Genomic DNA, 72089 nt, shown 5'->3' with positions numbered 1-72089 from the left:
CAAACCTCCTTCCATCAGCAAGGGCATTGAAGATGAAACGTGGCTGGGTCTTTCAACATGACAATGATCCAAAGCACACCGCCAGGGCAACGAAGGAGTGGCTTCGTAAGAAGCATTTCAAGGTCATGGAGTGGCCTAGCCAGTCTCCAGATCTCAACCCTATAGAAAACATTTGGAGGGAGTTGAAAGTCCGTGTTGCCAAGCGAAAAGCCAAAAACATCACTGCTCTAGAGGAGATCTGCATGGAGGAATGGGCCAACATACCAACAACAGTGTGTGGCAACCTTGTGAAGACTTACAGAAAACGTTTGACCTCTGTCATTGCCAACAAAGGATATATCACAAAGTATTGAGATGAAATTTTGTTTCTGACCAAATACTTATTTTCCACCATAATATGCAAATAAAATGAAAAAAAACCAGACTGTGATTTTCTGGATTTTTTTTTCTCAGTTTGTCTCCCATAGTTGAGGTCTACCTATGATGTAAATTACAGACGCCTCTCATCTTTTTAAGTGGTGGAACTTGCACTATGGCTGACTGACTAAATACTTTTTTGCCCCACTGTATATAACCTTGATTTAAAACAATAGGTAATTGTCTGGTGATCACTTCTGTTTAATGATGAAGAAAAAACTTTGGATGATCGATCATGAGGTATTCAGCAGCATGAATCCACTGATGTTTTGTGTTTATACCTCCCAGGACTTTGGAAATTTATAACAAGGAACTATGGTTATATATCATCTGACTGTGCATTTGGACGAGGATTCTACGCATGGCAAGACCTGGATGGAGATTCATCATCATTTATTTATATTTTTATATCATTTATTTTTTGTTTATTTGTTGTAATTTTGTTTTCTATTAAATTTTTATCAAGGATTTTATTAGTCGCTGGGAGGAGGTGTGTGGTAGTTGCTCCTCTTCTTTGATGCAATTATTAATTGAACACAACTCCAAAGCTATCACAGATCTTGATAAAAGTATAGATGATTTGGAATGCAAGTTCATCTGATAAAATGGCGTGCTATGAATCTCGGATTGAGAAAAATTTGGATGCCTGTGTCAGTAAGATCCATAAGACACAGTCTGCTAAATTACAAAGGGACAGTAAGGACTTTGCAAGTGGGAACGTTTATTTTTGGAGAAAATATAATACCTATACTCCTAGGATGCAGGAGGCACCTTCAGTGAGTTCTCTTTCATCTGTAAGTGACTCGTCTGACTGGTCTACCACATCCATGACAACAAGGTCTGGATCTCGTCCTAAAAGAGTGAGAGACGTGAATTTCCACCCTTATAAGAGGATGCAATTTAAATCACCTGAACGTAAGAGAAACAGCCATAAGGTAATTAATTTAAGTTCTTATCAGTTAACTGATGCTGATTTGTCTTTATTGAGGCTTAACATTTTCTCCAAAATCCAACTTTAACACATTTGTGGCAATCAAGGACCTGCATTTATTTGGTAGGTCCCTGATATTTAAGAAATATTTTTTTGATTCTCACCTGCAAAACTTATTCCCTACAGAAGAGGAGCAACTAGCACTTCAAGACCTCGAGGATCTATCTACAGAACATGCCCTTGGTGAGGGAGGTAAGATCCCCCCATCTATCCGTATTAAATCTAAGAAATTCCCCCCTCTCACAGCCTGCGCAGCTGTTGATTTGTTTGTGCAGGTGGTAACTAGGGATTTCTTGGACATCCCGAAGGGGGTGGGTAGAGATAACCTCAGTCGTGAGGAACGTGGTAGATTGGATGTTCTGAAGGGGCTTCCTGATATTGTTTTGAAACCAGCTGACAAAGGGGGAAATATTGTCATATGGCCGAGGTCCCTCTATGAGCAGGAGGCGCTGAGGCAACTTAATGACAAGGCTTGCTACAAGCGTCTGACATTTAATCCCCTTTTGTCTTTTACATCAAGATTAACAAAAATTTTGAATTTGGCTGTTCAAAATTGTGTTATTACAAAAGATCTAGCTTTGGCCCTCCAGGTACATGAACCAACTATCTCTACTCTATACTTGCTACCGAAGGTTCATAAGAGCCTCGAAGCCCCTCCAGGACGTCCAATTATTTCCGGCACAGGTAACTTTTTGGAAAAAGTGAATCGCTGGATAGATTCGAAACTACAACCCCTTGTTGAGAGTTTACCATCATTTATCCTGGATACAGGGGAGTTCCTTAGACGGATAGATGGCCTCCACGTTAGTCAAGACATGATGCTGGTGACAGGTGATGTTGAATCCCTGTACACCAGCATCAAACATACAGATGGGTTGGCAGCCACCCGTTATTTTCTTAATATGTCAAATTTGCCAGGTGAGATAATTTCTTTAATTCTTGAGTTGCTTGACTTTTCCTTGACACATAATTTTTTCACGTTTATAGGGTCCTTCTACCTGCAGCTCCAGGGTACTGCTATGGGGGCTTCTTTTGCCCCCGCGTATGCCAATCTATTCCTGGGGCTGTGGGAGAGGGACCTCCCACTGTCAGATCAATGTCTGTCGATGGACCGCATCCCCTTTTGGGTGCGGTACATCGACGACATATTCATGATCTGGCAGGGAAACTCTACACAACTTTGTGAATTTATGACGGGGATAAACTCAAATGACAGAAATATTCACATCACATACAACTATGATGCAAATAAGATTAGTTTTCTTGATGTCACAATATGGAGGGATGTGGATAATAAATTACAAACCAGCATTTTTAGGAAGGAGACAGCTTCCAATATGCTGTTGCATGCCACTTCTGCACATCCTAAACATATGAACAATTCTGCTCCGGTGGGGCAGTTCCTGCGGTTACGCAGGATCTGCTCTACCGAGCAAGATTTTGATCTGCAGGCAAGGGATCTTGCTGATAGGTCTCGGGAAAGAGGATATAGTGGACGAGCAATTAAAAGAGCATTTAATTGTGCTAAATGGTCTACACGCCATTCTCTTCTTTATAAGAAGAGGGAGACGAAATTAGACAATAAAGTAAGGTTTATAACTGATTATAATGCACAATTTGCCCGCATGAAAGACTGTCTTAAACGGGCCTGGCCTATTCTCCAGACCGATCCCGTTTTAAATCAGTTTCTCCCACCTATGCCGAGTGTTACCATCAGACGATCAAGAAACCTTCGGGATCATCTTGTTCGTTGTTGTTATCAAAAAGAATTGAAAACTACATTTCTTGATGCCGGCCATCCTGGGAGTGGCTGTACTCCTTGTGGCCGATGTGTCGCCTGCCCCAACATTGACCGTACTAACCGTTTTTTTAATTCTTCAGGAAGTAGAATATATGACATCAGAAGCCATATCACGTGTACGACACGTTATGTGGTATATTTTGCTGTGTGCCCATGCAATTTGATATATATTGGGATGACCACTCGGCAATTGAAAACACGTGTTCGCGAGCATGTGTTGGGGATACAGGCGGCAGTTGACCATGAGGACTTGGCCACTCTCAGGACGTTGCCTAGGCATTTTAAGCTCAAACACGATTGTGATAGTTCATTACTTCGTGTGAGGGGCATTGATATTATCAAACCTGGCATACGGGGTGGAAATTTGACTAAAAGGTTATTACAAGTTGAAACCCGCTGGATTTGGTCCTTGGATACAGTACACCCGAAAGGACTTAATGAGGCTATTAGCTTTGCCCCATTATTGTGACCACTGTATGCGGCTTGACATTTGACCATTCTTGGTTCATGTGCTTTGTTTTTAAAATTGTGTTTTAATTTTTTTATTTAGTGTGGTGTCCACTGATGTTTTGTGTTTATACCTCCCATGACTTTGGAAATTTATAACAAGGAACTATGGTTATATATCATCTGACTGTGCATTTGGGCGAGGATTCTACACATGGCAAGACCTGGATGTAGATTCATCATCATTTATTTATATTTTTATATCATTTATTTTTTGTTTATTTGTTGTAATTTTGTTTTCTATTAAATTTTTATTGTTTTTATTTTCCTTATTATTTCTGTATAGGAGAGCTATGTGGATTGTGTCTCTTGAGTTAGTATTTGATTATGATTATTACATGACTGTGATATGTATGCTGCTACCATGAAAAACATATATTCCATAGTTTGATGTTTTTGTAATCTTGTTTTATTATTTTTAGTATATAATTATTTTTTTCTCCCCCCCCTTTCATTTTTTTTCCCCCCTTTTTTTCTTTCTTGGTTATGATTTATGTGATGATATTCTCCATTTTTGTTTTATTGTGTGTATCCTCTTCACACTTGCGGTTTAATTATTCTGTTGGTGTGTTCACCATTAAAGGATTGCTGCATGTCTTTTATTTCCCCTAGCGGCTCATGTTGCTCTGGCACGCATGTGTGCCGCTGCTCCCCACACGCTCGGCGGCTCTCGGCATCTTTGTTGCCTGGTGACAGGTAACGTGACTGTGACGTCACCGGTCATGTGATGCCGACGCCGCCCCGTGTCCGGGTTGCCGCGGCGACGCCTGCGTCACAGTGGGAGGACGTGACGCGCTACAGGAATAAGCAGTGTGAGGCACTTTTTTGTCCATGTTTGCCCTGGTAACGTGGCGTTATTTTGGGCAGATCTTTCTAACTTCTGTGATATGTAGCTTTGATGATTCAATAGTAGCGGGGATGTTATCGCTACATTAGTGCCCTTGCAGATAGGTCTTGAACCCTCTGGTTAAGCATGCAGTCCTGACACTTGACATTAAACGTGTGATCATGCAGCGCTCCTTTGATATGATATATTATATATATGGTGGGCAATTGTTGTTTTTTGTCTATATTAGTAAATTTTGGTGTCATGATTATGATTATTTGACGTTTCTCTTGTTATAAGTCCATGAGGAGTTAGTTAGTTATCCATCTCCATGGCGACATATGTCACTTCCTGGGAAGGTCTTATAGATGTATCACATGATTGGCTCATTAGATTCCACAATTTCATTGGTGGTTTCCCATTTTAAATACTTCCCACTTCCTTTACCCCTTGAGAAAGGCCATCTGGCCGAAACGTACGTTGGGGAGGGTACACCTGGGCAGACCCACATCACTGGCCAGTCAGAGAGGTAATATTATGCAGCAATTTACTTTGTGTTTTTTGTAATATATTTTGCATATATTGTGTGTGTAGTAGGTGGGGGTCCATTATTGGGAGTAGTGATACCTATACACCATATGCATATACCTTGGCTGGTTGTTCCATGGGATATATGTAGGATTTTGAAAATTCATTATGTACTGTTATAACTATATGTCCCGGCGTCTTTAGTCCTTTGGTGTGTGTTGGAAGATGACATGGACAACGATATATATCATAGGAATCACTGAACTTTATATTGAATTTATGAGAGCTGAATAATTCCAGGAACTCTATTCATGAGATAAACCAGATGCAAGACTATGTACATGAGAAGGCCTACGTTCCTGTGTGATGTCTTTTGTTTTAGACATAAGATAAAAGTGCATCTGCATACGAAATGAATACTGGCCTTCCAACATAATAGAAGATACAGGTGTAAATTGTGGAGGTCGTGAATGAATAGCCTCTATCCTGTTTGTGACCTATGGTTATCTACATACGTACACAGCTCCTGTGGGTTTCCATTATGAACCAGTGTTCCTGAGATAGACATCCTGTCTCCGGCCTATGGATATGTATATTTATACACAATGTCTGTGGTGCTTGGATGATTAACTATTATTCATCAGATGGACATCTAGTCTTGGCCTAAACTGAATACCCTCAGGCCTTTTGACACCAGGACTTTATGCTAAATACAAGGACGCCATCTACAGGAAAATGTTGAATACTGCAGCCAATGACAGTGTTCCTATTACAGGAAGATGATTGGATATTTGCTACAGAAGATACCGGAAGAAGGGTGGAGTCATGGGTTGTATGTGGGTGTGAATGTGAAATCTGGGTATAAATGAAGGAAGAATCAAGGCAATCTCACTCTCTCTCTCTCATTATTGCCATGAAGAACCATTGCTAAGTATACTTGTATTACATAGATATTTGTATTGGTATTTATCTAATTCTAGGACATTGAAGAAAGGTTTTATTGTTATATTATTGTTTGAATTGTCTTATTACTATTTTATTTTACTTGTCATTAAATATCTTTGTCATTCTCCCAAACTTGAGTTATTGATTATATAGGAAATATTCAGGAAGGAAAATCACCTCCAACATTTGGGCTCTAGTCTGTACACAAGGACAAATGGAATTATCAACTAACATCAAGCTAGCAGTACAAGCTATTTATGATGGACAATGGCCATTTGAATGGTTGTCTCAAGCTACTACAGTGTTACCTGAACTCATGAGCTGTACACATTCAAAATGGTGGGTGAACGCATGGGTTGGGTGCAACAACTATGACTTTGAGAAATGCTATGCCTCTTCATTTATTCCATATACTAATTCACCTTTAGAGCTCATACATAAAGTTAGTTCAATAGGTATTTTAACTGGAGATTCTACATTACTACACCCTAGATTAGAGCATCCTCAAGTAATTCGGAGAAATGGAAAGTGGAAACAGGTTGACATTTCTCTTTGCATAGAAAGGAATCATCATGTTCTATGTACGCCAGGACAGTTTAGGTTAGTTGAAGACTAATGCTGGAATAATTCATCCACTTGTATTCTAGATGGGGAATCAATCTCAAAAGACATAGCACCAATCTTCTATCTAGGGCATCAAAGAGCTTGTTTCTTTCTCCTAAATACCGCCAATGTATCTATAACAACACAACATTGTTATGTAATGACATCTGTAGCTAGGGGAGCATGGTGCACTCTTAGTGGAGTTACAAAAATTAAGACAACTAACTGGGATTATGTAATTCCTACTATTGCTAATCTGTCAATTGATCTGAAATACCACACTCCAGTTAATTTGCAAGCCTTAGAATGGGAAAAGAACTTGGAGAATGGTTGGTAAAATTTAATAGGGATGAATATTTGTTGATGAAGCTTAATCAAGAAAAGGCCAATGCCACAATTCTATTACATCATGACCAAAATGAACTAAAGGAAGTTACCCATCTGTTAGAAAATAATGCTAAGGGTTATTGGTGGGAGGTAATATTTGGTCATTCAAATGCGGCAAATGGCATACTGAATTATTTAATCCACCCGATTGTTATATTGCGTATTGTTTCTGTAATTTTAATCCTTTTACAAGTCTATATGTGCTGTGTTACCCGGTACCTATATAGGAAGATTCAGAGCTTAACTGTGAAAGGACAAGCCAATGTCAAAATTGCATCATGTGTCACGGATGTACAAATTCCCATCGAATTAAAGGAAATTGTAATATGTGAGAACTGTGGCAGAAGAGGGCACAGTAAAAAAGGTTGTTTGATTCCAAAACGAAACCTATAGGTAATTCCTAGTAAGGAATTGGTATCCTATCACAAATTATAAAATTGCTTGTTTTCTATATGATTTTTGTGTGATGTAATGATTATATGTATAATATGATGTATTTTTTTTCCATGCCTCCTTCAATGTCCTAATAGAAATCAAGCTATAGCAAAGTTATTTTTTTTTCTTCTTTGGAGTGAATGTTGGCAGCTAATGAGTGAGTGTATCAAGACTCCTTGCCCTAAGAAGAATCAACCACAGTGGTGAAGAGGATTCTGGATTTGTGGCCTCCTAACAGTTGTGTGTCATTCAGACACAAAGGGGGGTATGTTGGAAGATGACATGGACAACGATATATATCATAGGAATCACTGAACTTTATATTGAATTTATGAGAGCTGAATAATTCCAGGACTCTATTCATGAGATAAACCAGATGCAAGACTATGTACATGAGAAGGCCTACGTTCCTGTGTGATGTCTTTTGTTTTAGACATAAGATAAAAGTGCATCTGCATACGAAATGAATACTGGCCTTCCAACATAATAGAAGATACAGGTGTAAATTGTGGAGGTCGTGAATGAATAGCCTCTATCCTGTTTGTGACCTATGGTTATCTACATACGTACACAGCTCCGGTGGGTTTCCATTACGAACAAGTGTTCCTGAGATAGACATCCTGTCTCCGGCCTATGGATATGTATATTGATACACAATGTCTGTGGTGCTTGGATGATTAACTATTATTCATCAGATGGACATCTAGTCTTGGCCTAAACTAAATACCCTCAGGCCTTTTGACACCAGGACTTTATGCTAAATACAAGGACGCCATCTACAGGAAAATGTTGAATACTGCAGCCAATGACAGTGTTCCTATTACAGGAAGATGATTGGATATTTGCCACAGAAGATACCGGAAGAAGGGTGGAGTCATGGGTTGTATGTGGGTGTGAATGTGAAATCTGGGTATAAATGAAGGAAGAATCAAGGCAATCTTTCTCACTCTCTCTCTCATTATTGCCATGAAGAACCATTGCTAAGTATACTTGTATTACATAGATATTTGTATTGGTATTTATCTAATTCTAGGACATTAAAGAAAGGTTTTATTGTTATATTATTGTTTGAATTGTCTTATTACTATTTTATTTTACTTGTCATTAAATATCTTTGTCATTCTCCCAAACTTGAGTTATTGATTATATAGGAAATATTCAGGAAGGAAAATCACCTCCAACAGTGTGCTCTATTCTTTGCCCATGTACCTTTTTTTGGTCATTATGACTCTTATCTCACTGTGTCCTGTACCTTTGATTGTTTTCAATAAAACTATTTTTGTATTTTTGTAAATTTTTGCACTGGACTTTTCTTCGCTATTTTTTCCTATATATTCTATATTTAAGTATTGCGATAGTCCTATTATGTCCACTTACACACCCATTTTTTTAGTACTATATAGTTATATATTTATTATATTGGTATAAATGGGTTTTTCTTCTATGAAACTATTATGTTAAGCAGCATGGCAGTGTAGTTTTTCCTGCACAAGCATGCTTGGGATTGTCTGGGAGCATTACACCTCAATTATTTTAAATGAGGATTAATGGAGTCATTATCAGGCAATAGCGTCATTATGGTGTCATTGCCATAATAATGCAATGTACTACAATTACATATTTACCTGTTATTCCCAAGGCTTCACTAAGTGGCAGATCCTTTTCCCTGATTTTTTGGAGTAGTATCTTACAGCTCTGGTCTCCTTTCTTTATCACGATATCAATCAGTGTTCGACATTTGTCTCTGCGCTCCGGGAAAGCTTCCTGGATATGTTCCACCTCTGCATCCCTTAGTACCTTTATACAAAGCAAATCATCTAGCAACTCTTGTAGAAGTGCTAAACTGCATCGTTCTACTAACTGAGGACGGATGATTCTGAGTTTATCTGGAGAATAGAATTCAAAATGAAAGAACGTTAGAGGAACAGATCATTGTTATCCACACATGTAATAATATGCCAAAACTTTCAAGCAAATATCTTATGGCATAATGGCTAAAACATTGTCTACACAAGCCATCAGAAGACGTTTGCATGATATTGGGCTACAAGTGTTCCACTGACCTCACGCCCTGACTCTCAAAGGATATCATAATGCAGAGCAAGAGGGCAATGGAGGCTGGATTGGAGGTCTATCCTCTTCAGCAATGAGATTGGTATACAGATCACATGGGCATCACAGAAGAGTCATTACCAATGGAATATCATTCTGATCCTACGCTGGAGATTATGGTGTGGAGTGACATAATGTACGGTTAGCCAGATCCCTCCAGTCTTTATTCCAGGTACATTAACAGCTTGCGATTACACCAATTTAGTCATGGAACCAGTTGACTGCCAATTGTCCAAAGTGTCAAAAGAGATGTTTTTCAACACAATGCCACTGTGCATGTTGCTTTTACTACTGTGAGAAGCCAGTGTGTCCAAAGAGTTGTGCCATGGTCTGCAGCATCTCTCGACTTGTCTCCCATCGAGAGCACATCTGGGACTTCATTGGTCATCAGTTGCAAAGGGAGCTGCCAGAAGAGAATCTTGATGATTTGCCAACGTACACTCAGGGAGACAGAACATCTCCCAGACAGCCATTAATAACCTCATTGATAATATATATATATTGTGAGGCAGTGACCGGTGTCACATACGAGAGTTGCTGTGTGTCCCCCAGGATGCGCACAAAAGCATATTGAGGCAGTGGGAGTGCATTGCAGCAACAGGCATAGCTGTGATTGCAGTGCAAAATAAAAGTAAGAATTGGTCTTTGGCAAGCTATTTGCTCAAGGCAGACTTAAGGAAAACCTGCCATGGGTTTTTATTTCTGAACTGGACTACAGGATAGTAGTGGGGCTTTTTTCCCCGGCCGAGCTTTCTGTGTGGCCTACAGCCACAGGTTCCCTGTAAAAACCCCTGCAGCAGTGGGTTGGGTGTGTCAGTTTTGGTTTGCAAGCGTGCAGAGCGGAAGGCTCTGCAGAACTTAACCTGTGTGAGGTAACACAGAGCCAAGCGGAGCCAAAAAACCTGGCACCCCTCAGCATACACGGCAGTGCAGTAACCTATGGCAACCGGTCCCTGTTATGGACTATCTTGTTGTCCTGGCTGCGATCCGGTTCTAGTGTAAGTTTTCTTTGGACATTAAAAGAATTGGCTTGATCTTTCCTGGGTCACTGCCTGTCTGTCACACTGCACCAACCCCGCTGCACCACAATATATATATATCTACACACAGCAGGTGAAAGAATTATTGAACACAACACCAAGTCTCTAAGTACATATATTTCTAAAGGTGCTATTGACATTAAATTCTCACAAAATGTTGGTAACTACTCATCCAATCCACACAGGCAAAGAAATGAAACCACACACACGTCCATAAATTAAGTTATGTGTAATAATGAGAAATGACATAGGAAAAAGATATTGAACACACTTACTGAAATTTGTTTAATACTTCATACAAAAGCCTTTGCTGGTGATGACAGCTTCATGACGCTTCCGGATGCAGAAACTAGTTGCATGCATTCTTCCACACAAACATTCTTCAAATCCTGACACTTTCGTGGGCTACTTTTATGAACTCTGAGGTTTAGTTCCTTCCATAAATTTTCTATTGGATTCACATGCATTGATTGTCTGGGCTATTCTAGCAGCTTAATTTTCTTTTTCTGAAACCAATTGAGAGTTTAAATGGCTGTGTGTTTGTGATTATTGTCTTCCTGAAATTTATACCCTAATTTCATCTTCATCATCTTGGTGGATGGCAGCAGTGTTCTTAGCAAAAATGTCTTGGTACATTTGTCCATTCGTCCTTCCTTCAATTACAAGAAGCATGCTATGCTGTATGCTGATAGGCTCACACCATGAGGATCCCACCTCCAAACTTCACCGTTGGTAGGATGTTTTAACATGGTGTGTATTATGGCATCCAAAGAGATCAATTTATGTCTCATCTGATGACTATATTCTCCCAGTATTTCACAGGCTGGTCTAAATGTTGTTGACCAAACTTTAAACACACTTGAACATGCTTTTTGTTCAGTAATGGAGTTTTGTGTGGTGAGCGTGTGTCATGTGTCTGAGTTCAAACCATTGATCATGTGCTTTGTGGTCGGCTTCTTTATCTGCTGAGTCAAAGCAGTTACACCTTTTCTCCTGGTGTTTATTGTCCGTTAACCTTGCTTTAGCCTTTTTAGGTTTAATAGGTGTTTTTATTTATCTACTCTATCACCTTTTGGGTGCGGCTATATATACTTTCCCACTGCTATTTCCTGCTGGTGATATTCTCATTTAGATGTCCAGCCATACTGCCGTGGTGTATGCCAGTCAGTGAAACACCAACTAGGATTTATATGTTTGCTGATTATGCTTTTCACCCTGCACCTATCTTCGGTTCCTTGTTTAGGAAGTATGTGGCATACTCTCTAGCAGTACATACCTTATTTTTTCATTTTGTATCTGTTTGTTTTAACTCACTCTGGCATCTCTATCTCAGCACACCTCCACTTATGTAGGTAAATTGAACTCTGCACTGCCCTCTATTTCCTTAGGAGGAACGTGAAGCACCGGACAGCCTTTAACAAAGAATAGGTCTGAGCTGCCATCGTTTTGTCTGTTTTTGGGGCTATACTAGCCCACATAGGAACCACTAGGGACTGCGGGTTCAGAATCTGTAGTCTGTACAGGAATCAGCTGGGTCAGTTGCACTTTCTAGTGTGTTACCTATTTTTCCGTGTGAGTTGTTATACAATCTTAATGGCGTGCATTACTTATTGTTTTCTGTGAAGCAATTGCACTTACGGATTCCAGGTATTTCTGTAGCTCTCCACAGGTGGACTTTGGCACTTGGACTACTCTTCTGATAATTCTTTTCACTCCACTGTCTGAAATCTTGCGGGGAGCACCTGGTGGTGGCCGGTTTATGGTAAAATTATATTCTTTCCACTTCTGGATTATTGCCCAAACAGTGCTGACTCTTCTGTAAATGCCATCAGTATGTTGTGCAACAATAAGGTTGTGAATGTATTGAGACAGCTTGCTGATTTTACTCATCATAATATGTTTCTAGTGTGTTATTCTGGTAATGAGACCCTTTTTTATAGGCCACAAGTTGAACTAGCTATTATTCTTCACTAAGTGGCAAGATTGCTTTCTATTAACTGATAGATTTCAGCTAATGTCACGACTTTCCATGGCTTTTGCACCATTCTTTCTTCATGTGTTCAATAGTTTTTCCTCTTTGTCATTTCTCATTATTTCACACAACTTAATTTATGAACATCTATGGTTTGATTTTATTTGCCTGTGTGGATTGGATGGGTTGTTTCCGACATCTGATGAGAATTTCATGTCCATAGCACCTTTAGAAATATATTTGCTTAGAAAATTGATAGCGTGTTCAATATTTATTTTACGTGCTGTATATATATATATATATATATATATACACCTGCAAAGAAAATAACTTTACTATTTTTTTGCATGTTTTAAGTGTATAAAAGACCAGCAACAAACAAGTGTATTTCTACGTGTAGTGTTTATATTTAATGCTGAATAAATCAACTTAGTTACCAGGTATAATCTAGAGCAGTCCTCAGGACTGCAGCAGCAGAGACAAGGGTGTGCAGGACAGGAAGGGCACAGACAAAATCGTGGTCAGATGGTCTTAGGTCAGGACAGGCAGCATGAGAGCAGAAGACATAGTGGTCAGGTTAGAAGCGGGGAGGTCAGACAGGATGGGAAAACTAGCTAGGTCGGTAACGGGAACCAGATTACAAAAATGAGCATGAACATTGATTACTAGGTAGAGATCTAATGTTTGAGCAAGGAGTGGTGGGAGGAGCTGTCTCATTTGAAGCCTGCTGGCATCGGATAAGCTGCGTAACCTAATCTCTGTAGGACACAGCACAGTTAAAATGCTGTAGAGACCAACAATGCCCTCCTAGGGATATGTGCACACGTAGTTTTGAGAGCTGCGGATTTTAGCCCACGGATTTGTAAAAATCCGCAGGTCAAAAGTTCTGCGGTTTACCTGCGGATTAGCCTGCGGTTTCACACCTCACAATGGATAAGGTGTGAAACCGCAGCGGAATCTGCACAAAGAATTGACATGTTGCGGATTGTAAAGCGCGGAAAAATCCGCAGCATGTGCACAGCGTTTTTGGTTTGACCATTGAAAACAATGGTACTGTACAACGCAGCAGAAACTGCTGCGGACCTGCAGGGCCAGAAATGCTGTGGATCCGCAGCAGAATCCGCAGCGTGTGCACATAGCCTTAGGAAAACTGGAAGCAGCATGCATTACTAGTACTGCAGCGGAGGAAGCAAAGTCAGCAGAAAGGCCTACCACTAGGAGAAATCACATGGTGTGTGGGCCGACATTGAGGGGGCATGCATGTTTCCACCGTGACACTATCCCCCCTATGCCCTCTCCTTTTTTGGCCAAATTGTCGGAGGAACCTCTCGATAATAACAGGGGTGTGGATGCTCCCAGTGTTCTCCCAAGACCTCTCTTCGAGACAAAAGCCCTTCCTGTCCACCTAATATATCTCTTCCTCGACCTTCTTAGGCCTCTTTCACACTTCAGTTTTTTGCATCAGTCAAAATCCGCCAAAAGGACGGATGGCGGATCCGTTTTATTACTGATGACAACGGATGCCACCTGTCCGTTTTTTTGACGGATCCGACAAATGAAGAATTTTAAAGGAATCGCAGCCTGAGAGAGAGAGAATTTTTTTTTGTCCGGCACCCAGAAAGAATTTCGGGTTAAATGAGTGTCTGGAGGATCCGCCAGAGAAAAAAAACGTTGCAAGCTCCGTTTTGAAATCCTTGAGGATGGTGACAGACAGCAACTTTTGGCGGATCCTCAAAAAAAAAAACGGATGCAACGGACAGCAATCTGTCACAATCCGCCATTAATGGAAGTCAATGGGGAAAAAAAAACGGATCCTCAAAAGAAAATTGAGGATCCGGTTTTTTCAAAACCTGGCGGATTGTGACTGATTGTAAAAAACTGAAGTGTGAAAGAGGCCTTAGTGTCCAAAATGTCCTTTACCTCGAACATATCCAAAGTAACTCCAGCAACAAACGTAGGACTAGGGGAGCAAACGTTGGAGAACCGATTCAGGACTACAGGCTTCAAGAGAGAGACGTGGAAGGTATTCGGGATCCGCAGACTGGGTGGCAGCTTAAGTTGATAGGACAAAGGATTGACCGGAGAATCTTGACAGGATCAAAGTACCGAGGAGCAAACTTGTACGAAGGCACTTCCAGCCATATGTTCCAAGAAGATAACGAAACCTTATCTTCATGGTGATACTGAGGTGGCAAACCTCTCTTTTTATCTGAAAGTGTCTTCATCCAGGACATGGTCTTAAAGGGAATCTGTCCCCCTGCGCACTGCAGTTCTCTGCTCCGGAGCCGCGACGGGCAGGAATGAAGAGGAGGCCATCGCTGCAAGATGGGAGGCGCCGGACTGGACAGCGACTCCCTCCGGACCCGAACCAGACCGCCCCTGGGTGAGTATAATCTAACTCCTTTTTCTTCCCTTTCAGGGTACATCGGGGGCTTATCTACAGCATTACAGAATGCTGTAGATAAGCCCCTGATGGCGGTGGCCGCAGCTGATAGGCGAAAAATAGGGTGACAGATTCCCTTTAAGGAGAGAAGACTGATTTTGCTGCCAGATTTGAAGGAAGTCAATAGCTGAATAATGCACCAACTATTTTATATCAGACTTAAATAGCTTAAAAAACAAACAAAAACACATCCATATGCAGTAAAATAAACAGCATGGGAGAGGGCATGCTGTAGATTTTTTAACTCCAGCACATAAATTGTTCTGCCTATTTGACACAACTTACATGCAACGTATAGGGTGAAAGCTGCACGAAAACCCTTCTGTAATTCATGCAGATGTTACAGGAAATGTACTGAGACTTGTGACAACATCTGTGTATGGCCCCTTTTACATGGCAGTATTTTACTTGAGTTTCTGTACACCAAAATGATGAGTAAAACAGCAAAAGAGAAATATAGAGTGGTAATATTTACACCTCCTCAGTATTTTAGACCCACTAACCAAAATGTTGCCATGTGAAAGCAGCAACCACTTTCCCTCTCCCCTTATAGAACACATGCTTTCTCTCCTGAGCCTAGTATCCAGGTGTATGGCGAGGACAGGAAGAACATCTGTTGACTGACAGTTATTGAATGCATGTTAGTCTTTGGACTTCTAAACAGGATACGTTACCCTCCATTTAGAAAGGGGTAGCAGCAACGTCCAATCTGCAGCGCACAGCCGAGCCTTGTGTGTACAATGACCAGGAAGTAGGAAATACATTGTACATAATGTGGAACAGCGTGTCACCATCCACAAAGGTTTCACTTTTACAGGATTTCCTTACATGGACGGAAAAATGAAGGAGCCGAATTCTATCACTGTGAGATGGAACTACTAGTCATCGCCTCCATACACAGCTCTGCTCAGATCTGCGGTGGAGACTCCGCTATGTCATCTCAGAATGACTCAAACACAGAGGAATTAGAAAAGAAAGTAAATTCATTTATAAACTTTACTACTCAGGTCTCATGTGATTTCATTTTGACTGGACAACCCATGGCCAACAAGGTGATGTTTTTGTAATTTTTAAAATGTAAAAAATGAGAATATACTTTTTTGCCTAAAATACAAATGAAATGAGTCCTCTTTAACTTTAGCTCCTTTATTGATCAGTTTATCTTCAACTTGCTTAACTGTTGATAACAGTAATTTTGAGCAGGGGTGCACAATCTTTTACATGCCATTGTACTTGAAAAAACATGAATTACACTTGTAGTTGAAAAGCTGATGTGTGAATGAGGCCTAAAGCCGGGTGCCCACGATCCAGAACTAACGGCACTTTGGATGCAGTGTATGTTTTCTGTGTCCAAAGCGCTGCCTTCTATTGAAAGCAGGTGAATATTTGATACTTTCTATTGCTGTAATTTCTCTTGCGGAGACTAGTGTCTCCGCAAGAGAATTTGACATGCTCCAGTCTTGAAAGATGAGCCGCTTGTCCGTCTCCGTGGGTGATTTCTTCAAATCCCATCCACTATGCTGTAACATCTGTCCGCTGCAGGTTTGGTGCTGCATAAATATGCAGCGTCAAACCAACAGAAGTTCCTGATAGTAGGCACCTACCTTTACTCTTCTACCTAAAGCTGTATCTTCAGTTTTTACTCCACCCTCTGAGTGATAGTGCTTTTTAAAAAATTTCAAAAAAGCTGCAATTATTAGGCTGGTTTCACACGTCAATAATTCTGGTACGTGTGGTGAGAGTTTTCTCACGTCCTGGAGACACTGACGCACATAGACCCATTCAAATGAATGGGTCTATGCACATATCAGCGTGTTTTCACAGACCGTGCGTCCGTGTGCAAAACACGCTGACATGTCCGGTTTCACCTGGACACACGGGCCGCAAATCGTGCTGCACACGTGCACCGAGAACATTGCATACTGTCCTCCATGTGCACGGACGGCCGCCGGGGAAGTAGCGTTACTGTAAACTGCTGTTCCCCGGAGGCAGGTGCTGAATGCGGCTGTCATTCATTCTCCACTGCTCTGCCGATGAGCAGAGGAGAATGAATGAATTAAAAACTGACCTGTTGTGACCTCCGGACTGTGGAAGAATGTAAGTGATGAGGTCACGGCAGCTCAAGCTCAGCTAAGTTTTAAAAGCGCCAAGTCTCCTACATGCCTCTGTGTATAGTTTAAAATGTATTTTAGGGCTGCTAGACTCCCTTTAAGTATGTTGATGGGAATTTATATTAATATTGTCAGCCAATATGACCGCATTTCTTACTTTGCAACCAAAACAGAAACATGACAATATCTCTGAAATTAGAAAAGTCACACACTACCGTTCAAAAGTTTAGGGTCACTTAGAAATTTCCTTATTTCTGAAAGAAAGGCGCAGTTTTTTTTTTCCAATGACGCTAACATTAAATGATTCAGAAATACACTCAATACATTGTTAATGTGGTAAATGACTATTCTAGCTGCAAACGTCTGGTTTGTAATGCAATATCTTCATAGGTGTATAGAGGCCCATTTCCAACAACCATCACTTCAGTGTTCTTATGGTACTTTATGTTTGCTAACTGTGTAATAATGCTAATGGATGGTTAGAATACCCTTGAAAACTCTTGTGCAAGTGTGTTAGCACAGCTGAAAACAGTTTGGCTGATTAGAGAAGCTATGAGCTAGTTGAGAATCTGGAGAATTACATTTGTTGGTTCCATTAAACTCTCAAAATGGCCAGAAAAAAAGAACTTTCATGTGAAACTCGACAGTCTATTATTGTTCTTAGAAATTAAGGCTATTCCATGAGAAACTGCCAAGAAACTGAAGATTTCCTACAGCGGTGTGTATTACTCCCTTCAGAGGATAGCACAAACAGGCTTTAACTAGAGTAGAAAGAGAAGTGGGAGGCCCCGTTGCACAACTGAGCAACAAGACAAGTACATTAGAGTCTGTAGTTTGAGAAATCGATGCCTCACAGGTCCTCAACTGGCAGCTTCATGAAATAGTACACGCAAAAAGCCAGTGTCAACGTCTACAGTGAAGAGGCGACTCCGGGATACTGGTCTTCAGGGCAGAGTGGCAAAGAAAAAACCATATCTGAGACTGGCTAAAAAAAGGAAAAGATTAATATGGGCAAAAGAACACAGACATTGAACAGAGGAAGATTCGAAAAAAAAAAGTGTTATGGACATACAAATCTAAGTTTGATGTGTTTGGATCACACAGAAGAACATTTGTGAGATGCAGAACAACTGAAAAGATGCTGAAAGAGTTCCTGACGCCATCTGTCAAGCATGGTGGAGGTAATGTGATGGTCTGGGGTTGCTTTGGTGCTGGTAAAGTGGGAGATTTGTACAAGGTAAAAGGGATTTTGAATAAGGAAGGCTATCACTCCATTTTGCAACACCATGCCATACCCTCTCACCAAAACAAATTCCCATTCATTTAAGAAAAAGAGAACTTAAGAGTTTGTAATGCTCAGAATATCAATTTTTATTAATAAACATGCTTAAAACATAAGTCAGAGCATAAATACTACAAGGACACAGGGCAAAAATCAGTGTAACCTTATAGTGCACAAACTAGCACAAAAATTGTAAATTTTACATAATAGATGTGTATGAAAATACAGAATATAAAGTGCATAAGTGCATAAACAGAAGTACCTGCTAAAGGGTTAATCCATAAGTAGTGCAATTATTTCTACCCTACAAAAAAGACACCAATATAAATATAAAAATTTGGTTAATTTTGGTTCATTTCCCGTTTCATTGTTCAATAAATCAAAAAAATTTCCTAATATTAATACCTGTTCGGCAATTGAAATCTTTGTTAAATTAGTAACTCTGGATATTGAAAAATTAGGACGTGAGTATTATGCTAGTCCTACAAATAAAAAGGAGAGGAAAATTATCGCTGAATTGCAGAACTGGAGCGATGTCGTTTTTAAAAGGGCTGACAAGGGTGAAAATCTTGTCATTTGGCCACGGGAGTTATATGTAAAACAGGCTAATAAGTTATTATCGGATCGGATACTAGCTGTTATAAAAAGTTGACCCATGTACCTTTGATTGAATATCAAAAAGAATTGATTGAGATTTTGACTGACGCATGTGAGGGTGGGGTTATTCCCAAGTCATTGCTTAAAACTGTTGAAGTGCTTAAACCCAAATTACCAACATTTTATTTAATTCCAAAGGTGCATAAAAATATTGAAGATCCTCCCGGCCGCCCTATAGTGTCTGGTAATGAGGAGCTCAGTGAGCTGATTTGTCAAATTATAGATTATTATTTGAAACCACTGGTTACCACTCTGCCCTCTCATATTTCGGACACAACAGCGGCCTTGAGGACATTAGATCAATTGCACCTTGATGAAGGAATGATTTTAGTAACGGCGGATGTAGAGGCTCTTTACACCTCTATCCGCCATGACCAAGGTTTAAAAACAGTCTCGTGGTTTTTGAGAAACAGCAATTTGGACACGTCATTAATAACTTTTATTGACTCTGCTGGAATTTATCTTAACACATAATGGTTTTGTATTTCAAGATCAAATATTCCTACAGACCCAAGGTAGAGCCATGGGGGCGGCTTGTGCTCCGGCATATGCCAATTTATTTCTCGGGTTTTGGGAAAGGGAAATCTTCCAATGCTCCCCCGTGGCTGATATCGATAAAGTCCATAATTGGATGCGATTTATTGATTACGTGCTATTTGTGTGGGAGGGTTCTGTTGACGAACTTAAAACCCTGATGTCTACACTCAATGACAATGACTTGAATATAAGACTCATTTATTCATATGGACAGCAAGTCAATTTTCTCGATATTGATATTCGGGTAAATGATGATGGGTCAATTTGTACTGATTTATTTAGGAAACCGACAGCTACAAATTCAATTTTGCATGCTGAATCTTCGCATTTAAAATCCACTATACGATCTATCCCTGTAGGACAATATTTGCGGGCAAAAAGGATCTGCTCTACTGAGCAAGCATATCAAAATCAAGCCGTTGATCTATACTCTAGGTTTCGAGAAAAGGGTTACGGACATAGAACTATCCGTAGTACTTACAATAGAGTACAACAAATGTCAAGGGATCAATTATTATATGGGAAGAAAAAAATTGAAGTAGATGATAAACATCAAGTGAGATTGATCACACCATTTAATGCTCAATGAAATGATTTCACTAATATAAATTGATTCCCATTGGCATATACTCCACACGGACCCTATCCTTAAAAAAACTCTTACAAAGAGACCATGTATTACGGCTAAGAGGTCTAAGAATCTGTCTGACTTACTTGTACGGAGTCACCTTCCCCCGAAGGAAAAAATTCAAAGAGGGATTTTTGGTATAGTTCAGGGTTTTTTTTCCATGTAAAAGCTGTAAGGCATGTGCTAATACTCAAAGAGCAAAGGAATTTGTAAATTCGGATCATTCTAAGATGTTTTCTATAAGAAAATGTCTTACTTACTTTTCCAAAGGTGTAATCTATTATGCATGTTGCCCATGCAACAAAATTTATATAGGTATGACAACTAGAGAACTTAGAATAAGAATCCGTGAACATGTTCGGGATATCCAAAAATCCCAAGATGCTGAGGAAGGGGATCAATTGAAGACTCTGCCAAGATATTTTAGAATGTTTCACAATTCCGAAGCAGAGGGCCTACACATCTTCGCAATTGATCAGATATCCTTGGGTGTGAGGGGTGGTGACATTTTCAAGATTTTGTCACAGGTAGAAAGTCGATAGATTTTTAGACTTAACGCCATGACTCCTCAGGGGTTGAATGAGAGTAACGGTTTTGGCTCCTTTTTATAAATTTGTTTGGGTCCTTTATTTTATTTTACTCTTTGGTTTTAGTCTTTTAATTTGTATATCTTATTTATTTTAGCTTCCTTGTATGTCCAAGTACCCGTGATGATCCCTATGAAGACTTTACTGCAAGATATGGAATATGGCATTCATTATCTATTTTACTCATTATAGTGACATTATATCATATGTAGCACTTTATGTCTTTTTTATGTAGAATTCATTGTATGATATGGCAAATTGTAAATCTGATCACTGTATTTTTGTGTATAATTATTCACATCACATTTTATATGCATAATTATTGTATTATATATTATACATCATTTCATTTAGTCACTTAATTTTGTCACCTTTATTATCAAGAAAATCTTTTTGATATTTTATATTTAGGATTCCTGGCTGTCTAATTAGTATGGTTATTAATTGTTTTTTTCCATGGGTCTGGTAGCGAACGCATGCCTGCTTCTTCCTTCACCTGAGGCTCTCACAAAGTGCTCACATGGTTTGTTTGTGGTTGCGGGTTGCTAAGCAACGCGTTCTGCTTCATTCTGGGAGCACTGAGTGAGAGTTTCCTATTTATGTGGGACGGAACATTCACGCATGCACCGTTGGTCTCCTGACTTTGTATGTGGGATCTACAAGCGGCGTTTACTACTAAGTAACATCTGATACGTGCAACTATGTAAGCGATCTATGAGAGCTTCCGGTGTTGAGCGCTTGGATCCACACGCATGCGCTGTTGTTGATTTTGTCAGGAACACTGCACTGTACTTGCTCACTGAGCCAGTGTGCGTGTCCTGAGTGTCAGGATCCTGTCAGCGCCGGCGTGCAGCCTCCGCTGAGTAGGGACTCACCCGCACTGTAGGGGTCCCGGGGTCAGGTACAGCCAGAAAGTACCGATGCACAGGACCTGTGGATGCTGAAGTTTAGCAAACAGACACGGGACCTACGGTCATGTGACTGCAAGGGGGCGGGGCTTAGCGTCCTGCTTAGTGAGATGGAAAAACACTATACAGAATTACTCAGAGTCAGGCAAAACGGGGTTCATACACAGAGATAGCCGTAACGTACCAAGGAGGAGACAGAGCGGATCATCAGGGCCAAGCAGCAGTCAAAACCAAACAGACATAGAAGGTACCAAGCAGAATCCAAAGCAATATCCAGAGAACAGACCGAGTCATACACAGATTATCAAGCAACCAGAACACAGCAAAAACACACTCAGGGGTCACCACACTATGCCAAGGGCAAGACTATAACTGACAGGGATGGGAGCATCCTGAGGCTATAAGAAGCCTCTCCCAGAACCAGGGAGAGGTCACAATCATAGCCCCAGGTGTGCAGGTAAGCCTGCACCGGGATCACAACCTTTAACCCCAGAAATGCCAGTCATCAGCACTGGTTCCAGACATTAACCCCACGTGTGCGAGTCAAACCCGCACTGAGATCATGACAGATTTTATATTATGAGCTATATAAATGTTCTGTGTGAAATTCTATTGCGCATGCGCTAAGACATACATCACAAAGTGGGCCTACCGTTTTCATTGGTGGCTTGGACTATAAATACTAACACCTAATTGACAGTAAACCACGCCTCCTGAAGAAGCCACGGCGTAACTCGCGTAGGGGCGGTGGACCAGGGCAGAGCTATTACTTGTACTTATGTAAGTTTGCACTACTATGGCACCTTATGTTATTGAGCACTTTATTTTTAATTTTGTTTTTTATGCAGTACTGATAATATATTATTGATGTGGGAGTGTATCATATATTATATCTAGGGTTAATGGTAATCCTCCTTGTTTAACACCTGAGTATTGGAATATCTTTCCAGCTCTTAAATAGGCATACAGCCTGGTGTCTTTTTTGTAGGGTAGAAATAATTGCACTTCTTATGGATTAACCCTTTAGCAGGCACTTCTGCACTTTATATTCTGTATTTTCATACACATCTATTATGTAAAATTTACAATTTTTGTGCTAATTTGTGCTCTATAAGGTTACACTGATTTTTGCCCTGTATCCTTGTAGTATATATGCTCTGACTTATGTTTTAAGCATGTTTATTAATAAAAATTGATATTCTGAGCATTAAAAACTCTAAGTTCTCTTTTTCTTAATTGAATGGTAATTTGTTTTGGTGAGATTGTATTCGAGTTGTGCTTTCCGGTTTCAGGGAATTTGTGAACTTAGCCATGCGGACAGCGCTTGATTGGAGCCAATTTTATCCTACAACAGGACAATGACCCAAAGCACACCTCCAAATTATGCAAGAACTATTTAGGGAAGAAGCAGGCAGCTGGTATTCTATCTGTAATGGAGTGGCCAGCGCAGTCACCAGATCTCAACCCCATTGAGCTGTTGTGGGAGCAGCTTGACCGTATGGTACGCAAAAAGTGCCCATCAAGCCAAACCAACTTGTGGGAGGGGCTTCTGGAAGCATGGGGTGAAATTTCTCCAGATTACCTCAGCAAATTAAAGGGAATCTGTCACCCATTTTAGCCCTATAAGCTGTGGCCACCGCTATCAGGGGCTTATCTACAGCATTCTGTAATGCTGTAGTTAAGCCCCCGATGAAACCTGAAAGAAAAACACGTTAGATTGTAATCACCGGGGGGCGGAGTCGGGTGTGGTGGGTGTCGCGGTCCGGGTCCTCCCATCTTCATACGATGATGTCCTCCTTCTTACTTCTCCCTCGGCTCCTGCGCAGGCATACTTTATCTGCCCTGCTGAGGGCAGCATAAAGTACTGCAGTGCGCAGGCGCCGGGAAAGGTCAGAGAGGTTCCGCAACTGCACACTGCAGTACTTTACTCTGCCCTCAACAGGGCAGATAAAGTACGCCTGCGCAGGAGCCAAGGGAGAAGTAAGAAGGAGGACATCATCGTATGAAGATGGGAGGCGCCGGACCGGAGAGCGACACACATCGGACCAGACCGAACGCCAGGGGGAGTATAATCTAATTCTTTTTTCTTATCTTTCAGGTTACATCGGGGGGCTTATCTACAGCATTACAGAATGCTGTAGATAAGCCCCTGATGGCAGTGGCCGCAGCTTATAGGCCAAAAATGGGGTGACAGACTTCCTTTAACTGCTAGAATGCCAAAGGTCTGCAATGCTGTAATTGCTGCAAAGGGAGCATTCTTTGACGAAAGCAAAGTTGGAAGGAGAAAATTATTATTTCAAATAAAAATCTTTTTTTCAAACCTAGTCAATGTGTGGACTAGATTTTAAATTCATTTGGCAACTCATTTGATTAATATAAGTATGAGTTTACATGGAAAACACAAAAATGTCTGGATGACCCCAAACTTTTGAACGGTAGTGTACATGGATTACTTCTCTACTTTCAGATGTACAGATATATTAACATTTTATGTATTTTTCATTCATCTTTCATTCATGTGTAAACCTTATAATACTGCAATAACGTTTTCCTGCAGTCTTTATGACAAATCACTGAACAAGTAGAACCATTTTCCACAGTTTGGATCTACAGAAATGTCTGTCTTGTGTTATGTCGGCTCTACAAAGTGGCAGATGGCATTGAGGAAATCCTGTGTCTGCTCTGCATGTACCCAGTGTCCTGCACCCTGAATGTACTCCACATTTGCACATGGGAAGAGGCGTTCTATGTCAGGGTAATTCTCTGAACTGAAAAATAAAAAAAAAAATTGCGTAAAAAATACTATACAAGAAATATGTTAAACCATTAAACTGAATTTTTTTTTTCTTCTCTAGCAAGATGGCGTTGCCGGCACCTGCGCAATGGCAGCTATCGGATCACCTCTATATACACCAATAGCTGCTACTGTGCAGGCGCGGTGGGTGCCATTTTCAAATGGATTTTTTTTTTTTTTTTAAATATCAGGATAACCTCAACCATAATAATTATATGCACATTATACATGCAATTATGCTGCAGTTCAGGTGCCACGGCCGGCACCTGCCTGCAGAAGGTTTTTTTTTTTTTTTACAGTATGTATATATAACAATCATTATGCAAACTAAGGGGCCGGTCAGTGAGGGATCAGTGAACTGTCAGTGGTCTTCATTATGAATAGCTAAGCAGAGAACCACATATAGACCCCCCATAGGCCACCCAGCGGCACAGGAATCTCATTAAACCAAAACTGAAAATAAGGATTAAACAACCACAAGATGGATTTCATCAGCCAAGGTATCATTGTAATCAGTATATCGGTGCTGGCCTGACACTGTAGGTTACTGTGCACAAGCCTGCTGACAGCTTCCCTTTAAAGGGGCTGCAGTGCTTGAAAGTGTGAGCCCTGTAGCTTCATGATTGCTTACACAGCTTTATACACCTGTGTGATCGCTACAAAGCAATGGATTTGCTGGAAATTGTACTTTATTAGGACCATACAGCAACACCAAGCCCAGCTGCTTCTAACTGGCAAACAGGTTGATGGAACAAGGAAAATAACTGCTGATTGGCAGACCCTAATATTGATGGCCTAGCCTAAAAATAGGCCTTCAATATCGTGATCCTGGAATATGCCTTTAAAATGAATGTCTGTCATTTAACACAATGCCCGATAGTTCACCTGATGTATGGAGAATTAGCTCCTCCCAAGAAGAGCGTAGGTCCTGGGTAAGAACAATGGAAATCTGGAAAGTCTAGTAAATCTTGGAGATGGTTTGAGATGGCTTCAAGATTTACTCTCCATTTAAAATGGCCATTTTCTTGCACAAGGTTAGTGAGCAAAAACTGGCGAACAGATGCTTCCTGTAAAAAAAACATCAAACTGCAGATTAGTAACAGTTGGAATTATTCTGCATTAAAGGGGTTTTCAATCTCCTTCTTTTATATCATTTATTGACTGAGTGTGCTATGAAAATAATAAACAGCACATACCTGCCGATCTTTCTTGTGGATCTTCCACTGCTCCCCATTCCAGCTGGCCGGGCCCCCTTGTATGTCTCTCCTCTTGCAGCGTTAGTCACCCCTGTGGTCACTTAATGTTGGTGCATAAGTACTGCAGCCAAATCAAGAAGAGAAGGGGGAAGAAGCAGCGGTGCAGGATGCACAGGTTTGAGCGCAGGCTGAGTAGGGGCTGGTTATTATTTTTACTCGGTCGGTATGATATTGAAAACCCCTTTAACTAAGATTGTTTACACTTTAGAGATCTTCTATCTGAAACTGTGCTTCAATCCTGCACATTCTATGATACAAACAAAGGCAGAAAATGAAATCTGAGGATATGTTCAGACGTGTATTTTATCTGTGGATATCCCACAGAAACAATGCTATGGTGGAGTCCATTGTGGCATATACTGCTGCACTTTTTACAATTGGTCTGCAATGTGCATCTCCTCTAAGGGCTTCTTCATCAGCTACATTTTACATATAGTAACAAACATTGTACAAACCTACCTACACATGGGGACACATTATAATTTCAGATCATATGTATGGTCCCCTTCTTTGATACTGGCTAGGGAAAAAAAAAAACAACCAGAAATGATAGCAGAAAAGACATCATAAAAACTATGGGAAAACCCTCCAAAATACAGCAGCATCTAGAACCATTGGAAAATCGCTTAGTAAATGACTGAAAAAAGACACAAAAGAAGCTTCAGGAAAAAAAAAAAACAGACAGATTGCTGTGAAATGTCTTCTGCGTGAAAGACTCGGCGGGTTCACAGTAGTTAAAATGACGTCGCGTGCATAAACCCAAAAGAGGGTCTATCACATAATCTCCTCTAATATATACAATAAGAAAACTAAACAAATCCTGTCTACTTTGGTAATTATAGTACTGACGTTTTAGAAGGAGACTGAAGTTGGCAGAAATTGGGTTCACGTCTGTCTCACTATTTTGATAGCAGTGTGAAATTGCCACAGCCAATTTTTTATTACAGTTTCTTTGTTTTTTCCCTTTCTCCAAAGAGTTATAACTTTATTTTTCCGACAACTATTTTTTGAAGGACAAGTGGTAGCTTTGACTGACACATTAATTTTTGATACAACAAATTGATGAAAGGAGAAAGAAAAACAAGAGTGAAAAAAAAAAAAAAAAAATCGGCAATTCTGACATTGCTTGTTTCTTATGTTTACAAACGATTTTCCAGGTTAGTGCAATTATGGTAATATTAAACAGGTAAGTTTTTTTCTTTTACCTAAGTGATGGAAGTAAATTCAGAAATGAAAAAAAAAAAAAGATGTGGTTTGTGACCTTGTGGTAAATGTTGCCTCCGGCACATATTTCAGGCTGCAAACCATCTTAGTCATCATGATGGTTTGCAGTCTGAAGAAACTCTGCTTGGGACATGTATATGAACTGTCAGAGGAGCAGAGTTTGGAAGGAGCATAACTGATCTGCTCGCTCAGCTGTGAAGCAAAACTAAAGGAAAACTGAGCACAATGGACTTTTTGTTTTCAGCTTCAGTTCTGCTGCATGGTCACTTAGTCTCCGTGTTCTTCTGAAACCCTGTCAGACTGACTCTGCAGAACAGGTTTACAAATCAGTACCTAACAGTACTGAAGTTGGGGAGAAAAAAAATTTGTGCTTAGTCAGTCGATGATATATATATTTTTTTCTTTTCTCCTGTTACAACTCTGGAACCGAGTATGGATTGTTTGTTCACGATGCTGCCTGCTCATCCGGCAGTTGAGACATATGTCTTGAGTAGTGTTGCTCCAAGCTGCAACCCATCCTGACACATGACTAGGATGGGTTGCAGCTTGAAATATGTGGCGGCAGCCATTTTTAACACATTCTTGGAGATCCCCTTTGTAGAGTAGCAATCAGAGATAGCTGTTACAGGAAGATGCTGGCTGTATAACACAGATGTCATTTACTTAGTATTGTGTAGGTGCAGGCATACAACTGATATATGGCTGCACCTGTGGTAGAGTATTTGGTGGGGACATACATTTAACAGAATGAAGAGAAAATGCTCTCCTCTATCTGAATGCTCTTTTACCACCTTCTGTGTCATCTCAAAGGGTATAATTGAAAATAAAAGTTAAAGCGTCCATACCTTAACAGCTGTACTCAGCTGCTCCTCTGCCAGTCTTCTGGCTGTAGATCTTGGCATCTTCCCTTCTAAACATACATTCTGCATAACTTTAATATACTGAGGGAAACCAGTCTGCGGCACTGCTGGAGAAGGACTTATGTCCACGGATACTAATCGCTCCACTATGTGGGGCTGAGAACAAGAAAAGAGTCAGTCTTGTATCCATACTTTAAAGAGGTTATTCACTGCTTTATCATTGATGACCTATCCTTAGGATAGGTCATCAATGTCTGATCGGTCGGGGTCTGACACCCGTCACCCCCGGCAATCAGCTGTTCTCTGTGTCGGTGGCTGTAACTGCTCGATTGCGGAGCTGCTCTGTCTTCTCAAGGTACTACACATCAGCCTCTTACAGATTTTAATAGAAGTCGGATGTGTAGTATCCTGCCAGCCAGTATCAAAAGACGGCGCTGCACCACAATTGATCAGTTCTGCCCGGCGGCCAACGACGCAGAAAGCAGCTGATCGGAGGGGATGCCGGGTGTTGGACCCAGACCGATCAGATATTGATAACATGATCTAAGGATAGATCATCAATGAAAAAGTAGTTAACAACCTCTTTAAGTATAAATGACGTTAGTTTGGACAAGTGCAGGCAATCAACGGAAAACTAAAAAAAATCTTGTAGCTCCTAATTTAGAACGCAAAAGTAAAGCATTAACTAGATTTTGTTAGTTACATCTTAAAGAGAACCCGTCACGTCTGGTAAGCTATTAACCTCGATATGTGGGGTTGATCTACAGGTTAATGGTGTTATGAAGGTGCCTGGCCACTGTACTGGAAGTGCAGCAAGTGGGAGAAAATGAAGTTTATTTCTCCTAGGAACCGCTACTTACAGTGCTGTGTGTGGTGATTACAATTGCTCCGGGCATCCCTGTATAACAAAGATGGCGGTTCCCGGGAGAAATAAAGTTCGTTTTCTCCCACGTGCTGCACTTTCTGTACAGAGTCTGGGCACTCTCATAACACTATTAATTTGCAAATTAACCCTATATCGGCTGGGTAATAGCGTTATTGGACCTGACAGATTCCTTTTGCATTTGTTTAACTAAAAATAATGTGCAGACAGAAATAAGAATTTATCAGACACAACTCCACTCTTGTCCGGAAGGTGGGTCCCATATTGACACAAATTGAGTCTGAGAGTGTTGCCTTGTCTTGTAAAACTGCAAATTATACAGCACCACAAGATCAAAATGGACGTCGTTCTGAAGGTGACATGATGGAGCACAGCTGAGCCATATTCATGCCAATGTGGAAGAGAGGCAACACTAGACACAGGGTACAGCACTGTTTTAGGATCACAATAGTCTCCTGGAGTTTGAGCAAAGTTAGTTATCATCCAGCAGTGGGAAGTTCTATACACATCTGATTACAACCTTAGCATATAACTATGTTAACATACATTGACAAACTTTGCATTTCTATTCCTTACTTCTTGCAGTGCCAAGGTCATGGCCGTCTTGCCTCCCATGCTATGACCAATTAAGACACAACTGGAAATGTCTAACTGCTGCAAGAGGTGCCGCACATCGCCACTCATCGCAGGGTACGTGATGAGATCACAATGTGGACTGCTGCCATGGTTGCGGGCATCTAATGTCAGCACCTGCAGAAAATGCAACAAATGCTAAATGCATTATTTTGTAAAAGTACCTATGCGAGAAACACATACACACTAATAACAGGAGATTGCCTGGTGCAGAAAGATTAATGGAAATCTTTCAGCAGGTTTTTGCCACATAATCTTAGAGTAGCAAAATGTAGGGGCAGAGACCTCGATTTCAGTGATGTGTCACTTGCTGTCACAGTCCTCAGACAGTTCTCTTCTCTTTCTGTTCTTCCTGCTTAGTGTGGCACACACAGACACAAAATGCAAAGATTGAGTCAATGTCTCCCCTTTTTATCTGGTTTCAGGTGTGATTTTCATATTGCCTACACCTGTTACTTGCCACAGGTGATTTTGAACGAGCATCACATGCTTGAATCAAAGTTGTTTACCCAAAATTTTGGAAAGGTGACAACAATTTTGTCAGGCCCATTTTGGGGCTTTTGTGTGAAATCATGTCCAATTGGGGCAAATATATAATTGTAAAGAGATGTATGTGCCCAATAAGGCTGACTTCACAAGTGGCTTTTTTTCGCGTTTCCGCGGCGGTTTTAACCGCGCGATTTTGCCGCGAAAAATAAGCATCCCATGCATTCCTATGGGATTCCGCAATGCTGTGCTAAAGCTGCGGTTTTTACCGCGGCGGAATCGCTTCGCGGTAAAAACCGCAGCATGCTCATTAATTTGCGGAATCGCGGCGATCCCGCACCCATAGGAATGCATTGTTCCGCTTACTTCCCGCATGTGGCTGTGCACACCATGCGGAAAGTAAGCAGAACAATTGCGGATGGTACCCATGGACCGGAGGAGAGGAGACTGTCCTCCGGGCTTTGGGTACCATATCCCTGTAAAAAATAGAATTTAAAATAAAAAACATTGTTATTCTCACCCTCCGGCGTCCCGCGCAGTCTTCCCGCTTCTCTCCACGCTCTCGTTCCCAGTAGTCCTTTGCGAAAATGCTCGCGATGACGTCCCTTCTCGCGGGATCGCGAAGTCTCGCGGTCATTCGTGCGACGTCATCGCGAATTACCGCGAGACGTCGCGATCCCGCGAGAACTGACGTCATCGCGGGCATTTTCGCAAAGGATTACTGGGAACAGCTGCGCGGGATGTCGGAGGGTGAGAATAACACCTTATTTTTTTTTTACATTCTATCTTTTACTACTGATGCTGCATAGGCGGCCTCAGTAGTAAAAAGTTGGTCACACTCGTCAAACACTATGTTTGACGAGTGTGACCAACCTGTCAATCAGTTCTCCAAGCGATGCTACAGATCGCTTGGAAAACGCTAGCATTTTGCAAGCTAATTACGCTTGCAAAATGCTAGTTTTTCCGCGGGAAAATCGCGAGAATTTAAAAACAGGATTTTTGGGTTGCTTACCGTAAAATCTGTTTCTCGGAGCCTTCATTGGGGGACACAGAGACCATGGGTGTATGCTGTGCTGCCACTAGGAGGCTGACACTATGCACAAAAAAAGGTTAGCTCCTCCTCCGCAGTATACACCCCACCGACCGGCAGGGAATTCCTCAGTTAGTGAGAAAGCAGTTGGAGAAGAAACAGAATAGATTGAAAACAGAACAAACAACTCAACTGTAACCAATCAACCAAAGTAAGAACAGGAGTTGTAGAACATGGGAGGGTGCTGTGTCCCCCAATGAAGGCTCCGAGAAACAGATTTTACGGTAAGCAACCCAAAAATCCTGTTTTCTCGTTCGCCTTATTGGGGGACACAGAGACCATGGGACGTCCCAAAGCAGTCCCTGGGGTGGGAAACAAACTTCCATCAGGCCAGTGGACTCACCACTGCTGCCTGCAGAATCCTTCTACCTAGGCTGGCGTCCGCCGAAGCGTAGGTGTGGACCCTGTAGAATTTCACAAACGTGTGAACCGAAGACCAGGTTGCAGCTTTGCAAAGCTGCAGCGCGGAGGCTCTGTGGCGTACCGCCCAGGAAGCACCCACTGCCCGGGTAGAGTGCGCTCTGATCCCTGGAGGGGCCACTCGATGCTTAACCCGGTAGGCCTCCAAAATTGCCGATCTGATCCAGCGAGCAATAGTAGCTTTGGAAGCCGGGTGACCTTTCCGCGCCCCATCTGGAATGACGAAAAGAGAGTCTGTTTTTCGCAAGGAAGACGTCCTAGACAGATAGACTCATTGCCCTGACCAGATCCAGCTTGTTCAGGGACCGCTCCCGAGGGTGAGTTGGACTCGGACAGAAGGACGGCAGAACAATATCCTCATTGAGGTGAAAGGAGGACACCACCTTCGGAAGAAAAGAGGGCGGAGGCCGCAGAACTACCTTGTCCTGGTGAAGTACCAGGAAAGGAGAGCGGCAAGAAAGAGCCGACAATTCCGACACGCGCCGGATGGAGGTGATGGCCACCAGAAAGGCTACCTTCCAGGAGAGAAGGGAAAGGGAGACTTCTCTGAGAGGTTCAAAGGGAGAACCTTGCAGAACCTCAAGAACCAGATTAAGATCCCATGGATCTACGGGCGCTCGATACGGAGGGGCCGTGTGAGCCACGCCCTGAAGAAAGGTTTTGACCTGAGGGCGGGAGGCCAAAGTCTTCTGAAATAAAATGGAGAGTGCCGAAACTTGACCCTTCAAGGAACTGAGCGCAAGCCCCGCATCCAGCCCTGCCTGAAGAAACGCCAGAACGGAAGGGAGCGAAAAGCACATAGGCGCGATGTTATTGGCCTCACACCAAGTGAAATAGGCCTTCCAAGTACGGTAGTAAATTTTGGAAGATGATGGCTTCCTGGCTCGGATCATGGAATGAATTACTCGACCGGAGAATCCTGCCCTTTTCAAAACCTCGGTCTCAACAGCCACTCCGTTAAATTGAACGGCCGAGAATTGGGGTGGCAAATCGGACCTTGAGACAGCAGATCTGCCCTGTCTGGAAGCTTCCAGGGGGCGTCCGCGAGAAGGTTGACAATGTCCGCGAACCAAGACCTTCTGGGCCAATTCGGGGCGATGAGAATGACTGGAATTCCTTCTGCTTTGATCTTCAACAGCATGGGAAGAAGAGGCAGGGGAGGAAACAGGTAGGGGAGCTCGAACTGTGACCAAGGAATGGCCAGAGCGTCGGCGCCCACTGCGAGAGGATCTCGAGCTCTGGATACAAACTGTGGGACCTTCCTGTTGAGGCGAGAAGCTAGCAGATCTACGTCCGGGGTTCCCCAACGACTGCAGACCTGAAGAAATACCTCCGGGTGTAGGGACCACTCTCCTGCCGCGAGACCCTCGCGGCTGAGAAAGTCGGCGGCCCAGTTGTCTACGCCGGGAATGTGTACCGCGGAGATTGTCGGAATCGAAATCTCTGCCCACTGAAGGATCTTGGACACTTCTGCCAGGGCTGAGGCACTCCATGTCCCTCCTTGGCGGTTGACATATGCTACCGCTTTGGCGTTGTCTGTCTGAATCCGGACAGGCAGGCCCCCGAGGAGTCTGTCCCAGTGGACGAGAGCCAGATGGATCGCTCGTATCTCTAGAACGTTGATCGGCAGAGCAGATTCTTGAGTCGACCAACGACCCTGAACAGTGTGATTGCGGAACACTGCACCCCAGCCGAGGAGGCTGGCATCCGTTGTTACAATCTGCCAATGAACAGGAAGAAAAGACCACCCCAAGAGGATGAGAGGTGACGTCAACCACCAGTTGAGTGACCGCTTGATCCGGCATGAAAGACGAACAGGGCGATCCAAGGACAGAGCCGACCTGTTCCACCTTGACAGAATGGCATGTTGGATAGGTCTGGCGTGAAATTGGGCAAAGGGAACTGCCTCTATCGCCGCCACCATTTTTCCCAGGACCCTCATAGCTGTTCGGAGGGACGGAAATCGTGGGGTCTGCAGCGATCGCACAGCCTGCTGCAGGGAGAGAATCTTCTCTTGTGGGAGAAAGACCCTTGACGGACGAGTGTCGAACAGTAGGCCCAGAAACACAAGACGTTGAGTAGGGACCAGACAGGACTTTTTCCTGTTGATGATCCACCCGAAATCGGAAAGAGTGTCCAGGACGATCGTCAAACTTAGGCGCGCCTGCTGGAAAGAGGGAGCTTTGATCAGAATATCGGCGAGGTACAGAAAAAGAACGAGACCTCTGATCCTCAACAAGGCCATCAACGCAGCCACGATCTTCGTGAAGACTCTGGGAGCGGTGGCGAGACCGAAGGGCAGCGCGACGAACTGGTAATGTTCCTGGCGAACCGCAAAACGCAGGAACTTCTGACGAACTCTCTTGTTGAGCAGCTTGAGATCCAAGATGGATCGGACCGCCCCGTCTTTTTTCGGCACGACAAACAGGTTTGAATAAAACCCTGTAAACCGCTCCGATTCGGGAACGGGCACAATCACCCCGGGACTGAGGAGAGAGTCGATGGCCGTAAAGAACCCCGGGATCAAAGCTGGATCTTTTAGAGGACGGGATTCGAAGAAACGATCCCGTGGAAGAGAGATGAACTCTATCTTGTATCCTGACGATACAACCTCCCTGACCCAAGCGTCCTCTACCGAGGCCAGCCAGACGTCCTTGAAGAACAGGAGTCGACCTCCCAATTGGGAGGGACCCTCGGGAGTCCGAGGATAGTCATGTTGATGTGGGCCGACCCGATCCGGATCTGGATGGTCTGCCCCGCGAATAGTGGGAGCGTCAGGAGGGAGTAGGTCTAAAGGAAACTATCTTCCTATCTTGGCGTGCCTGCGGTCTTTGCTGGTTGGAGGAGGTCTCCGCCGTATTGAAACGGCGGTAAGCCCGAAAGGGTCGAAACTGACGCCTCAGTGGGGGTCTGCGAGGTTTGGCCTGAGGCAGGAGAGAACTCGTGCCTCCGGTGGCGTCCTTAATAATTTGGTCCAATTGGGATCCAAAGAGGCGCCCTCCCTGAATAGGCAGATTAGTAAGAGACTTTTTAGAAGACAGGTCCGCCTGCCAGGCCTTGAGCCAAATTGTACGTCGGATTGCCACAACGTTACTTGACGCCTGGACTGCGCAGGATGCGGCATCCAAAGAAGCAGAAAGCAGATAATCCCCCGCATGGGAAATCTGATTGGCAAGATCGGCCAATCGATCTGGTTGTGCTTTCTCTAGGATGCCCTGACGAAGATCCTCTGCCCAAGTGGCTATGGCTTTTGCTGCCTAAAATGAAGCAAAAATTGGGCATACCGCCGTCGAAGCCGCTTCGAAGGCAGACTTCGCTAGGGATTCTATGATCCCATCATTAGAATCCCTAAGAGACGCCACGCCTGAAAGCGGGAGAACCGTGTTATTAGAAAGCCTGGACACGGCCGGATCGACCGAGGGAGAAGCAGACCAGTTGTCCGTGAGCTCTTTAGCAAACGGGTACAGAACGCCGAGACGCTTCCCTCGTTGAAAGCGTCTGGTCAGATCCCCTCTTTCTCTGGTAAAAATCTTTCCAAACTCGGAATGTAAAGGGAATACCCTGGAGGGTGTTTCCTCCCGTCTGAACGAAACCTCCTGATTTGAGGATTTCGCAGGGGGGTCAGCAATGTCGAAGGTCTGGTGGATCGCTGCAATGAGGTTCTGCACAGTAACCCTCATGTTCGCATCCTGATCCGAATCCAGCTCTAAGATCCCCTCAGATGATCCGTCCGAGAGCGCTTCACCTGACTCGGGAGAGGAGGCCCGGGAGGGATGCTGCCGAGAAGGACTATGTGGTGACATGGGGCGAGGAGAGGAATCCGGCTGGGGATCCTGCCTGGGTCTTTTGCGACTATCGCTGGCCGACTCAGATGGAATCTCTCGGGACCTGCTGGACCCTGTAGAGGTGTCCAGGGGCAGCTTATCCAGGACGGCTACTAGGGTCTGAGACACCCTGGTGAGGTCTGCCACTGACTGTGATAGAGACGAGGCCCAGCCAGGCATGGGGGGGGGGGTTCACTCTCGCCTGGGGCCCTAGATGGCTCCTGGTCGGCGTCAGGCTGAATAGGGTTGCTACAATCCAGGCAGAGGGAAGTGGACTGACCTGAGGGAAGTTTGCGATTGCAAGAAGAGCACGCAAAGTACTTAACTAAGGTGCAAGAGGAGGCAGGAGGACGAGAGCGGTCAGACTTAGAATTAGACATACTGACGGACAGTCACTGAGGCAGTGCCGGAAGGTTGGGGGACAGGAGGTAGAGGAGGGTGTCAGTCTGCAGTCGCAGAGCTACTCACGGTCCGGTGTCCTGTCGCAGCTTCCAGCAAATGAAGTGCACGGCTTGTTTGGGCTTGCAGGGGGCACGGCAGATAAGACAGCGTCCGGCTGACAGGCTGTGAAAATGGCGGCAGCCTGAGAACAGAGCAGGAAGCGCGCACTTCCCTGCAGAGACCGAGGAAGAAGATGGGCGGGGCTAACCGCCGATGTTAAAAATGGCGCCGTCCTATCCAGACTGGGGTGGGTGGAGACAGCGCCGCCTCGGGGAGACTTGGCGTGAGGGGAGAAGGCGGTGGGCAGGCTTAAAGCGGGCGGGAGGAAAGCCCGCCCGAGAAAGAAGGCGGGGGGCGTGGCCGCGACGCAGGACAAGGCCCAAGATGAAGCCGGGGCCTGGATTAGATGAGGCGGCCGCCTGTCAGCACGGGGCGGCGCGGAGGCCCCGCAGCACTGCCGCGGTGACCGCTCCTGAGGCTCGCTGGGGCCGGAAAGGAGAAACCCCCCCCCCTAGAAATGCACTGGGGGCAAGTTGCGGCAGAACAGGCCGAGAAGCCGGGGCCTGAATTAAATGCGGCGGCCGCCGGGAAGCGCGGGCGGTGCGGAGGCGTCACAGTACCGCCACAGTGACCTCTGGGGCTGCCGAGGAGAATGGGACCCTGGCCTCATACTTACCCTCCGTCACTATAATAAAGGTACCTTCATCCAGTGTGTGTTGTCACGAAGAGTATCCGCGCCTCATCCAACCGACAGGCTCTGGTAGGCGAGTGGGTGGGAGGCGGGGGACGAGGACCATCTGGATCGCCTGACACACATCCGTGTACGGTCTCCTGGTCCTGCTGTAGAGACCTATGAGGATACGGGGTGGCAGTACACGCCGTACTCATAGTCTCTTTGTGGGAGTACAGTTGTGACTGTTCACACTGTATCCCTCCGGGAACCTGAAAAGGAACGACGCACAACGAGGTAGATATGGGTCTAATGAAAGACCCGTGTCCACCTCCTACTGACACTAAGCTAAACTGAGGAATTCCCTGCCGGTCGGTGGGGTGTATACTGCGGAGGAGGAGCTAACCTTTTTTTGTGCATAGTGTCAGCCTCCTAGTGGCAGCACAGCATACACCCATGGTCTCTGTGTCCCCCAATAAGGCGAACGAGAAATGCGATTTTCCCGCGGACTGGAATTCTGGAATTCTCGCGGTAATTTCTGCGAGATTTCCGGTACGTGTGCACTTAGCCTAAGGGTCAGAGTGAGATGTTCTTTGTACTTCAGTTGCCTCCCTGTCTCTGCTATTAGAGGATCAATGTTAAAAGCAATAAAATTGTTCTACATTTTGAGAAACAATACTCCCAAAATACTTAAAATTGTCAGCTATTGGTACACAGACATCTTGAGTGTGGCTTTGACTATATGAAGGCGACAGATGGGAAAGAACTGATTTCTGCCAATCAACCTTTACTCCAAAAAAATGACTGACTTGAACCCAACCAAAGCTTTAAGTCTCAGTTCAGACCACGTTGCGCTGTTGGTGGCTTACGTCTGAAGCAAAGAAAAACATATTTCATACATACTCCCACAGACTTCAATTACACAGAGTCCAAAGCATATAACTTGGGATGCTTTTTATCAGTGTTGCCTATGTTTCTGAACATAATAGTATGATGGTCAACTTTTTAGTGTAATCTGACAAGAACTGCTGGATTGAGATCTATATCATGTTAAATTATGCTGTAGACCCTTTCCAATTCCCTATTTCACACCTGAGATATGAGAACGGCTTTCTGGAGACTTTGATGGTAAAGTGACAAGCACTTACCTTTCTACCTGTCCGGCGCACCAAAGCTCGAGCAATAGACTGAAAGTTTGATTTGCTACCAAACAATCCATGAAGCAAGACAAGGGGTGGTCCAGGTGCCTTTCCCTCATACATGTCATAGGACAAAGTGACAATGCTGTAAGTACAAAACAAATATATTGTTAAATTTGGCTGCCGGAGAAGATATTTCAAAGCATAAGCCACTAAAATGCATTCAACTTTTGGAAAAGAAGGTTGAATGTTAACTCATAAACCACAAATTTATATGACAACCTACACTGTGCTCCTCTAGATGTCCTCCATCAAGGTTCATGCAGCATGGACATTGTCAAAAACCTTATCGACTTACAGGGTAGACACTTGGAGGCACAATGGGAGCAGAACTAGCTCATCTGTAAATGAAACAGTCCCTGTGAAACATCAAAAAGGTTAAATGCTGACATAATATTACCTTATAAGGCCCCATACACATTGACGATACTTGGCCAAACCTTCATTGGCCAACAGTCTAATGTGCACAGAGGCCTCCAGACTCACCCCCGATAGATTATGTCAGAGGAAAGAAGGACTCAGAACGTTGGGTTTGCAAGGGCTGATACTTGTGTTTTCCTCTGAGAAAAGGCACAACCGTAACGAGCAAATGAGCACTCGACCGAGCGTTCCTGCCCATGGAGGAGCGAGGAGAGGTTTTTCCAGCCAAACAATCAATTGACCTTGGGCCTTCAGAGCCTACAAGATTGAGTAAACATTTTCCCCTTTTTGTGAGGGTTTGTTTTGAGGAGCAGAGTTGTAGTTTTTATTGGCACCATTTTGGGGAATGGAAAAAAAAGAAATTCCAACTTTGTTTTTCATATTTAATATAACATGTTAAATGGGTTGTCCTATAAACACATATCAGCTATCCACATGATAGAAGAGAAGTATGTGATCCCTAGGGGGCAGCACTGACCCCCACCATTTACAGCCAGGTTCCCTTGGCTCAGTCTACACATAATCTGTAAGTAGGATTTCTCCCCCAAACTATTTCTATGCATAGAGCTCTTTCAAAGTCTAGTAATACCTTTACATGGCCAGTCTGATCCTCCATTCCCAAGAAATCAGAATTTCAGTGAATATGTAAATGAGTCTGTAGATCTGAAGCCTCTGTCACTCCAGCTGTACTGTGTGGGAGTTTGGCGTGGGAGAACCTGACCTCAACCCCATGCACCACTTCTGAGATGAACTAGAATGGAGACTGTGAGCCCGGCTCTCTCCTCCAACAGCAGTGTCTGATCTCACAAATACTATAGATACATGCGCACCAATTCCCACAGACACCTCCAAAATGTTACAGAAATCCTTCCCCGAAGAGTGGAAGCTGTGATGTCTGCGGAGACTTGACACTTCTGTATTTACGCATATGGCTGTAGCCTGGGATGTGAGAAAAGCTCCTGTATGTGACATGAAGGGGTGCAGTGCATGGACATGGGGCTGCTGACATTTTGGCTGTGTGACAGCACTGCTCGCTGCGCTCTGCCATACTGCGGCATCCGGATCCTCGAGCGCGCACTTCTATGTGTATAACCGATGGTAGCGGCGCAGTGTGGACAGGGCTCTCGACAGCTTAGTGCAGGTCTTCTCTTCAATCATAAGATCAGATTCAACAAGTGGAGGGGAATACGTGTCAAACCTGCGCTGCTGAAGGACCCAGGATGTCGGATTAATTCTTTGAAATCGTTTATTCTGAACTGGTTTAGCATTTAACGCGTTTCAAGGTCACACAGGACCCCTTCTTCAGGACAAAAACCTTATGATAAAGGGGTCCTGTGTGACATTGAAACGCGTTGACTGCTAAACCTGTTCAGAATAAACGATTTTATTAAGCCGACATCCTGGGTCCTTCAGCAGCGCAGGTTTGTCACGTATTCTCCTCCACTTGTTGAATCTCTTCCCCGATCCCCAGACCCATGCTCTGCTGCTGCTGACTTAAAGGGAATCTGTCACCTCATTTTTGCTCTATGAGCTGCAGCCACCGCCATCAGGGGCTCATCTGCAGAATTCTGTAATGCTGTAGATAAGCCCCCCGATGTAACCTGAAAGATAAGAAAAACGAGTTAGATTATACTTACTGGGGTCCGGTCTGATGGGTGTCGCGGTCCGGCGCCTCCCATCTTTTAGCAATGATGTACTACTTCTTACTTCTACCGCAGCTCCTGGGCAGGCGTACTTTCTCTGCCCTATCGAGGGCAGAGTAAAATACTGCAGTGCGCAGGCGCCGGGAAAGGTCAGAGAGGTCCGGTGCCTGCGCACTGCAGTACTTTACTCCGCCCTCAACAGGGCAGAGCAGTGCGCCTGCACAGGAGCCGCGGCAGAAGTAAGAAGTAGTACATCATTGCTAGAAGATGGGAGGCGCCGGACCGCAACACCCATCAGACCGGACCCCAGTAAGTATAATCTAACTCGTTTTTCTAATCTTCCAGGTTAGATCCAGCGCTTATCTACAGCATTACAGAATGCTGTAGATAAGCCCCTGATGGCGATGGCCGCATCTCATAGGCCAAAAATGAGGTGACAGATTCCCTTTAAGTTGTAGTCCATGGTGCTTTTTGTGCAACCCCAACAGGTGACTTGGCACCCCATTGGTTTGTCACCGTTTTTACCAGTTAGACCCCTATTGCGCATGTGTTTGCTCCCCAGTTTTCTATAGTAATATATCATAGGATCTGAAACATGAAGGCGGCGCTAGCTAACAGCGCCCTATGACCCCCAACGGTGGTCACCAGGGTCTGCACTGTACACGTGTTCTCCGCTCTGTCCCTGTACTAATAACAGCTCAGCACAGAATAAAGAACACGCCACAGACACAAGCCTGAGCCCAGCAGGGGGCGCCGCACGTCTGCACATGCCACAGACACGAGCCTGAGCCCAGCAGGGGGCGCCGCACGTCTGCACATGCCACAGACACGAGCCTGAGCCCAGCAGGGGGCGCCGCACGTCTGCACATGCCACAGACACGAGCCTGAGCCCAGCAGGGGGCGCCGCACGTCTGCACATGCCACAGACACGAGCCTGAGCCCAGCAGTGGGCGCCGCACGTCTGCACATGCCACATACACGAGCCTGAGCCCAGCAGGGGGCGCCGCACGTCTGCACATGCCACAGACACGAGCCTGAGCCCAGCAGGGGGCGCCGCACGTCTGCACATGCCACAGACACGAGCCTGAGCCCAGCAGGGGGCGCCGCACGTCTGCACATGCCACAGACACGAGCCTGAGCCCAGCAGGGGGCGCCGCACGTCTGCACATGCCACAGACACGAGCCTGAGCCCAGCAGGGGGCGCCGCACGTCTGCACATGCCACAGACACGAGCCTGAGCCCAGCAGTGGGCGCCGCACGTCTGCACATGCCACAGACACGAGCCTGAGCCCAGCAGTGGGCGCCGCACGTCTGCACATGCCACAGACACGAGCCTGAGCCCAGCAGGGGGCGCCGCACGTCTGCACATGCCACAGACACGAGCCTGAGCCCAGCAGGGGGCGCCGCACGTCTGCACATGCCACAGACACGAGCCTGAGCCCAGCAGTGGGCGCCGCACGTCTGCACATGCCACAGACACGAGCCTGAGCCCAGCAGTGGGCACCGCACGTCTGCACATGCCACAGACACGAGCCTGAGCCCAGCAGGGGGCGCCGCACGTCTGCACATACCACAGACACGAGCCTGAGCCCAGCAGGGGGCGCCGCACGTCTGCACATGCCACAGACACGAGCCTGAGCCCAGCAGGGGGCGCCGCACGTCTGCACATGCCACAGACACGAGCCTGGGCCCAGCAGTGGGCGCCGCACGTCTGCACATGCCACAGACACGAGCCTGAGCCCAGCAGGGGGCGCCGCACGTCTGCACATGCCACAGACACGAGCCTGAGCCCAGCAGGGGGCGCCGCACGTCTGCACATGCCACAGACACGAGCCTGAGCCCAGCAGGGGGCGCCGCACCTCTGCACATGCCACAGACACGAGCCTGAGCCCAGCAGGGGGCGCCGCACGTCTGCACATGCCACAGACACGAGCCTGAGCCCAGCAGGGGGCGCCGCACGTCTGCACATGCCACAGACACGAGCCTGAGCCCAGCAGGGGGCGCCGCACGTCTGCACATGCCACAGACACGAGCCTGAGCCCAGCAGGGGGCGCCGCACGTCTGCACATGCCACAGACACGAGCCTGAGCCCAGCAGGGGGCGCCGCACGTCTGCACATGCCACAGACACGAGCCTGAGCCCAGCAGGGGGCGCCGCACGTCTGCACATGCCACAGACACGAGCCTGAGCCCAGCAGGGGGCGCCGCACGTCTGCACATGCCAGACACGAGCCTGAGCCCAGCAGGGGGCGCCGCACCTCTGCACATGCCACAGACACGAGCCTGAGCCCAGCAGGGGGCGCCGCACGTCTGCACATGCCAGACACGAGCCTGAGCCCAGCAGGGGGCGCCGCACGTCTGCACATGCCACAGACACGAGCCTGAGCCCAGCAGGGGGCGCCGCACGTCTGCACATGCCACAGACACGAGCCTGAGCCCAGCAGGGGGCGCCGCACCTCTGCACATGCCACAGACACGAGCCTGAGCCTGAGCCCAGCAGGGGGCGCCGCACGTCTGCACATGCCACAGACACGAGCCTGAGCCCAGCAGGGGGCGCCGCACCTCCGCACATCTTTGACAACCACATTCTTATCTGTGAAAAGATTTTCTGCCATGAATGCAAGTGACACGGGATTACTGCACGCCTGCGCCACGTGATGACGTCATCACGCACTCACCCGCCATGGCATTGGCTTTTACAGTGTGTTAGAGTAGAAGGTCTGGCGCCCAGTGCGATTCTCGTTAAGAGTCCCCAGGTCCGGCAGCCCCCGGAGGACACGTGACACACCAGTGGAGGCATTCTGTGGGTCTATTGCGGCCGGTGACAGCTGAGGCACCGAGGGTAGACGGAGTCTCTACAGCGGTCACAGACGGAGTAGGTGGGGCTTCGCTCGTGTCACATGATCTTGCCAGTACCGAACCAAAGGAATCATGATTACTACTGGCAGAGCCAGAGGCAACTGAGCGCATGTGCGAGGGGATCTGTGACTAAAGGGATATATAAGCGCATGCGCAGGGCTGTAAGGCAGTATCCATAGCTATTAGCTCAGCGCAATAGTGTCATGGAAAGAAAGGAGCAGCGCACAGCTCTCGCCATGACTACAGTACATGACACCCCATAGTCTAGTCTTACTGACAGGCGGTAGGTATAACCTGACACTGAAGCAGCTCCATGGGTCTCAGGATGGCCCAGGGTCCTGGCAATTGGTAATAAAGAAATCCTAAAGGAAAGGGATTGTCGTATTCATAGTCCTTCACATATAGCCACATGCACACTAGCCTGCTGACTCCCATCACTCCTATTCTGGCACTGAGCGTTCTCTGCGCTTCATAGCGCTCTCTTTCGGTAAGGATAGGTTTGTGACCGATGTGTCACCGCTGCGACCATTGATTGACAGCAGTGGTCATGTCCTTATAGCAGGAATAGCATGGACAGAGCCAGACTTTGGACGACGTCCTGTTGTGGTCGTATGGCCCTGTGATCTCACATACCCTTGTCTGCTCAAGAAGTTCGGATACTGGCAGGGGCCCAAGGGAATGCCAGGAGAGGAGCGGGCAAGGATCGGGACCTTCCTAGACAGCTGTGTAGATCTTTTATGGTGGTTCTGCATGTCCTGCAATACAGCTAGTCCTACTGGCTGCATTCGCAAACGTTCTGTAGGGAGGAGAAAACCGCTATGGGGAGGAGCCGCAACCAGATTTTCTTCAGAGGCCTCGATCAGCAGTGATCTGACCTCGTCCAGCGCACATTCTCCTTATCTGACGTCTGAAGCTCTTTATAGGGTTTTACTAGAAACACAATAATAACCAAAACCATGACATCAGCGATTCCCAATGCTAAAACCAGTCCTGCCTCCAGTACGCCTGGTATAGGGGGAAGTGGGTAAAGAAGTCCATAATTCCTGTGGCTTCTTGTAGATTGGCTCAGAAGATGTGCTTTTTCTTGGAGCAGGCTGAAATCAATGTGTTTTCCTTATTGTATAAGTGAGAGGTCTTGATCATCGTTTAAAAACCCCAAGAACCCTGGGTGAGAAATTAATCAAATGAGGAAAGTTGAACACACGAATATGGGTGGGACTGGCCAACTCTCTGTATGTGGGCAGCCCAGGAGAAATCCTGGTGATGGATATAGCGAGAAGGAAGGAATAGACTTGTTGAATCCTTGGTTTCCCTATGGGATACGACTGGCATTCAATGGTGTCTGGCAAAGGATTGTTTCTCTTTTTGTCATCAATGCAAACATGCATGTTCAGCAGAGCATGCATGATTATAGGGGAGTCAGAAAAAGTAGCTGTCTGAAGAAAAAGCTCCTCATACCTTACCAACCGCACATTTAGCATTTCCTACTCCCACATTACCACCTCATCTTGCCCTCTCTCTGTTGGTGTCCCTTAAGGCTCTCTCCTAGGACCCCTTCTCTTCTCAATCTATATCCTTGGCCTGGGACAACTCATAAAGTCCTAAGGCTTCTAGCACCATCTTTATACTGCTGACACTCAGATCTACCTCTCTGACCCAGATGCCTTATTCATCTCCCGCCTTGACTACTGCAACATCCTCCTCTGTGGCCTCCCTGCTAACACTTCCACCCCTCCAGTCTGTCTTTAACTCTGCTGCCCAACAAAATAATGTCTCTCCTCGCTACACTCCTGCTTCTCCTCTTTGCAAATGCCTTTACTGGCTCCCAATTTCCCAGCGTATCCAGTTTAAACTACTAACACTGATCTACAAAGCCATCCATAACCGTTCACCTCCGTATGTTTCCGAACTAATCTCTCAGTATCTTCCCTCACGTAGTCTCCAGTCTTCTCAAGACCTCCTTCACGCTTATTCGCTCCTAACCCAATCACCTCCAAGACTTATCCCGAATATCCCCCATCCTCTAGAATTCTGTGCCCCAACATATCCGGTTAACCACCACGTTTGGATCCTTCAGATGGAACCTGAAAACCCATCTCTTCAAAAAAGCTTACAGCTTGCAATGACCCTGTGGCCTCCTCACCACTACCGGAGCTACTGCAACCCTCAACCTACTGTCTCCTTCCCCACCATCCTGTAGAATGTAAGCCCGCAAGGGCAGGGTCCTCTGCCCTCTGTATCAGTCTGTCAAAGTTAATTTGTTTTCTGTAAGTGATATCTGTATTTTGATTGTAACCCCTTCTCGCAGCATCATGGAATCAGTGGTGCTATATAAATAAATAACAATAAAAATTAAAAAAATGAAAAGACCGCTTTTAACTATAACTCACCATCATTCTTTAATATCAAAGTCTAGTTTCATCTTTCTGACAGCCCCATTTTTAAATATAGCTGAGACACCATTAACCCCATTTTTGAAATTACACCCCTCAAGGAATTCAACCAGGGGTGTAGTGACTTTTTTGTACCCACTGGTGCTTCACATAAGTTTATAGCATTTGAATGTGAAAATGAAAACTTACGTGTTTCTCTCCAAAAAGTTGTTTAAGGCTGGTTTCACATTAGCATTTTTTAGCTCTGCGCTTCGTGCTCTTCCATGCGCCATGCGCCCCTATGTTTAACATGGTGGGCGCATGGTCTAGCGTTTGCATGCGCACGTATGCATTTTCGTGCACATGCGGTTTTTGTAGTGTGCGCCTAGGCGCGCCTGACGCAACCTGTTGCATTTTTGGGTCCATCCAACGGCGTAAAAAAAACGCATGCGCATGCTAGCGCACGGATTCCACAAAAATAACATTGCAATCTATGGGAATGCAGGCGTGCGCATGGACATACGCACGCCTGCGTTTGAAATTGCATGCATTTTAAGAGTTAACATGGCTACAAACTGGTAAAAACGCATGCGCCTAAAAAACGCGAAAGCATGCAAAACGCATGATGCGTTTTTGTATGCGTTTCTATTGCGCACAAAGCGCAGCGCTAAAAAACGCTAATGTGAAACTAGCCTAAGTTGGTCAAATGCCTTCTCTGTGTCTAGACTTAAAATAAGCGTTTGTGTTGTATTTTTGTTGGACACATCAATCAAATCTATCGCCCTTCTGGTGTTGTCCCCTCCCTGGCGAAAAGGGACAAAGCCTACTTGATCCTTCCTAATAAGCCAGGGTAGCCACTGATTAAGTCTATTAGCCAACATACGGGTCAATATTTTCAAGTCTTAGTTTAATAGATGCCTGGTCTGGATGTTTTAATAAAACCACTTCATGTGCCTACCTCAACCACAGCTGAGTGAGTGAAACCCTACAATAGTATGATGCTCTCTTATACACAATGTAATGCCCCCGCACTGTAAAGCCCCCGTTACACACTGCGATATCGCTAGCAATATCGCTGTAAAGTCACCGATTTTGTGACGTTGCAGCGATATTGCTAGCGATATCGCTACATGTGATACCTCCGCTGGTTATCGCTGATCGCGCGAGAAGCTGCTGGACCATTCCTCGTTGGTCACTTCCTGCGGCGCTTCTTGCTGTGACGACGAGCGACGCGTGGAGCCGGGCGGGAGGACGCAGGATCGCCACGTCTGACAGGTAAGTAGCGATCCCCGTCCCCAGCGATGTCGCTGGTGAGATCTGCCTGAGTGGCAGCTCACTAGCGACCACCTAGCGATGCACCAGCGATCCTGACCGCATCATATCGCTAGTCGGGATCGCTGGTGCATCGCTAGGTGTAACGGTACCCTTAGCTGACCTCTTAGTAACCCCCAAACTGATGGCTTCACCACTGTATGATGGCCCCCACACTATAAAAAGACCCCACTTTAGTTCCCACTCTGTGTGATTGCTCCCTCACTGCAATCCCCACGCTGTATGATGAACCCCTCCCTGTATGATGGCCCCTTAAATAACCTCCATATAGTATGGTGCACCCCATAGATCTCCATGCTACACTTTTCATAGTGTACAAATAGTATAATGCAAACCATAGTCATCCATATAGTATAGTGCACTGCCCATAGGCTTTCATATAATATAATGCACTCCCCATAGTCCTTCATATTGGATAATGCATCTTGTAGTCCTGCTTATAATATACAGGTCAAGGAAATTCTTATCCTCTCTTGCTGACAACTTTATCTTCCAAAAGGTAAGGGAGAAAACAAGGGGAACTGCTACCTTGGATCTAATCCTTATAAACAGGGAGGAAATGGTTGAGGAGGTAATAGTGGCTGGGACCCTAGGAGGTAGCGACCATGCTATTTTAGAATTTTGGATAACTAGAGGCGGAAGACCTGTGAAGACTCAGACGTCAAGGTTAGATTTCAGAAAGGCAGATTTTAAGGGATTCAGAAAGAGAATTGGAGGGATCCAATGGCTGGATATCCTTAAAGACAAAAATGTCCAGGAAGGATGGGAAATCTTGAAAAATGAAATTCTCAAAGCACAGTTGTTAACAATTCCGAAAAGAGGGAAGAATAGGAAGCATTTAAGGAAACCAGGATGGATGAACACAGAACTTAAGCACATGCTAAAAAGGAAGAAAAAAATGTTTATAAAATTGAAAGAGGGAGGCATATCTAAAGAAGAATATAATGCTGTCTGCAGAACCTGCAGGGCACAAATCAGATTATCTAAAGCTGAAAATGAATTGAGGCTTGCAAGAGATGTCAAAAGCAATAATAAAGGATTTTGGGGATATGTCAAAAGTAAAAGAAAAGTCAAAGATGCTATAGGATTTTTACAGGATGAAAATGATGAAATGGTAAGACAGGATGTTGAGAAGGCTGAACTTTTAAATTCCTATTTTGCATCTGTTTTCTCTCAGAAAGGAAATGTAACATCAACTGTTATTCATTGTCCTATTAAGGGAATAGAAGAATCCAGGATATCTATAAACAGAAAGATAGTGAGGAAACACTTAGCTAACCTAAATGAATTCAAGTCTCCAGGTCCAGATGAATTACACCCCAGAGTACTGAAGGAGATAGCAGAAGACATTTTTGAACCCCTCTCCATAATCTTTGAAAATTCTTGGAGAACAGGAGAAGTACCAGAAGACTGGAGAAGAGCAAATGTTGTTTCTATCTTCAAAAAGGGGAAGAAGGTGGACCCAGGCAACTATAGGCCGGTGAGTCTGACTTCTATACCAGGAAAGATCTTTGAACAAATTATTAAACAACATGTATGTCAATACCTGGATAAGAATGAAGTGATTAAACAGAGTCAGCATGGGTTTGTAACTAATAAGTCATGTCAGACTAACTTAATTTCCTTCTATGACGGTATCACTGATTGGGTGGATCAAGGAAATGCTGTAGATATAGTATATCTTGACTTCAGCAAAGCATTTGACAAAGTCTCTCATACAATCCTTATTGAAAAAATGACTAAGTATGGAATGGACAAGGCAACTGTTAGGTGGATTCATAACTGGCTTAGTGATCGGACCCAAAGAGTGGTCATAAATGGCTGCACATCCAGTTGGAAGAATGTCTCAAGTGGGGTACCACAGGGCTCTGTCCTGGGCCCTGTATTGTTCAACATCTTTATCATCGATTTAGATGAAGGAATTGAGGGTAAACTGATTAAATTTGCTGATGACACAAAGCTAGGAGGGATAGCTAATACTAGAGAAGAGAGAGAGAGGATTCAAAAAGATTTAAATAAACTGGAGAAGTGGGCAGCAACTAACAGAATGGTTTTTAACAGGGAGAAATGCAAAGTACTACATCTGGGCAATAAAAATGAAAAAAGCATATATAGAATGGCAGGAATAGGGCTAAGTGACAGCACATGTGAAAAAGACTTGGGTATACTAATAGATCACAGACTGAATATGAGTCAACAGTGTGATGCAGCAGCAAAAAAGGCAAATGCAATTCTAGGATGTATTAACAGAAGCATACAGTCTAGATCACGTGAAGTCATTATTTCCCTCTACTCCTCTTTGGTCAGACCTCATCTGGAATATTGTGTCCAGTTTTGGGCACCACATTTTAAAAAAGACATCAACAAACTGGAGCAAGTTCAGAAAAGAGCGACCAGAATGGTGACCGGTCTGCAAACCCTGTCTTATGAGGAAAGGTTGCAGGATTTAGGAATGTTTAGTTTGCAAAAGAGAAGACTGAGAGGAGACTTAATAGCTGTCTACAAATATCTAAAGGGCTGTCACATTGTAGAAGGATCAACTTTATTCTCATTTGCACAAGGAAAGACTAGAAGCAATGGGATGAAACTGAATGGGAGGAGACACAGATTAGATATTAGAAAAAACTTTTTGACAGTTAGAGTGATCAATGAGTGGAACAGGCTGCCACGAGAAGTGGTGAGTTCTCCTTCAATGGAAGTCTTCAAACAGAGGCTGGACAGACATCTGACTGGGATGATTTAGCGAATCCTGCTTTGAGCAGGGGGTTGGACCAGATGGCCCAGGAGGTCCCTTCCAACTCTACGATTCTATGATTCTATGTACGCCTCATAGGCCTCCGTATAGTGTAATGCACTCCTTATAGACCTCCATATAATAATAATACATGTTATTTATATAGCACCGACATATTCCGCAGCATTTTACATTTCAGAGGGGATTTGTACAGACAATAGACATTACAGCATAACAATAATCACATAGATCATAACAGATACCAAGAGGAATTAGGGCTCTGCTCACAATCTTACAATCTATGAGGAAAAAAGGGAGACACGAAAGGTGGGTGGTAACAGTTACCCTGATTGTATGGACCAGCCATAATATTAAGTGTGTAACAGTACAGACGCAGAGAGCTAATGGATGCATAAAGCATGTGGGAACATGATGCGGGGAACCTGGTTATGGTAAAAACTTTTGGCTGTGCCACATAGGAATAGATTAGATTAATGTGTTGAGGCGGTAGGCCAGTCTGAATAAATGAGTTTTCAGGGCACGCTTAAAATTGTGGGGATTTGAGACTAATCGTATTGACCTGGGACGTGCATTCCAAAGAATTGGCATAGCACGTGTACAGACTTGGAGACGGGAGTGGGAGGTTCTGATTATTGAGGATGCTAACCTCAGGTCATCAGCAGAACGGAGGGCGCGGGTTGGATGGTATACTGAAACAAGGGAGGAGATGTAAGGTGGTGCTGAGCCATGAAGAACTTTGTGGGTGAGGGTAATAAGTTTGTACTGGATTCTGGAGTGGATGGGTAGCCAGTGTAATGACTGGCACAAGGTAGAGGCATCGGTGTAACGATTGGCGAGGAATATGATCCTGGCAGCAGCATTCAAGACAGATTGGAGGGGGGAGAGTTTGGTAAGAGGGAGACCGATTAGAAGAGAGTTACAATATTCGAGACGAGAATGAATAAGAGAAACAGTAAGAGTTTTTGAGGAGTCAAAAGAAAGAAAAGGTCGAATTCTAGAAATGTTTTTGAGGTGCAGATGAAAAGAGCGAGCCAGTGATCGGATGTGGGGGGCAAAGGAAAGTTCGGAGTCAAGTATGACCCCAAGACAGCCGGCATGTTGCTGGGGAGTAATAGTGGAACCACACACAGAAATGGCAATGTCCGGTATAGGTACATTACTAGAGGGAGGAAACACAATGAGTTCAGTCTTTGACAGGTTCAGTTTCAGATATAGTGAGGACATAATGTTAGACATAGCGTTTAGACAATCGCCGGTGTTTTCTAGAAAGGCTGGCGTGATGTCAGGAGAAGAAGCGTATAATTGGGTGTCAACAGCACAGAGATGGTACTGGAAACCAAATCTACTGATTGTTTGACCAATAGGGGCAGTGTACAAGAAGAGGAGGGGGCCTAGAAACGATCCTTGAGGAACCCCAACAGTAAGGGGAAGGTGAGAGGAGGAGGAACCGGCAAAAGATACAGTAAAGGAGCGGTCAGAGAGATAGGAGGAGAACCAGGAGAGAATGGTGTCCTTGAGGCCAATGGAATGGAGCATAGTGAGGAGGAGCTGATGATCCACAGTGTCAAATGCTGCAGAGAGATCCAAGAGAATTAGCATGGAGTAATGACCATTTGATTTAGCTGTTAGTAGATCATTAGAGACTTTAGTGAGGGCAGTTTCAGTAGAGTGTAAAGAGCAGAAACCGGATTGGAGAGGGTCGAGAAGAGAGTTATCAAAGACATAGCAGATAAGACGGGAGTGGACCAGGCGTTCCAGGAGTTTAGAGACGAAGGGAAGATTAGAGACAGGTCTATAGTTAGCGGCACAGTTTTGGTCGAGGGATGGTTTTTTAAGTAGCGGATGCATGATGGCATGCTTAAATGAGGAGGGAAAGATACCAGAAGAGAGAGAGAGGTTAAATATTTTAGTTAGGTGAGGGGTGACAGCAGAGGAAAGGGGCTGGAGTAGATGTGACGGAAATGGGTCACTGGTGCAAGAGGTTGGGCGAGAAGATGCAAGGAGCCTGCTTACTTCTTCTGTGACTGGTTCAAAATCAGAGAGTGAACTAGATGCAGTGAGGGAGGGAGGAGAGTGCATGGTATGAGGTGATTGGGAGATAATTTCCTGTCGGATCTGGTCAATTTTTTCTTTGAAGTAATTGGCCAGATCGTCAGCTTGAAGCTCCGTGGTTGAGGCCTGTACTCTTGGGTTGAGTAGAGAATGAAAAGTGTCAAAGAGACGTTTAGGGTTATTGGACAGTGAGGTGATGGGGGTGTTGAAATAGGTTTGTTTGGAGACGTGAAGGGCAGTGTTGTATGTAAACTTATAATGGATGAAATCTTCTGGTAGGTTGGATTTTCTCCACAGACGTTCGGCGCACCTGGAGCACCACTGCAGGAAATGTGTTTGCAGGGTGTGCCAGGGATGTTGCCGTCTGCGTTGTGGTGTTCTATGTATAGGAGGTGCAAATTCATCCAGGGCACTTTGAAGTGTTTCATTGTAATGCTTCCATGCAGAATCAGGACATGAGAGGGAGGAGACAGGGGCCAATGAAGACTGCAAGTTCTTCATAAGTTTCTGGGTGTTAATGACCTGTATGTTTCTATAAATATGGACAGTGGGGGTGACCTGAGCAGCCAGGCAGTTCTTGATAGAGAATGAAAGAAGGTTGTGGTCAGAGCGGGAGAGGGGAGTTTGCAAAATCATCCATTGCACAAAGCCGAGGGAAGACCAAGTCGAGGGAGTTTCTGTCTTCATGCGTTGGAGAATTAGTAAGCTGCAAAAGGCCAAACGAGGAGGTTAGATAAAAGGTGAGTAGCAGATGGGGAGAGGGGGAGAGCAATGGGGATGTTGAAACCGCCCATGATGAGGGTAGGGATGTCACAGGAGAGAAAATGTGGAAGCCAAGTGGCAAAATGATCCAGGAACTGATGGGAGGGGCCGGGAGGACGGTATACCACCGCCACTCGCATGGAGAAGGGGGTGTAGAGTCTGACGGCATGGACCTCAAAAGAAGGGAAGACAAGTGAGGGTACTTGAGGGATAACCTGAAAGGTACATTTTGGTGATAGGAGCAGACCAACGCCTCCACCTGCTCTATTGTCTGATCTTGGGGTATGAGAGAAGTGTAGTCCCCCGTATGAAAGAGCAGCAGCAGCGGTAGTGCCTGACTGCTGGATCCAGGTTTCAGTAAGAGCCAGAAGGTTAAGAGAATTAAGAAAGGAAAAAGTCATGAATGAAGGAGAGTTTGTTACACACTGAGAGAGAATTCCAAAGGGCACAATTAAGAGAGACAGATGGCAGACTGGGAATATTAATAAGATTAGAGGGGTTTCTGAGTGTAGCAGCTGGGGGGGTTTGACTTTCTATAACATGGGGGACCAGGGTTGGGAGCAATGTCTCCTGCGACTAGGAGAAGGAGGATAGAAAGAGTGAGCAGATGGTTAAGTGATTTGTGAGAGCGTCTCTGATGTTGAATGGTGGGACTGAATGGATCAGTGCTGTTTAGCAATGTGAAAAGAGCGTGAGTGCTATACATAGGAGAGGAAAGGAGTGAGGGGCCAATATGGACGGAGTGTAGAGAGTTAATGCCAGGGCGGTGGATGTGTGTGAATGCAGTGGCCAGGATATAAATTATACAAATGCATATGGTAATTATTTGTGGTAGTCCAAATGTACAGGTAATAGATTTATTTATTTGTCTTACCTGTCTCCTGCCCTGTCTAACTGCCATGTTATAACTGCCAGTACTTTGATACATGTACTTCGATTACATGTACATAAATGCCCCCCTGCGTAAATGCATCCCCAGGCTAGCTCTGAATTTATAGAAGGCCAGTTCTAAGATCTTCCTTTTTTTCTCTCCTTACTCGTTAGCAATCAATCAAACTAAGTTAGGACAGCAGGACACAATAAATGTATTTAGCAGATAAACAAGTGTCCAGGCCTACATGGATCATAAACCACTTTGAAAAGTTACTTGACCTCAATAGCATAAGGGGACAAGCAGGGTGACTTGAAATAACTATATACCATTATATATGCTGCCAAGATGAATGATAGAGGTTGGACACATGCAGGATTCAGTGAAGTTGCTGGAAATAGTTAAATACCATTATGTATGCTGCAAAGATGAATGATAGAGGTTGGACACATGCAGGATTCAGTGAAATTGCTAGAAATAGTTAAATACCATTATATATGCTGCAAAGATGAATGATAGAGGTTGGACACATGTAGGATTCAGTGAAATTTCTTATATATATATATATATATATATATATATATAGTATAATGCACTCACCATAGATCTCTATACAGTTTAATGCACTATCCATATTCCTCTATATAGTATAATGCAATACCCATAGGCCTCCATATAGTTTAATGCACTCTCCACAGGCCTCCATATTGTATAATGCACTCCCCATAGGTCTCCATAGAGTATAATGTACTCTCCATTTGCCTCTATACAGTATAATGCACTCTCCATAGGCCTTCATATAGTATGATGTACTCCCCATAGTCCTCCATATAGTGTAATGCACTCGCCATAGGCCTCCATATAGTATAATGCACTCCCCAAAGGCCTCGATATAGTATATGGCACTCCCCATAGGCCTCCGTACATTATAATGCATTCCCCATAAAGAATACAATTCTCACCTTTCCTCCTCATTACCTCCACTGCTCTGAGCATCCGCTCATCTCAGCACTCCTCATAGGCCTTCTTATAGTATAATGCACTTCCCATGGACCTCCATCCTGATTTGTCTGAACGTGGGGAGAGTAAAGCCAGCGCTGATTGGCTGCAGGGATTGCATGACATAACAATGTTACACAATCTCTGGGAGAGCCAGTGATGACACCGCTGGAATGGTGCCACCAAAAGAGGTGAGTATCTGTGGTGTTATTTTGCTGTGTGGCAAACATGCTGATTGACAAGGGGTTGTCTGAGTGGTGGACAACTCTTTTAAAAAATATCAATGTGCCTTTTTCTAAAGTCTCACAGTAGAGCCATTAGATTTTGATGTCGAATTCAGAAAAAAGTACATAGGGTGATATTGGTATTTCCCTATTTATTTTCTTTCCTTTTTAATATTAAACCAACACATTTTTGTAATTTTTGGTACAATATTTGACATGAGTTCCCCTAGGTTGCAGCCCTCCCGAATCACCCGTTTTGCACAAATGTTGTGGTCAGCCTGGTGTAAAGGCGATCTTGCACTTCAGATGCTTAGAAATGTAGTGTCTGTAGGTGCTCCAAAGCTGTACATATGTGAAAGTTTTTACAGCCTTTCCACTAGATGTCACTGGTGCTTCTGATAATTCGAAATTGTAATTGCCTTGTAATTCAGTTTTCTACCACCAGGGAGCTCTTATTTATAATACACATTAATAATAATTATAATAATAATTTTTATTTATATAGCGCCAACATATTCCGCAGCACTTTACAATTAAGCGGGGACATGTACAGACAATAAATTCAATACAAGTTAAGACAATTCAAACAATGACATTAGGAGTGAGGTCCCTGCTCGCAAGCTTACAATCTACAAGGAAATGGGGGGACACAGTAGGTGAGAAATGCTTGTTAATTCAGGTCTGGCAATTATAATAGGGATTTTCATATAAAGCTGCATGATCCGGTCATCAGCCCGTGTGTTTAAGTGCAATAGACAAGTATCAAGTGCAGTTATGTGCATGAAGGGTGTGGAGACAGATGAATAGTAGGGTGCAGATTCAGAATAATATTTGGAAGGAGGGAACAGGGCAAAGTTAGCTTGCTGAGTAGTTGATGTGATAGGCTTCTTTGAAGAGATGGGTTTTCAAAGCGCGCTTGAATAGGTCAGGGCTAGGTATCAGTCTGATCGTCTGGGGAAGTGCATTCCAGAGAGCTGGAGCAGCACGAGAGAAGTCTTGGAGACGGAGGTGCGAGGTTCGGATTACGGGGGATGTTAGTCTTAGGTCATTTGTAGAACGGAGGGCACGTGTAGGGCGATAGACAGAGATGAGAGAGGAGATATAAGGCGGTGCAGAACAGTGGAGAGCTTTATGGGTGAGAGAGATGAGTTTATACTGGACCCTGTAGCGAATAGGTAGCCAGTGTAATGACTGGCATAAGATGGAGGCATCGGTGAAGCGGCTGGACAGAAATATGACCCTGGCTGCCGCATTCAAGATGGATTGGAGAGGAGAAAGTTTGGTAAGAGGGAGACCGATCAGAAGAGAGTTGCAGTAGTCCAGACGAGAATGAATAAGAGCGACAGTAAGAGTCTTAGCATTAGGTTACATTAACAGAAAAAAAAACCTTGTTTTGATTACAGTGTGCAGATTTTTAAATTTAGTGTGTATGTGCATATACACAGCTTCTAATACCTCCAAAACTATATGATATCAATGAACAAATTATTAATGAAAATTCTACATATAAATATTTGGCCTCGTTCACATGGTGGCAATGTAAGCACATTTTATCATTCATTTTATGTCAATCCCTGGCTTGATTGCGAGCCAAATGACCCAATTTTCACAGCAGCCTAGAGATCATGTTATATAACTCTCATTGGGTCTGCCTTGCAGCCATAATTCACATGATAAAATGCATCCACATTGTGGCCATCTGAATAATGGTCCACTTTGTAAACATGTATAACAGTGATTCAGGTAACTAAGATGTTAAGAGGATACTTATTTTATGATTGGTGGGAACCTGATTTCTGGACACTGTGTCACATCCATCCAGTGTCCGGCGAACTGCAGCACAGCTTCATTCAAGTTCTGATTTTGGAAGTCAAACCGCCAACATCTGTAATTGATCCTTACAATATACCATCATTAGGTCCAATAGGAAATCTCTTTAAAGGAGACCTGTTACTTGCTATTAATAATTATGTTTTGAACTGGTTTAATTGGTGTTGTTCTCCTTAATCTGGCATAATTTCCTTTCCTGAGTTTTGACAAAGCTCCTTTCCCTGCATGTAAATCTAATCTTTTTAACCAAGGAGGAGAGATAAGTCTTCCCTTTTGAGGACCATGCCCACTTGGCTAAAAATATTGGAGTTACCTATAGAGAGGGGCTATTTTTGAAGTATGGAGAGATGCCTGAACAAAAAACAAAACAAAAACAAAACACTATGCCAGATTCAGGAGAACAGCATGATTTTCACCAAGTAAAAAAATTTCACATTCATGGCAAGTGCTAGGTTTCACTAGTTTGAGCATGTTACTTTGGCCTGATCATGGAATAGTGGCTGCAAAGTTGAGGAAAACATTTTTTATTTTATTGTGCAACTACTGTGTAGAGATGCAGCTGAGCTGAGTTATGTATCATTACAAACCCTTGCAGATCTCATCTCACAGTGCTGTCACTCTACACTGACTGCGGTGACATGAGAAATACACTGTATCTGCAGAGATCAATGAGAGGAGAGAGGAGGAGGGTGTGTTGTTTTCTCCTCTGCATGAGGCTGCCTGCTTATGATTGGTCAATCTCATGCATGGGAAGAAGTACACACCCCACAGACAAATCTGTGGTAATGCCCATGTTAAATTTAACATGAATTGTAGACTAAACTTTACAACCTTATATCTCTGAAATGGAGAGGAGAAAATAAAAAACAAAAACTATGTTTTATTCAGCTCTGCAGCCACTATTCCATGATGAGCCCAGTTTAACAAGCTCAAACATGTGAAAGGTCCACTTTAAAACAAAGGGTGGTACATGTACCCACTAAATAACATAACTGGTGAGGGAGGAGAGTCTTCACCTATCTCTTTATTCTTAGCAATTGAGCAATGTAGACATGAGATTTGTGAGTGCTACTTTGCCAAGAATGTGAGGAATTGGGCAAAGAGCCACTCACACAGCGTCACCTTCTTATCAGGCAGAGCAATGTGCAGCCATGGGCTGGTAGTAGAAGAGAAAAGACGCGCACTCTTGCTATGGAGATAGGTGCTGACTGAGCCTGGATAAACCACAGTCAAAAGTCAATAAATGAACAGTTGCACTCAAAAATGAATTATTCTTGCAAAAGAGTCTTTGAAAAAATTATTTTGATTTTTTTAATTATTTGAATTTTTCAATAGATCAAATAGTGAAACACGGCAAAGAAAGGAGATATTCCAGATGTGAGTGTTATATGGTTACGTTTCGACCTAACCATAGGTCTTTCTCAAACCATACTCAATAGAAGTTTCAAGGTATAGGATAGGGAGATTATTGTCAAAGTCCCAGTTAGGGGCTGGTAACATGTGAGCGGCAGGAGTCTGCAGTTCTGGGGCATACACATAAATCAAAAAGGGCCATTGCCAAACTTAGTATATGCTCAACCTCCACTGAGAGCTCTCATGAATGTACTATTTTTTATAAAGCGATATTCTTAAAATAACAAGTTGTCACCTTTTCATGGGATAGGGAATTACTTGCTGATAGCTGGGGATCTAACAGTTGAGACCCTAAAGGTACTGTCACACTTAGCGATGTACCAGCGATCCCGACCAGCGATATAACGCTGTCAGGATCGCTGGTACATCGCTAAGTGGTCGCTGGTGAGCTGCCACACAGGCAGATCTCACTAGCGACATCACTGGGGACGGGGATCGCTACTTACCTGTCACACCAGGCGATCCTGCGTCCTCCCGCCCGGCTCCACGCGTCGCTCGTCGTCACAGCAGGAAGCGCCGCAGGAGGCTGACGACGAGAAACAGTCCTGAATGTTCTCGAGCAATCAGCGATAACCAGCGGGGGAGCGGTCGGAGGTAAGTATCAGACACAGAGATGTCGCTAGCAATATCGCTATAACGTCACAAGTTATAGCGATATTGCTAGCGATATCGCTTAGTGTGACAGTACCTTTAGTGTAACAGATCTCTCGAAACACGTGAGCAATGCTCTGTAATCACATCTTTGTTACAGTATTTATCAGCAAGTGATCCCTTCTTCTATCAGATTAGTTTGAGTTTGACCCCTGACACCCCCACTAATAGCTTGTTTCCACTCTTATGTTAGGGTACCGTTACACCTAGCAACTCACCAGCGATCCCGACCAGCGATATGATGCGGTCAGGATCGCTGGTGCATCGCTAGGTGGTCGCTAGTGAGCTGCCACTCAGGCAGATCTCACCAGCGACATCGCTGGGGACGGGGATCGCTACTTACCTGTCAGACGCGGCGATCCTGCGTCCTCCCGCCCGGCTCCACGCGTCGCTCGTCGGCGCCGCAGGAAGTGGCCGACGAGGAATGGTCCAGGAGCTTCTCGCGCGATCAGCGATAACCAGCGGGGGAGCCGGTCGGAGGTAAGTATCACATGCAGCGATATCGCTAGCAATATCGCTATAACGTCACAAAATCGGTGACGTTACAGCGATATTGCTAGTGATATCGCAGTGTGTAACGGGGGCTTTACCCTGTGTATGTCTCTTTAGAGGAACATATGAAGCAGCTAGCTTAGGTCCAGAGACTTCGTGGTCGGGTCAAATCTTCCTGTCCAAGCACAATCCATGTTTCATAGACTGGGCAATTGGCCTCAGACAGATGAGTCATTTTGGTCCGCGTGTGGTCTGTATCGAGAATGGAGAGCACACGTACCCAATTTTAGCCCATGTTATTGCGTTATTTACATGATTGATTGGGTTATTTGTGTACTTCAGGTGAAAAATAAATAGCAGCATGCTTTAGTCAATTTGTGGACCTGGCTATTACATGTAGATATCAGGCAGACCTCTATGCGGCAGTGCACACGTTGCTGCACTTGGGTCAGTCATAGCTGCAACTTGCGGACATGACTGGTTCAGTGACCCATGTGAACGTAGCCTAAAGTACTCTTTTCTTTTGGATCTCTGGAGATGCAACCTTGTATCCTTAAGAACTTTTCTGTAACAGAGCTGTACCTGGTGTATGAGGAGGGCACTCAAAAAAAAACAAAAATTAAAATGTTTTATTCAAAAACTGGTTGATTATCACCACTGTGTGGGCAGGCGCGTTGTCATGATGAAGCACCCAGTCCACCGATCGGCACAATTCAGGTAATTTTTTTTCTCACTGCCTCAGGAAATCGCTTCAGTACTTGCAGATAGTAATGTTGGCTCTCTGTGGTGCTAAGGGAAACAAATTCAACGTGAACGACTCCTTTGATGTAAAAGAAACAAATCATTATTGACTTCAAATTTGATTTCACTTGCCATATTGTTTTGGTATGGCCGATGAATCTGTCTTCCACTGACTGGACTGCTGTTTTATTTCAGGATCAAACGTGTAACACCAAGATTTGCCTCCTGTGATCACTTTTGACAAAAAAATCAGGGTCAGTTTGTGCCTGTTCTTTCAATTCCTGACACACTTTCAGACGGTTCTCCCTCTGGTCATTTAACAGGAAGCAGAATTTGATATTGGCGGGTTGTTCCTTAAAGTTTGCTATTGCAAAATAGCCGAGAGTGTTGGGTGGGACATGAGAAAACTATCACTCTCTCCGCTGTGATGGTTTCTCGTGAATGCTTCTTGGCCAACTGAGGAGGGAGAGTGTCTAGTATGCGTACCTAGTGGGAGTGGGCAGCACCGCCAACCCACTTGCCTACAGAAAATAATTCTCGTTTTTTTTTGTGCCCCTTCGTATTTTGTAATCTCTCTGAAGTAAAGGCTCCTATCAGAGCTTGCCACACCTATCAGTTTTAGACAGCCAAAAGGTTTTTTGTGACCCAAACATGATAGACTCAAGGTGATATCTCTGAAAAAGCTGATCTGACGTGTAGTTAGAGATTTACAGCAAAGAATCTATCGGTATGTATACATTATGGAGAGTGTCATCCTACAGGACCTTATATAACCTTGTATGATGTACCATCCTGGTAATTCCACATCACATCATCTGTGCTAAAAGACATATCAGCTGGAAGGCAAAACCTAAGCGTAGCAATGTGATCTCATAGCTGACAGTCTTAAAGCAGTTACCAGATGGTAGTATTATATTAAAGCATGTTGAGAAAACAACAAGGGTGAGATAAGCGTATTCATTGCACCCCTATAAAATGTGATTTTCTGGTATATTAGTCAGATAGACTCTGACATTGGTACATATAGTGTCAGCTATATTTTAATTTTCATTCTGTTGATAGAGGAAACAATGTAGGAGCTGGAATCCCTCATTTAGAGAGAATGTGACTCATGCAGCCTCTCCGACATCATGAAACGATAAAGCACTATCTTTGGACTCGGGGCAGTATAATGAGTACATGATGTGATATTTGGCTCTTTTTCCTTCACTTTTCAGTTTCCTCGAAACAACAAGGAATGCAAACAGTGCAAAGATGCCGGTCACCAGGGGTGGACAATAATGAGAGTTTCTTTCAATAAGCAGATGGGATTATAATATAAGTTTTATGGCAATATGGTGGCTCAGTGGTTAGCACTGTTGCTTTGCAACGTTGGGGTCCTGGGTTAAAAGGACATCTGTAAGGAGTTTGAATATACTTCCCGTGTTTGTGTGGGTTTCCTCCAGGTTCTTCGGTTTCCTATCACAGTCAGAAGACTGATAGGGAATGTACAGTTGTGTGGAAAAGTGTTTGCTTCCTTCCTGATTTCCTATTCTTTTGCATGTTTGTCACACTTAAATGTTTCAGATCAACAAATTTAAATATTAGACAAAAATAACACAACTAAACACAAAATGCAGTTTTTAAATGAAGGTCTTTATTATTAAGGGAAAAAAAAATCCAAACAGATCCCTGTGTGGAAAAGTGATTGCCCCCCCCACCACCCCTACCTTAAAACATAAATTAACTGTGGTTTATCACATCTTTGGGAAGCTGAGTTCAAATTATGTAGCCACACGCAAGACTGATTACTGACAAACTTGTCCTCAATCAAGAAATCACTAAAATAGGACATGCCTGACAAAGTGAAGCAGACCAATTGATCATCAAAAGCTAGACATCATGCGGCGGTCCAAATACATTCTGGAACAAATGAGAAACAAAGTATTTGAGATCTATCAGTCTGGAAAAGCTTATAAAGCCATTTCTCAAGCTTGTGAGAGCCATTATCCACAAATGGCAAAAACATGGGACAGTGGTAAACCTTTCCATGAGTTGCCGGTAGACCAAAATTACACCAAGAGCACAGTGACGACTCATCCAAGATGTCACAAAAGACCCCATAACAACATCTAAAGAACTGCAGTCCTCTCTCGCCTCAGTTAAGGACAGTGTTCATGACCTCATCATAAGAAAGAGATTGGACAAAAATGGCCTGCATAGCAGAGTTCCAAGACGAAAACCCCTGCTGAACAATAAGAACATAAAGGCTCTCAGTTTTGCTAGAAAACATCTTGATGATCCCTATGATGTTTGTGGGAATACTCTGTGAACTGACGAAACAAAAGTTGAACTTTTTGGAAGATATACGTCCCATTACATCTGGTGTAGAAGTAATACAGCATTTTAGAAAAGGAGCATCATACCAACAGTAAAATATAGTGGTGGTTTGTGAAGGTGTGGGGCTGTTTTGCTGCTTCAGGACCAGGAAGACTTGCTGTGGTAAATGAAACCTTGAATTCTGCTGTCTACCAAAAAATCCTGAACTAGACTGTCCGGCCATCTATTCATGATTTCAAGCTGAAGCGTGCTTGGCTTATGCAGCAGGACAATGATCCAAAACACACCAGCAAGTCCAACTCTGAATGGCTTAAGAAAAACAAAATTAAGACTTTGGATTGGCCTAGTTAAAGTCCTGATCTTAATCCGATGCTGTGGCAAGACCTTAAAAAGGCGGTTCATTCTCAGAAACCCTCCAAGGTGGCTGAATTATAACAATTCTGCAAAGATGAGTGGGCCAAAATTCCTCCAGAGCATTGTAAAAGACACGCTGCCAGTTATCGCAAACGCTTGATTGCAGTTGTTGCTGCTATAGGTGGCCCAACCAATTATTAGGTTTAGGGGGCAATGACTTTTTCACACCGGGCCTTGCAGATTTGCATGTATTTTTCCCATAATAAAAACCTTAATTTAAAAACTGCATTTTGTGTTTACTTGTTCCTTACTTGTGTTATCTCTAATATTTAAATTTGTTTGGTGATCTGAAACATTTAAGTGTGACAAAAGAATGGGAAATCAAGAAGGGGGCAAACACTTTTTCATACAACTGTAGATTGTGAGTCCCAAAGTCCCAGTGGGGACGGCGATGATGATGTTAGTAAAATGCTTTGGCATATGATGGCCCTATATCATTAAGCATAATAATAAGTAAGAATTAAAAAGTATCTCTATAATAGTATCTGGCGGAATACAGAACCAGCCACTCTTCCTGGCATCATTTTAGGAGCAATAACTTGCTACGTTACGGAGTTGTTGAAGTGGCACTAGGACTGTTCAAAGAAGAATATACAACTTAGATAGCTGCTGGCCAAGCAAACTATATTGTACCTCCTGCCTCCCTATATTCATGTTCACTCTGCTGAGTATGCATGTGTTATAAACAGGAAGAGGGAATAAGCAGCTAATAAACCCCTCTGGCTGCAGCTAAAAGAAGAAAGGAGTCACATAGCCACTGGAGAATCCTGACAGAACACAGTGCTTGCAACTTGAGGATTCAAGAGCCTTTTAGAAAAAGATCGGACAACCCCTTTAAATGGATTCTGGCACCCACAAAATAAGCTGTATAAAAATTAGATAAAGGATGAAGCCCCTATACAATTGTAAGGCGGTGGACCGGACCATGGGTACCTGCATGCCTGGACCAGAACTGAAGGGGCTGCATCCTCTGTTTCTGGGGGGAAGCCTGAGGGAGGCGGACCTTCCTCTGCTGCAGGAGGGAAGGAGAGGAGAGACGGAGTTTCCTGCTGGCAGAAGGGGGCAGGGAGAGCCCAGAGAGAGCACGCTGACGCCAGGGGGAGAAGGAGAAAAAGCATGCACTGCAGCAGGAGTTGGCGCCAAGTGAAGCACGTAGAGCAGAGGAGAGCGTGCTCTGCTTCCCTCTCCAGAGAGTGACAGGCCATTCTGCTGCTGCCCGGAATAGGAGCTGTGGTGCTGGGAGAATTAGCCGTGTCAGCAGAGTGTGTGGAGCTGTGCCAGCAGAGTGGAGTGTGCGGAGCCGTGCCAGCAGAGCGGAGTGTGTGGAGCTGTGCCAGCAGAGCGGAGCATGCGGAGCTAAGCCAGGTTCCGTAAGCTAGGAGACAGTGAGTACAGCACCCGCTCTGCCAAGAGTGATCGTATACTCAAAAGAGTCCTGTTGAGGACTGAGACAGACCAACAGTACGCGGTGAGCGCCCTCTGTGTAAACGTGAACCTGCCAGCCTCCGTGACCGGAGGAGACTCCCTTGACAATCGTTAGTGCATGCAGGCCGGCGTGCGAAATGACAGATCTGAGTCCCTGAAAGTAGTAGCTGGACTGACCAAGGAGTGCGGCACTGTCAATGCGGTGACATGTTCTGAGTGTGGACTTCTGGCTAAGAGTGGTGAGAGCAGGACCCCCGCTCACCGCCCAGCATCCTGTTGTTTTCCCCAGAGGCTGTTTCTTTCTCATGGACAGAGACTTAAGATACTGCATGTGCCGCTGTTGTTGGTGCCACCATTGGATTCCCACCTGTCAGAGACTGTGACGAGATGACCTGCGCCGCTGTTGCCGATGCCACCGTTGGAACCCTGTACTCCCTCACAACAGAAGACTACAGTCCGATAAGTTTAACCTCTTAATTACTAGACTCCCGTTCATCTCTCGCCTACCCTGCCAACTTTCCAGTTCTGCCCCATTCCTCGCCATCACCCTACAATCCCTCACTCCCTGTAAATAAATCTGTTTAACCATTGCTCTGCCTCCACGTGCGTGACTACATCCCATGTTCCTGCAGGTTATTACACAATCATACCAGGCTATATACAGTTTAATTAATTGTTGAAAAATCCAAATGTCAATGTGGACACTTTCTGACATCTGATTCTTACCTGTCTTTCGCCTTAGTGAGGAGGAATGGGTGTTGGAGTGAGCAGACAGCATGCACGTGTCACAGCGCCCTCTCCTCCGCACTTAAGCTGCTTGCTCGCTACACTTCTGGGTGCATTGAATGGCAGCCACAGACAAGCAGGAGCAAGGCATCAGAGGGCACCTGCAGCCACATTGTGTGTATGGTCACACTGACATTTGGGGTCCCACACTGTGCTCATCCAGTGTCAATGTTTAGGTGCAATAAGAAGAAAAAGGCGCACATTCTCGCTGTGAAGGTGCAGACTGAACGTGGAGTTGAGCTGATTTTAGACACTGCTTGCTTTTTTCTACAGAGCGCTTTCAATTAAGACAAAGGACTGGCTTTATTATGCAAATAGGATGATGCTCGCTGTGAAATATGGTCGTGTGAAGCCAGTCTTAAAGGGGTTGGATGTCTGCTTAATCAATTCACTGCCTTATAGAAAATAAAAAAACATTGGGAACTCACCTCCCACTGCAGCACTGTTAGGCTGGGATCACACATGTGAGGAATACGGCGGAGTCTTGTATGTTAACACCCGGCACTGCCACCGGCACTCAGGAGTGAAGCGTGTGGCCACATAGCAACACACGGAGTCGCACGCTCCACTCCTGAGTGCCGGCGGCAGTGTTGGGTATCAACATGCGAGACTCAGCCGTATCCCTCGCCTGTGTGATCCAGGCCTTAGGGCAGAGACACACTGGCGAATTTTTCGTCCGAGAATCGGATCGTAAAACTTGCCCTGGCCGGCACCTCTCCTGACCTGAGCATGACAGCGTGATGGATTACTATGCAGCTGTCAAGTTCAGGTCAGGAGAGGTGCCGGCCAGGGCAAGTTTTACGATCCGATTCTCGGACGAAAAATTATTATTATTATTTATTTATTGTTATAGCGCCATTTATTCCATGGCGCTTTACAAGTAAGGAGGGGTATACATAAAAACAAGTACAATAATCTTAAGCAATACAAATCATAACTGGTACAGGAGGAGAGAGGACCCTGCCCGCGAGGGCTCACAATCTACAATGGATGGGTGATAATACAGTAGGCGAGGGTAGAGCTGGTCGTGCAGCGGTTTGGTCGATCGGTGGTTACTGCAGGTTGTAGGCTTGTCGGAAGAGGTGGGTCTTCAGGCTCTTTTTGAAGGTTTCGATGGTAGGTGAGAGTCTGATATGTTGTGGTAGAGAGTTCCAGAGTAGGGGTGATGCGCGAGAGAAATCTTGTATGCGATTGTGGGAAGAGGAGATAAGAGGGGAGTAGAGAAGGAGATCTTGTGAGGATCGGAGGTTGTGTGCAGGAAAGTACCGGGAGACGAGGTCACAGATGTATGGAGGAGACAGGTTGTGGATGGCTTTGTATGTCATGGTTAGGGTTTTGTAATGGAGTCTCTGGGCAATTGGGAGCCAGTGAAGGGATTGACAGAGAGGAGAAGCTGGGGAATAGTGGGGGGACAGGTGGATTAGTCGGGCAGCAGAGTTTAGAATAGATTGGAGGGGTGCGAGAGTGTTTGAGGGGAGGCCACAGAGCAGGAGGTTGCAGTAGTCAAGGCAAGAGATGATGAGGGCATGGACTAGGGTTTTTGCAGATTCTTGGGTGAGGAATGAACGGATTTGTGAAATATTTTTGAGTTGAAGTCGGCAGGAAGTGGAAAGGGCTTGGATATGTGGTTTGAAGGAGAGATTAGCGTCAAGGATTACTCCGAGGCAGCGAGCTTGTGGGACTGGGGAGAGTGGGCAGTCATTTACTGTAATTGATAGGTTCGTAGGGGGGGTCACGTGAGATGGGGGAAAGATGATGAATTCTGTTTTGTCCATGTTGAGTTTCAGAAATCTAGCGGAGAAGAAGGATGAAATAGTGGACAGACATTGAGGGATTCTGGTTAGTAGGGAGGTGATATCTGGTCCAGAGATGTAGATTTGTGTGTCATCAGCGTAGAGATGATACTGAAAGCCATGAGATTCTATGAGCTGTCCCAGGCCAAAGGTGTAAATAGAGAACAGCAGGGGCCCAAGGACTGAACCTTGTGGGACTCCGACAGATAGGGGGCGAGGTGAGGAGGTGGTGTGTGAGTGGGAGACGCTGAATGTCCAGTCTGTTAGGTATGATGAGATCCAGGATAGGGCCAAGTCTGTGATGCCGAGGGATGAGAGGGTCTGTAATAATAGGGAATGGTCCACTGTGTCAAAGGCAGCCGACAGGTCCAGGAGGAGGAGGACAGAGTAGTGTCGCTTGCTCTTGGCGGTTAAGAGGTCATTGGTGACCTTAGTAAGGGCAGTTTCAGTGGAGTGGTGTGACCGGAAGCCAGATTGTAAGCGGTCGAAGAGGGAGCAAGAAGAGAGATGGGAGGACAGTTCAAGGTAGACGTGTTGTTCCAGTAGCTTGGAGGCGTAGGGGAGAAGTGATATAGGGCGATAGCTAGATACAGAGGATGGGTCAAGAGAGGGCTTTTTGAGGATAGGTGTGATGGAGGCATGTTTAAAGCTTGAGGGGAAAACACCAGTTGTTAGTGATAGGTTGAAGAGATGGGTTAGGGTTGGGATGAAGACTGTGGTGAGGTTTGGTATGAAGTGGGATGGGATCGGGTCGAGTGCACAGGTGGTGAGATGTGATCTTGAGAGTAGAGTGGAGAGTCGATCTTCTGTAATGGTGGAGAAGTTGGTTTTGAAGGTGGAGGGCTGGGAAGTCGGGAGGAAGGGTTCTGGGGGTTGTTGACCAAAACTTTCTCTGATGTTATCAATCTTCTGCTTGAAGAATGAGGCAAAGTCTTCAGCTGAGATGAGTGGGGAGGGAGGAGGTGCTGGGGGGCGGAGGAGAGAATTGAAGGTGTTGAATAACTGTTTAGGGTTGTGAGACAAGGAGGATATGAGAGATGAGAAGTAGGTTTGTTTAGCTGTGGCGAGTGTGGTCTTGAAAGTAGTGAGGGACTGTTTGAATGCGAAGAAGTGCTCGTTGGAGTGGGATCTTTTCCATCTGCGCTCAGCAGCCCTGGAAGCTCGCCTCAGCTCTTTGGTCAGGCTGGTGTGCCAGGGCTGTCTGTTGATTTTGCGAGCTTTGGTATGTGTAAGTGGGGCAGCGGATTCCAAAGCTACAGCTATTGTGGTGTTATATAGAGCGGCAGCGTCATCCGCATTGTGTTATGAACTTATATCTATGAGAGGGAGAAGGGATTCAGAGAATGAGTGTAGGTCAAGGTGTTTAAGATTTCTGCGAGGGTGTGAAAGTTTGTGGGGTGGGGATTGTAGAAAAATTCGCCAGTGTGTCTCTGCCCTTACAGTGATGTTGGCTGTGCTGTTCCCGGCGGGTGATATGACATGGTTTTGTCATGTGGCTGGCTGCACCGGTCATGTTAACTATAATTGGGCTGCATTCCTGCATTTACTGCTAACGTTAGCAATATTTCATATTTTAACGATGAATTTTGCTCTATAAAGAATAGTTTTATATTTGCTGTTTATGCACAGAGAGGGCTTAAACACATGACCAATTTTCTCATCCGAGTGCTATCTGTGGTTTTCACAGATAGCACTTGTACCTATGATATTTTATGTGGCTGCACACGTCCGATTTCTTCCTCGAACTGAGTGGTCAGAGAGAAAAAATGGAGAAACTTCCAGTTTTGATCCAAGTGTCGAATCAAAATCAGCAATGCAAGTCTATGGGGCTGTGAAAAAAATCGGACAATACTTGGATAATATCTGAGTGTGGTCCGATTTTCACAGTCTGACAAAAATGTGAAAGTGGAAAAACTTTTTCTTTTCTCTCTATGTCTGGGAAAAACTGATGCCACTGATCAAATACTTATCAAAGTCATATGACTCTACCTCTTCTGATCATTAACTAGTTTTGGATGGCCCTCATTCACTATTTGCATTTTTTTAAGTTATTTTTTTGCCTTGTGGTAGTTGTTGCATTTTTTATACCAAATTCTTCAGAATAGGGCATGCTAGTTGCTCAATTTTGCGCAAAATCAAAGATGCTTTTTTTTTTCTTTTCTCTTTTTTTCTGTACGATTTTAGATCAAAAAGCACAATCCTTTAAAATATTCCGTGTGCAGCTAAGATTTGCACAAAAATTAGTGACAAACCAAAAAATGGCTCCAAGGGGAAAACTGGAGTACATTTGCTCAAACAACATGAGACCTTTTCAAAATTTACAAATGGTCAACCAGCCACAAAAAAAGGATAAAAAAGCCTTCAAAATAGGGACAACGTAAAAGAAGAATATGGTGCAAACAAAAAAACAGCCTAAAAATGGAAAAATTTGATAATAATAATGCTATAATAATTCAGACGTGATATCTTTTTTATTATTAGACACAATTCAAAGCGGCACAATAGCTTAGTATTTATTCTCCCAGAGACATATCTCCAGGGTGTATCCCACCTTCTGTACCCATTCATTATCTGTAATTACATTATTTTTAGCTGGTAGGGATTAGTGTTGTTTTACACTGAAAACAAAAAAAAAGAAAAAGGTATCACAAATGAACAAAGAAAAAAAACCACACAAAATGCTCCAGCTACTGCAAGGTCCGTTATTTTACTTACCGTATGTAAATGAACATAGAATTCACATTATTCATTAAACAGAAAAAAAAAGGCGACGACTCGCATTTCATTCCGGTTTGCTGCATGAAAACAAAAACCGTACATTATGGCCCATGGGGCGTAATAAAAATGCAGCTGAGGTCTATACACTGTTTTTGCATCTCCTAAAAAGAGGGTTGATCCCAAGCTGGATCGTACAAAACAGAGAAGGAAAGTAAATAAATGAAAAAATAATTCTGGGAATTATTATATACTTTAAAATTTGCTTTTCATTGTTTTTGTTGTTTTTTTTATGTACTTTTATAGATTTGCAATAGATTTAACCTTTACCTTCAGTGTGCACCTGTTAAATTGTCAGAAAAGGTCTTTTTGAAGGACATGACCTTTTCTTAGGGTACCGTTACACTTAGCGATGCACTAGCGATCCCGACAACGATAAGGTTAGAGAAGCCAACAGTCATTAAGATTTCCAGCTTGTAAAAAAAAAAATAACCGTTGTTGATGAAGTTGTCCTGAGTCCAGGAACCTCTGCATAGCGGGGGATCGGAGCGGGGGTCCGGAGCCGGACACAATGGGAACCTGCAGAGATGGACTTGGCTTTTGCTGTATTGTGAATAGAGTTCAAAAGCGTCAATCTAAACAGGAATTTCCACTTTCTATTTAAACAAAGCAGCAGCTTGGGCTAAACCTGTAGCATAGCAAATATCACATAGCACGCAGGTGACTGTAATCCTTCCCATAACTAGCACATTAGTCGTTACATTAATAAATGGCTGCAAATATTGTAGTCCTAGTTCAGAAAATGATGTGAAGCAGAAAGAGCGGCTGGGAAGTAATTCCGGGGGTGGAAGATATGTTTTTGTGGTTAATATGTAATTCTTGTATCGTGACCTTGAAAGATAACGAAATAGACAAGAATAAAAAATGCATAATTTGAGTCACAATTTGGTGCTGGAGGCATTACTCAGAGCTGCCCAGTAGGCAATGCTGACCACAGGATGAGGAAGAGGTTAACCACCGTCTTCCCCTCCACCCCTCCTTCCCGCACCTGTTTCAGTATCGATCATGTGACACAAAAGTTTCACCTGGCTGCTGAGAGCAGAACCTAATCCAGAGGGAACCTTAGCTGGAGTGATGGGAGGAGGTGAGGGGTGATCACACAGCAACACGACTCTGCAATTACACAAACACAGGCACAACCCAGACAAAGAGATCAGCACAAAAAGGAAAGGGAGTTCAGAAGTCGTAATCAGGAAGCGGCCTTGGGTGCCAGGTGCTAGGGGGCAGGGGGAGAAGGGCATCTTGTGAGCCGTCAACCAAATCCTTCTGCATTAGGCATTATAAAATCTCAGCTCTCTGGACGGAATGTGAAGTGGAATCTCTGGAATGAAGTGGTGTTATGTGTACAGGAACCGATAACGTCGCTAGATGTGTCGGTACATGAGGAGAAAGGAACATTTTACCTAAAAAAAAAAGCCTATCCTTTTTTTTGGATGTTTAATCTGACTGGAAATTAGAGAAAATTCTTTAATTTGGTTGTTTATAAGATATAATAGGTGCAGGGGTTGTAATCATGCCCTGGCCCTAGAACCTTGGGGGGCTTAAAAGGTCTCTTTTAGAGGTGAGCGAATTTGTTAGGCTTTTGTCCCCGAATTTGATTTTGACAAATTCGAGTCATATTCGAACAATATTCATGCTGAATGTTTGTCTTATGATCGGTTCCGAACATATTCGGCAATTTCTACTCCCATTGACTAATGACGGTCGGCTGTGTGCAACGAATACTGCAAAAACAATATTCGATTCTGATCGTATTCGGAACCGAATCCGAACAAAATTCACTCATCTCTAGTCTCTTTGTCCCATGTGAAAAAAAGACTATTAAAGACTTACAATAATTGGGGCCCCCGTTGGAGCTCTTGCAATGGGGCCCAAAAGCAACACGTTACACCATTCATTTGTAACACTATGCAGGTGAACTCTTTAGTGCGCGATCTCTCATGACGTTGGTTCTCGATCATTACCTCATGTATGTGAATAGAGGGGTAACGGGCACTGATCGATATGCAGGATAGTCAATCACTGCTTGTGAGGAGATTATATGGTTAAGTAAAAGAACAGTTAGGCCATTTGCACACATAATTAGGCCTCTTTCACACTTCAGTTTTTTGCATCAGTTCAAATCCGCCAAAAAGTCAGACTAGCGGATCCGTTCTCAACTGATGTGAACGGATGGCACAGGATCCGTTTTCAGACGGATCCTGAAAATGAGGAAATTTAAAGGAATCGAGAGAGAGAGAATATTGTTGTGTTTTTTTTTTTGTCCGGCACCCAGAAAGAATTTCGGGTTAAATGAGTGTCTGGAGGATCCGCCAGAGAAAAAAACGTTGCAAGCTCCGTTTTGAAATCTTTGAGGATGGTGACGGACAGGAACTTTTGGCGGATCCTCAAAAAAAACGGATGCAACGGACGGCAATCCGTCACAATCCACCTTTAATGGAAGTCAATGGGGAAAAAAAACGGATCCTCAAAAGAAAATTGAGGATCCGTTTTTTTCAAAACCTGGCGGATTGTGACTGATTGTAAAAAACTGAAGTGTGAAAGAGGCCTTATTAGGCCCCGTTCAGTATTTTACCTCAGTTTTTTACCTCAGTATCTATGAGCCAAAACCAGGAGAAGAACAATCTGAGGAAAAGTATAACAGAAACACTTCACCACTTCTGGATTTATCACCCACTCCTGGTTTTGGCTGAGGTAAAAAAATCACCAAATGCTGAACATGTGAATGTGGCCTCAGGTTCTGTACTAGCCGCAGGTTGTAATATTGCACCCTGGCCATACACATTAGAGGGCTCATAGCTGAACGACGCTACGGCCAATTGTGAGTCTGTCAGCCATCTTGGCCGTTTCTCCCATACATAGGCGCGCTCGTTCAGCTAAGCTAAATTTTCACTAAATAACCACCAATTTGTAAACATTTACGCATCATCAGTCGTTTCATTTCCTGGTTACATAGGTAGACCACAGTGAATGATGTGCACCGAACAATATGGAGTAGATCGCTCAGTGCACATAGGCCGCCATTGTTCTCGGCAGCACAGGTTCTGTTTACACAGCACGATGCACCACGGAGGACGATGATCTTTTGCGCTGCACAAAAGATAGTTTCACCCAATGAATAAGCATTTTGCTCGCGTATCGTGTGATCGACACCAGGTTTACACGGAAAGATTATGGTGAAACGAGCGCTCATTCATGGTAATCTTTCAGTGTAAACAAGAATATACTGGAGAACCCCATTGTCCTTTTCTGGGCTGTTGCTGATACCTGACCTGCCTTGGAAAATGGAGAAGCATTGTTATAAGCCACCTGGCAGTCAGTGTAGGAAATACTACGTCTGTCAATATGATACCTGATCAGCACCGGCTGAGGGTTTACAGGAAATACCATCAGTGACTACAAACATTGAGAAAGATTTCACAATACCAGAGCAAGACAAACAGTGCACTTCTCATCCAATCAGTATTTTCCGGAACTTTTCTTGTTAGGAAGGTATCGCAGGAACGTCTCAGTTTCCCTCACAATGTGAACAGAGCCGTTTGGTTTTTATTTGACGGTCCTGTAAGGCATATTTTGGCTACTAATTAATATGATTACCTATGCTCCATGCAATCATTAATGTCAATATAATTTAAAATAATCTTGCACTGTGTGCTCCTGTAAAA

General features: G+C 44.3%; 2 protein-coding genes across 3 annotated transcripts in view; both read right to left on the bottom strand.

The window, feature by feature from the left end:
* The window catches only part of LOC141080527 (caspase-1-A-like), a 27334-nt gene extending 11557 nt beyond the window's left edge, over positions 1–15777 (bottom strand). The window contains exons 1-2 of the mRNA XM_073565785.1: positions 15682–15777; positions 9066–9326 (exon numbers count right to left, since the gene is read on the bottom strand). Of these exons, the coding sequence (XP_073421886.1) occupies positions 9066–9326; positions 15682–15688 (268 nt within the window). The 5' untranslated portion in view covers positions 15689–15777. The remainder of the gene's footprint in view (positions 1–9065; positions 9327–15681) is intronic.
* Positions 15778–24258: 8481 nt separating this feature from the next.
* ABHD11 (abhydrolase domain containing 11) lies at positions 24259–42514 on the bottom strand. Of its 2 annotated transcripts, none has more exons than XM_073565783.1 (6): positions 42238–42514; positions 37447–37582; positions 29311–29484; positions 27837–28007; positions 25397–25578; positions 24259–24485 (listed from the first exon to the last, which is right to left on the bottom strand). In XM_073565783.1, exons 1-6 carry the CDS (start codon positions 42357–42359, stop codon positions 24347–24349), a joined length of 924 nt encoding a protein of 307 aa, XP_073421884.1. In that variant the 5' UTR covers positions 42360–42514; the 3' UTR covers positions 24259–24346. The 2 variants fall into 2 exon arrangements, with proteins under 2 accessions (XP_073421884.1, XP_073421885.1); XM_073565784.1 differs by lacking the exon at positions 42238–42514 and adding an exon at positions 37724–39130.
* Positions 42515–72089: the final 29575 nt, after the last annotated feature.

The sequence above is a fragment of the Dendrobates tinctorius genome, unplaced genomic scaffold (assembly GCF_039654945.1).
Source record: "Dendrobates tinctorius isolate UK_male_01 unplaced genomic scaffold, ASM3965494v1 ptg000016l, whole genome shotgun sequence".
Taxonomy (NCBI): Eukaryota; Metazoa; Chordata; class Amphibia; order Anura; family Dendrobatidae; genus Dendrobates; species Dendrobates tinctorius.
Note: the sequence above shows the minus strand (reverse complement) of the source record. Positions and strands in the feature narration are given on the sequence as shown.

Excerpts from the sequence above, each read along its gene's own strand:
- ABHD11 (XM_073565783.1), bottom strand. The coding sequence starts at position 42,359 with ATGCCTCCACTGGTGTGTCACGTGTCCTCCGGGGGCTGCCGGACCTGG. Across the intron at positions 25,579-27,836 it reads AGCTGAGTACAGCTGTTAAG|GAAGCATCTGTTCGCCAGTT; the intron begins GTATGGACGCTT and ends TTTTTTTTACAG. Across the intron at positions 24,486-25,396 it reads GCTAATTCTCCATACATCAG|TTCAGAGAATTACCCTGACA; the intron begins GTGAACTATCGG and ends TTTATTTTTCAG.